At 60.4% G+C, this 52098-nt stretch overlaps 2 protein-coding genes across 2 annotated transcripts; one reads left to right on the forward strand and one right to left on the reverse strand.

The window, feature by feature from the left end:
* Positions 1-1658: 1658 nt before the first annotated feature.
* GLTP (glycolipid transfer protein) lies at positions 1659-19189 on the reverse strand. Its single transcript, XM_056114494.1, has 5 exons — positions 18962-19189; positions 7238-7296; positions 5420-5553; positions 4211-4361; positions 1659-2930 (listed from the first exon to the last, which is right to left on the reverse strand). The coding sequence occupies exons 1-5, from the start codon at positions 19062-19064 to the stop codon at positions 2748-2750; spliced, it is 630 nt and encodes a 209-aa protein (XP_055970469.1). The 5' UTR covers positions 19065-19189; the 3' UTR covers positions 1659-2747.
* Positions 19190-41490: 22301 nt separating this feature from the next.
* Positions 41491-51170, forward strand: TCHP (trichoplein keratin filament binding). Its single transcript, XM_056114500.1, has 12 exons — positions 41491-41678; positions 42769-42979; positions 43422-43478; positions 43989-44057; positions 44895-45068; positions 45608-45720; positions 45806-45872; positions 46440-46612; positions 47611-47692; positions 48868-49053; positions 49374-49517; positions 50830-51170. The coding sequence occupies exons 1-12, from the start codon at positions 41491-41493 to the stop codon at positions 50860-50862; spliced, it is 1497 nt and encodes a 498-aa protein (XP_055970475.1). The 3' UTR covers positions 50863-51170.
* Positions 51171-52098: the final 928 nt, after the last annotated feature.

The following is a 52098-nucleotide window of genomic DNA, read 5'->3' on the forward strand; positions in this document are numbered from 1 at the left end:
GGTGCTCAGGGGACCATATGGGATGCTGGGAATCAAACCCGGGTCGGCCACATGCAAGGCAAACGCCCTCCCCGCTGTACTACCGTTCCAGCACCAATTAAAAATAAACAAAAACTTTATTATTTTTTTTTCCTTTTTGGGTCACACCCGGCGATGCACAGGGGTTACTCCTGGCTCTGTGCTCAGGAACCACCCCTGGCAGTGCTCGGGGGACCATATAGGATGTTGGGAATCGAACCTGGGTCGGCCACGTGCAAGGCAAACGCCCTCCCCGCTGTGCTATTGCTCCAACCCCAAAACTTTATTTTTTTATTTATCTTTTTTGCTTTTTGGTCACACCTGGTGATGCACAGAGGTTATTCCTGATTCTGCACTCAGGAGTTACTCCTGGCGGTGCTCAGGGGACCCTATGGGATGCTGGGACTCGAACCCCGGTCGGCCGTGTGCAAGGCAAACGCCCTCCCCGCTGTGCTATCTCTCCAGCCCCCAATCAATCAAAACTTTAAATGGTGGTGATTTGACCCGGGGCGGGCGGGCACTGGTTGAGCCTCTCCGGGTCAGCATCTGCCGGGCACAAGTTTGTGCCCTTGCCTGGGTCCCGTCTCTCACTTTCCGTCCTGGGAGGGACGGGGGGCAGGGGGAGGCCAGCGGGCAGCCGCGGTAATGAGAGGGCCCCGCTTTGATGGCCAGCAGTGGTTGGCATGAAACCAGATCCCTTGAACAGCAGGCTGCAAGCCGCCCGAGTGCTCCCGCGGGGCTCCTCCCTCAGCCGCTGGAAGCCGCCCCCCTGGCCACGCGGGCAGCGACCCCACGGCGCCGCCTGCTGGGCTCCGCGGAGTACTACGCCCCAGACGCCAGGGCCGGGGCGAACTTGGGGATGCCCCCCAACCCCCCCAACCTACCAACTCCGAGGCAGACAGACAGATGGTCCTTCTCCAGCGATGAGAAGCAGCTCAGCGCTCAGGGTGACCCAGCCGAGGAGTAAGGAGGGAAGGAAGGAAGGAGGAAACCGAGGCTGGGCAAGGAGCAGGGATGGGTCGCTTGGGGCACGGGCCAGCCAGGTCCCCCGCCCACAGCCCCATCATGATTCACAGGACAGATGGACACGGGGAGGCCCTTGCGCTGAGCACACCTGGCACCTCTCTCAAACTCAGGGCCGCTTCGACCCCGCGCGTGACAGAACTCGTCAGCACCCAGGGAGTTCCTGGGCAGAGAGGTGTGCGAGGGATTTGAACCCTTCACCCCTGAAGTTTTCTGTTTGGTTCTGGGGCCACACCCAGCAGTGCTCGGGGCTGACTCCTGGCCTGACGGACCATAGGGGGTGCTGGGGATGGAACCCAGGTTGGCTGCAGACCGACCAGGCAAATGCCCTCCCCGCTGTGCTATTGCTCCTGCCCCAAACAGCTCTATTTTTCTAAGCCACGGAGTTCAGGAAGACGGTTCCCTGGAGGGTCCCATTGTAACCTCTGAGCCAGACAAGAAAAAAAAAAAAATCAAGAACCCAAACCACACAGCGATATGATTCCAAAATAGAGATTTTTATTCAAGATTCTTTCGTGTCTGTGTTAAAAATCACCAATTGCTTCTCATTGGGTTGTGTTTGTTCGTTTCTTTTTTTTCCTTAAAAAAAAAAAAAACACACAACACACAACACACAACACACACATTAACGATTCTTTGGGAGTGACTCTGCCCGCCCAGACAGTTCCGCTTCTCGCTGGCCGGGCAGGATGCTTAAGGCAGTGAGGTGCTTCCCGCGTCCCCCCCCCCTTGAGAGGACCCCCACGGTGGGGGGGGGTGTTTTCCCCGGGGTGCAGGAGAAGGAAACTGCAGAAGAACACAGTGCAGTCGTCGGGGGGTGTGCCGCTGTTCGTCTGAGCGCTCTGAAATTAAAGCCCCCTCCTCAAGGACTCGCTGGTTGGTCTGAGCTATAAAAAGCTGGGCCCAGAGGGCGAGAGCGGGCAGCTCTGTAATCAGGGAGCCGCCCGCGGGGCTGCCCGACCACAGGCGCGCACGGGCCAGGCTGCTTAAAAAAAATAAAATCCCCTCCCGGGTGGGGGGCTCTGTGTGATTTCAGATCCAAGCCCTGGTCCCTGACACGCCCCAGACCGCTTCCGCCTGCGTCTCACGAGGGTGCTTGTCTTGGGGGGGGGGGGTGCCGATGGTGTGGGGGGCGGAGGGGCCGTGCTCGCCTGCGTGATTAAAAAGGAAAAAAAAGGAGCCCCTGGGACTTGGCTCATTGGATCCCCCGCCCACCCCCACACACAGAAACCAAAGCGTCAGGCCCATCGTGCGCCGGCGAGGTCCCAAGGCGACCTGCAAGGAGGACGGCTGTGTCCTGCTCGGTGGGGACAGACCCCAAGGGTGTCTTGCAAATTAAAACAAAAAAAAAAAAAAAGGAAAAAATGGGCGTGTGGGGCGCACGGCGGCGACACAGTGCAGTGGGTGGGCGTCTGCCTGGCCCGCGAGGCCCACCCGGGTGGATCCCCGACATCCCATCAGGTGTCCTGAGCTCTGCCAGGAGTCGTCCCTGAGTGCAGAGCCAGGAGTCAGCCCTGAGCATCGTGGGGTATGGCTCAAAACGAAAACCAAAAACAACAAAAAAAAAAACAAAAAAACTGCCCCCGGTGGGCTTGTGCGTGCAGCCCCAGGCCGGGCTTAGCGGCCTCAGGGAGGCGCTGGTGTCCGAGGGGCCCCCCGGAGTGACCCAGGGCCACCTGGGGACGCTGCCGGCCGGGCGCCAGGGCCTAGACCTTGTAGTTGAGCTCCGCGTTCATCTTGGTGTACATGTCGTAGATGACGTCGATGGTGGCCGTGAAGTTGACCAGGAAGAGGCGGGTCTTCTCCAGGCACTCCTCCTCGGTCACCTTCTGGCCCTTGGACAGCGCCTTCAGGAAGTCCGACTTGTAGGGGGCGGCGTAGAGCGCGGCCTGGGCGGGCGAGAGGGCGGCACCGGTTAGCGTGCAGGGGGCTCCCGGGGTGCGGGGGAAATTGGGGCGATCTGGGAGGGGCTGTCCTGGGGTTTGCGACCGGGTGTGTGTGCCTGTGTGCGTGTGTGTGTGTGTGTGTGTGCTGGGGGCGGGGGGGTGGTGGGGTGTCTGCGCTGCCGGTGTGGCCTTGGGAGGCGTATTTGCCCTCGGACCCCAGCCCGCTTTGGGGTCACAGACCTGGCTTTCAAATTCCAGCTTGTGCTGCCCGCCGACTAGCTGTGAGCCTTGAGCAAGTTACTTAGCCTCTCTGGGCCTCAGTTTCCTCATCTGTAAAATGGGAGTCACGGTGACGCCCAGTGGCTCGGGCTGCCCCAGTCAGGCGCTGAGGACCACGGTGGGGGCCCTTGGTCCCAGGGGAAGGCCCAGGACTCCCTGCAAAAACCTTCCCTCTGAGCGGGGGGACACTGGCTGGGTCTCCTTTGTCCTTAGAGGGTGGGCCGAGGTGCTGGGTCGGGGGAGAAGGGGCACCTGCCTACACTTCTGGACTTCCCCAACACTGGCAGAGTCCAGAGAATCAGAAAGTCACGGAGCTTCAGAGCCAGGAGACTAAAAGGCCTCGCTGGTGATCTTACTGGTAACCAACAATCAAAACGTGGGGCCCAGAGATGGAGCAGGAGGGCACTGGCCTCGCACGCTGCCGGCCGGGGCTCAGTCCCCCATGTGGCCCCCCCATGTGGCCCCTGGAGCACGGCCCGCCAGGAGTGACCCCTGAGTGCAGAGCCCCTGAGCACCGCCGGGTGGGGCCCAGAAGCGGAACAAACCCAAGAAAGAATCAGGATGGACAATGCTGGGCTGAGACGGGGGAGGGCGCCCACACGCGGCCAGGCTGGGTTCGACCCTCGGCACCCCCTATGGCGTCACCCCGCCCGGTGTGGCCCGACTCCGACCCCCCTGGTGGTATGCAGCAGGCGCTGATGCTGGTTCCGTCTCCCCAGGAGCCCTGGGAGCGACCGAGGGGCGTGTGTGAGTCGCAGATGAGCACTCCGGGACGCGGGACCCTCGGTCTGCGTCTGGGAGACCCCCCCGGGCATCGGTGCTGGGCACCTCACTGCCCTCACTGAGGCTGGGGTCCCAGTGCCCACTCCAGAGAGCGGAGCTTCCCCACAGCCCCGCCCCTGGCCGGCCCTCCGCCCGCCCTGCCCGCAGTCCAGGCGGGGACAGCCCGGACCCAGCCCTGCAGGCTCGGCCCTCGGGGGCTGGTGCGGGCGCGGGCTTCTGACCTGGAAGATCTTCTGCACCAGCCAGCCGTGGTACTTCTTCAGGGCCATCTCGTAGGCCTTGGTGGCGTTGACGCGGATGAGGTTGGGGTGGTTCTCGTCCCGCTCCCCGTCACAGATGCTCTGGAGGAAGACCTGGATGAAGCGAAGACCCCTGAGGACAGACAAGAGATGGGCTTTAGGCCAGCAGCCCCGAGACGCTGGGCCTGCACCCCTGAGACCTGAGCCAGCATCTCTGAGACCTGGTCAGCACCCGAGACCTGGGCCAGCACCCCTGAGACCTGGGCCAGCAACCCAACAGGCTGGGCCAGCAGTCCTAAGACCTGGTCAGCACTTCTGAGACCTGGTCAGCACCCCTGAAACCTGGGCCAGCACCCCCTGACAGGCTGGGCCAGACCCTGAGACATGGACCAGCCGGGGCAGGGGCACCCAGGGCAAGGTGGGCTGGTGCAGCCCCCCTGCTTGCAGTGTGTCCCCCCCACCCACCCCTGACCAAACGTGGTTCCTGCCAGGCCTGGGGGTGGGGGGGCACGCAGGCCGGATCTGCCTGATCCACTTCTGTGCCGCTAGCACTGAGGGCAGAAGCCACAGGGCGGGTGCTCAGGGGCTCCCGGCCCACAGAGACTGACACTGAGTGGAACCCTGGGCCAGCACCCAAGACCTGGGCCAGCACCCTTAAGACCTGGGCCAGCACCCCTGAGACTTGGGCCAGCACCCCTGTCTGGACACCCGCTGCCCTGAGCCCTTTGGCGGCCACTCAAGCCCTTCACTGTGGGGCTGGGAAGAGGCTTTTCAGGCCCTTGGGGGTATGAGTGTGTGTGTGCATGTGTGTGCGTGTGTGCATGTGTGTACATGCGTGTGTGTGAGGGTGCATGTGTGAGGTCAAATGCACGCATCAGCCCGTGGCAGGGTGTGACATGACTCCTGTGCAGTGCACAACCCCCACCGCTGTACCTGTCCCTCAGTCCCAGACCTGAGAGCAGATTCCAGAAGCCTCCAGCCAGCCCTGAGAGTTGGGGACAGCCGGGCGTGCTCAGGGCTCAGCCCAGGGCTGGCTCGGAGGCCGGGCAGGGAAGCACAGGTGCCGGCCGGCCTGGGGACCCCGTCCCTTGAGGCACTCTGGCCAACCCCGTGAAGAGCCCAGGGAAGGGGCTGAGACCTTCCTCCCGGTGGAGCTGGGGTCCCTCCTCGGCTGCCCCCCCAGCCCGTCACCTTTTCAGCCACATCAGAGCCAGCGTGGCGCCGACCTTGGGCCACTCAGCCCCGTACATCTCCTTCTCCACCTCCAGGATGTTCTGCAGCGTCCGGAACTTGGTGGGGTCAGTGTCGTACACGGCTTTGATTTTCTGAAACGCAGCACCGGGGGGCGGTCCCTGGGGAAGGCTGGCTGGAGGACCCCACCCCCACACCCGCCCCGGGCCTCCCCCACCCCCACCCCCACCAGCTCAGGGTCACACGCTGGATCAGGTGGGACAGAGATGCTGGGACGCTTCGGACCCCCAGAGCCAAGATGCCCAGGCCTCACTTTGGTGGGCAAGGGGAAGTCAGGCTGGGGTTCAAAAAGTTGGCCCCAGGGCCGGCACGTTTGCCTCGCACGTGGCTCGCCAGGTTCGATCCCCGGCAGCCCGTCCAGTTCCCCTGAGCACCAGCAGGAGTGACTCCTGAGCACAGAACCAGGAGTCAGCCCTGAGCATCGTGGGAGTGGGGCTCCTCCTCCCCCAGCGGGAGCCAGGCGGCTTGGGTTAGTTTCCTGGGGGACCCTCGGGGGCCACACCAGGCCCTGTGCCCAGCGACCATATGCAGTGCCAGGACTCAGATCTGCCACACGGCCAGCGCCTGGCCCGCTGGACTCTGTGTCCAGCCTGGCAGTCTGAGTCTGAACTCCACTCTGGGCACCTCCACGCCAAACCTTAAACTGGGGAGGACAGATGGGCAGGGGGCAGGGCCAGAGGCAGAGCGGGCCTGGGCAGGGGTGCAGGCAACGGGGCAGGGGCAGGGGCAGGGAAAGGGAAGTGACCGCCAGGGGCCTCGGGAGTCAATATATATATACATATATATATCACTATCGCTATCACCCCGTTGTTCTTCAATTTGCTCCAGCGGGCCCAGTAACATTTCCATTCACCCCTGTCTCGTGCAAGTGTAGCCCAATGACATAGGGGCTCCTTCAGGATCAGGGTATTGAGGACCATTCATTGTTACTGTTTTTGACATATCGAGTACGCCACGGGGAGCTTGCCAGGCTCTACCGTGCAGGCGGGATCCTCTCGGTAGCTTGCTGGGCTCTCCCAGAGGGTGGAGGCTTTTGGGGCAGCCTCGAATCACCTTTACAGGTGAGTCTAGTCAGGCATATAGGAGGGTATGATACTCTCAGTAGCCTGCGGGGTTCTCTGAGAGTCAGAACTAGACAATAAGAGGATAAAATATATCTATATTTTTATATGTAAATATATATATATTTTTCCCTTTGTTTTGTTGTTGTTAGAGGTGGCGGGTGTAGGGGTGGGTTCTTTTTTTGTTTTTTCTTTTTGGGTCACACCTGGCGGTGCACAGGGGTTCCTCCTGGCTCTGCACTCAGGAGTTACTCCTGGCGGTGCTCAGGGGGCCATACGGGATGCTGGGAATCGAACTCGGGTCTGCCATGTGCAAGGCAAATGCCTACCCGCTGTGATATCTCTCTAGCCCCCTGGGCTGGGTTTTATACCTAACATGACTCAGAGCTCACTCCCGGCTCTGTGCTCGGGGCTCACTCCTGGTCCTGTGCTCAGGGCTCACTCTGAGCAGTGTTTGGGGGTCTCTCTACAGCAGCAGGGGAACGGTCCTGGGTCGGCTGCCTGGAAGGCAAGTGTCCTGCCAACCCGCTGTCCCGGGTCACCCGGCCCCAGAGCCTGCGTCCTACTGGCTGTGGTGGACAAACCATCCAATGGGCTCCCCTGGGGACAAAGCCTCCAGCTGGGCCTGGCCCCTGACCTAGGGGAGTCTCCCTCGTGTTGGGGGCAGAGGCGGGGGGCCAAGGGGCCCAGCACGTACCGTGATGTTGCCGCTGATGTCCGCCTTGATGGGCGTGAAGACGGCAGAGCCAAGGCAGTCTGGGGGCAAGGAGAGAGGGTGAGTCCCGGCAGCGGGGGCTGAGGGGGTCACACCCTGCATGGACCCGGGGAGAGGCGGAGCCGTGCAGAGGCTGAGGGACTCCTCCCTGCCCTCTCCCCCAGCCCGGGGGATGCACAGCCCAGGGGATGCGGCCACAACGCTCCGGGCTGGCGGGCCAGGTGGGGCTGGGGTGTCTACAGCTGGCCACGCAGAGGCCTGGGGGAGGGCCACCTGCAGGCTGAATTCCACGCAAGGTGACCCTGCTCACCTGGCCGGCCATCTGGAACATGCGAGGGGCAGGGAGAGGAGCCCCGGGGAACGGCACTGAGCGTTCTCAGGGAAACAGCCGGGACCCGAGGGCGAGGGGGTGGGCTGGCACCCAGACTGAGCCCCCCACCCCACCCCCGGGGCTGCCTGTCCCGCCTCTGTGCGCCGACGTTTCTTTTGGGTTCAGGGGTTACCCCAGCAGTGCTCCGGGCTTACACCGGGCTCTGTGCTCGGGGACCGGGTGGGCTCTGGCTCACTGGCCTGTGGGACAGGCCCCTGCCGTGCGGCCTCTGCTGGGTTTCCTCCTGCATTGGGTTCCCCGGGGCTGTCCTGGACCGTGTCCTGCGCCCCACAGGACCGGACCGGGGGCTCGGGTGGCCTCTGCCCGGCTCTGCCTTTGTGGCTCGTCACGACTGGGGCCAAGCCCCGTGACCTGGCCAATGTCCCCCAGGTTCAGCAGCCAGCTGGCCTGTGCGCCCCCCAACCCCCTCTCCTCTGTACCCTCACCTCTGTGGCGGGGGTCCTCCCTCCAGGGCCCAGGAGGGCCAGAGCACGGGGGATCTGGTGACCCCTGGTCCCGGACTCTGGCCGGCTATGACCACTCCCGGGGCCTGCCCTCTGTCCCCCTGCTCGTCTGGCCAAGGCGTCAAGCTCTCCTCCTGCCGAGGCGGGCCTGTGAGGGTGCTGTGACTTGGGACCCCCCAGAACACACTCTCTCCTGGGTCACTTCCCGCAGGCGCCCCCCAAGGCCTCCTGGGCTCAGGTGAGGGAGCCGGAACACAGCCTGCCCATTTCACTGCTACCACAACCATCCCCCCACCCCTGACCGAGCCACCAGGGGCACCAGAGAACTAGAAGGACCCTTCAACCAGGGATGGTCGACCCTCAGTCCCGGAAATCGACACCCCTCCTCTTTCAAACATGAGAGCTCAGGGTCTGGGGGTGGGGGGGGCTTTCCTACCAAATTCAATCCTCGGCACAGCAAGTTCCCACTGACCACCCCCAGGTATAGCACCCCTGGGCCTGAGTGGTGACCAGAGGGAGCCCTGAGGGACCGGAGGGGCGGCACAGTGGGTAGGGAGGGCGCTTGCCCACTCTGGCCGGGCCTGGTACCTCAATGGGGATCTGGGCACTGCATGTGCTCCACCCAGCGCCGCCACCAGGGGTCGCTCCTGAGCACAGAGTCAGGACTAACCCTTGAGCACCGCTGGGTGTGGTGAGAGAGAGAGAGAAAGAGAGAAAGAGGGAGGGAGGGTGGGAGGGAGGGAGAGAACGCATCATCAGGGCGAGAAGACCCAGGTATGCAAGTGCCAAGCTGCCCGCAGCTCCCTGGACCCCAAGCAGAGGCCTCCGAGCAGACAGACGTCTAGGGCCGCTGCCCGCGTGAGGTCATCACCCTTCCCAGCCCCGTGACTCAGGCGGTCCACGGGGCGAGTCCACGAACTGGACAGTGTCCCTCCACCAACCCGGCTCTGCAAAGAGTGTGTGCAGCCTGAGCCCCGCCCTGTGGGAGAAAGGTGGAAAGCGTTTGCCTGGGTGTGGTGGTCACGGCAGCGCCAAGTCCAGAGCCCACTTCCACACCGCGCCCGGGAGAAGAGGCGGCAGGAACGGACCCCAGGCTCACCGTGCGCGTGCATGGTACACTGCGCGTGTGGAATCTTCTGGACCCAGGCCAGCCGTGTCCCGGACAGAGGCACGGTCACTCCCAGCCTGGGGCCTGCGAGTGACTGAGCCCCGCCGGGCCCAGCCCTCCTCTCTCCTTTCCTGGTTCTGGGCCAGCGCCAGCCGTGCTGGAGCTCACTCCTGGCTCTGTGCTCAGGGATCCCTCCTGGTGGTGCTCAGGGGACCACAAGGCGGTGCTGGGGATCACACCGGGGCCACAGATGTGCCAGGAGGGCGCCCACCCCGCTGTCCACTCTCTCCCGGCCTCCCCATTCCCGTTTAACAATGCAGAGGCGCTGGGCAAACAGACGGGGGTGGGGGTCCGGTGCAGGGAGCTGAGACCCCTAGGGTCAGGCTCGCCTTGGCTGAGGGCAAGGTCAGGGGCCCAGAGAGTCCAGGGGGGCTGCCGAGGGCTCAGAGCTCTGGAGCCCACCGCATTGCTGTGTGCCCGTGTGTGCCTGTGCATGCATGTGTGTGTACCCGTGTGGATTGATGCGTGTGTGTGCGTGTGTATGTGCATGAGTGTGTGTGTGTGTGTGTGTGTTTGTGTGTGTGTGCACGTGGGTGTGCGCGTGTGCTGGGCGGTGCAGGCGCAGGCACACTGGGGCATTTGTCGTGGCTCTGGCACGGACGGTGCCACCTGGGCGAGTGCCTGGTCGTGCTTAGCCAGCCTCACCCTTCCTACAGACCTGCCCCTCCCCCCCCATCAACTTTTCTAGTTTGACCAGTTTGGCTGTTTCCTCAAACACTTTGATTTTACTGTTGTTGTCAGCAAATCGGCTCTTCAAAATGCCATTTGTCAGCGGGGGAGGGGCGGCTCAGGGCACTCTCCCGACTCATCATCTCCCCTGAAGCACAAAACAGAGAGTGGCCCAGAGACCTCCAACCTCTGGGTCAGCACGGGGCGGCCCGTGAGCACGGCTGGAAAGGCCCCACTCTAGCCGCCAGAAGGGAAAACCCAGGCGGGCCGGCCTTCCTAGAGACCAGCGCTGAGGGTCACCAGTTCTGCCTGGATCGTGTGCAAACAGTTTCCAAAGCACATGATTCACTCCAGAAGGCATCAGGAAGAGACCAGAAAGTCTGATGACCAAAACCAAAACTCACCTAGATGGGGTAGAGGAAGGTCTCACCGCCCAAGTCCAACAACAAATGATGGGGTGGGCGGAGGAACAGGCTGGCGCGACAGATGACACAGACAAAAGAGAATTATCCGAAGAGAGGAGGGACCCGTATAACAACAATCGGTGGAAATGACCACTCTGGGCAGGAACCGAGTGTTGAAAGTCGGGAAGAGAGGGGCTGGAGCGACAGCACAGCGGGGAGGGTGTTTGCCTTGCACGAAGCAGACCCGGGTTCGATTCTTGGCATCCCATATGGTCCCCTGAGCACCGCCAGGAGTAATTCCTGAGTGCAGGGCCAGGAGTAACCCCTGTGCAACACCTGGGGTGACCCAAAAATAAAAAAGAAACAAAGTAGGTTAAGAGAATATACATGATAACCTTTCCGTATCTGTACTGCAAACCATAATTCCCAAAAGGGGAGGGAAGGAGAGAGAGAGAGAGAGGGAGAGAGAAGTTCCTGCCATAGAGGCGGCGGATGGGCAGGGGAGATCCTTGGACATTGGTTTGGTTATGGGGAATGTACACTGGTGGAGGGACGGGCGTTGGAACATTCTAAGACTGAAACCCAATCACAAACGGCTTTGCCACCGTGACTCTCACTGTAATTCAATTAAAAAAATAATTTTTAAAAGATGATCTATCCTTAATATGTAAAGAGTTCTTACCAACCAATAAGGAGGGCCCCAAGTCTATTGAAAATGGGCAATTCACGGAACCAGAAGGAAGACCCCGAACAACAATCGACCAAAAAAGTCAAGCAGCGACAGACTTGCCCTCCAGTGGGTTACAGGAGGGCACAGGCCATCCCCGGTTCTACCCGGCAAAAAGGGAGGACGAGACTTGCCAACAAGAGCGACCCGTGATTTTCTAACCGAGCCGTCATCACGGCAAGCACTTGGGTTCACGTGCGACCCAGGGATACCAGCGGCCCTGCCCCCTCTTACAAAGTGATGCTCTAAGGCACGGGGGCAGCTGTGGGTGGGGTTTTTTTGTTCTTATTTATTTTTTGGGAGATGGAGAGGGGGTTCCCCTAGCAGTGCTCAGGAGGTCCAGCCAAACAGGCTGTTAATGGGCACTAGGCCTGGGTATCCTCAGGCCTGTGCCCTAACCACTGTGCTACCTTCCTGGCCCCTGGAGTGACCTTCCCTTCATGGCTGCCAATGACCCCCTCCTGCTCTTTGCTGCACTCTGACCTCATCCAGCTCAGTCCAGAAAACAGGAAGCTCGGGGGGCCGGGGTCACAGCAGACTAAGAGGGGGCCCCGGGTGCCACCCCGCACGGCGTCACTATTCTGGCCGGGCTCAGGGAGTGTGGGGCTTCCTGCCGGGGTCCCGCCGGGGCTTGGGAGGGTGGCTTGGGAGCCCCGAGCGCAGACCCCCCGAGAGCCGGCGCACAAGGGCCCCGTGGAACCCCCCACCCCATTCGATTCCTCTCTCTCCCATGGGGCTGGGACTCGGAACCAGCCGGGAAGGTCCCACGGGGCTGCCCCTGGCGCCTTTCCGGAAGCAGAACCAACACCACCTGGTACGGGCTGCCCCTGACTCCCCCCAGCCCGGCCTGGTCTTCCTTCTCCGAGCAGGAAGAACTCCCATTCGGGAACAAAACGCGCTCCTGTCTTCCGTTTTGTTTGTCTGGGGGCCACACCCGGCTGTGCTCGGGGCTGACTCCTGGTTCGGTGCTCGGGAGCCACTCCTGGCAGGGCTTGGGAGACCAGAGGGGGTGCGGAGACCCACCCAGGGGCGGCCGAGTGCAAGGCCTCAGCTCCTTCATTTGTACAACGTCAAGCTCCTGGGTGGCAGAGCTAGTCCAGGCGTCAAGGGGCTTGTCCTGCGGGGGCCTGATGCTGGTTTGATCCCCTGCGCCCTGCGAGGAGTGATCCCCGAGCACCACCAGGAGCGGTCCCGAGACCGCCCCTCCACCCCCCCACGGCTGACGTCTCCCTGCCAATGAAGACAGTGTCACTTCCGGCCTGTGTGGTTCCAGGCAGACGCACCTTAACCCCACCCGGAAATACTCACTCCAAAAAGGAGGGGCAACGGGGCTGGGGAGACCCCTGCTCAACGGCCAGAGTTCCAGCCTGGCACCACGCCGCCCCCCACAACCCCACAGCACTGCCCAAGACGTCAGCACCTCCTCAGCAGGGCGGAGCACTGAACCACCGGGCCCAGCTGGCTGGGCACCGCTGGGCGTGGGCGCGGAGGATGCCGGCCGCGCTGTGATCTCGGGGACCGGGCATGGGGGAGGTGCTCCTGCAGACCCACTTTTCCTTCTTTTCTTTTCGGACAACAAGGTGGTCATTAAGCACCCAGGGCAGATTGACTTCACAAAAGGCCCCGTGTTACGAGGGTCATAAAGGAGGCCCTTCAATTACAGCCGACACGGATGAATCATGTCTTAACTCAGGGGCGCGTGTGCATGTGTGTGCATGCCACGCAGGGCTCCGGGCTCCGTCTGGGAGAGAGGCTGAAGTCGAAGGGTCAGCGCCCCGAGAAAGCCCGCCTCCCCCCAACGAGGACCCAGCCAAGCTTCTCTTGACCCTAGCCAAGGGGGAGCGGTCACCAAGCACTCCCGACTGACTCACCCTGGGGCTCGGTGGCTGGGCCCACAACCACTGTCCTTGGCAGAGAACAAGCCTGGAGCTGCGCACACACTGGGGAAAGTGATTTCTCCTGCAGGCGGGGGAAGGGGGAGTCTGGGTCTGGGGGGGGGGGTGGCGTCAGCTAACCCCTCTGCATCACGGTCTCTGGGGGTTTTTTGTTTTTGGGTCACACCCAGCGATGCACAGGGGTTACCCCTGGCTCATGCACTCAGGAATCACTCCTGGAGGTGCTCGGGGGACCATCTGGGATGATGGGAATCGAACCCGGGTTGGCCCCGTGCAAGGCAAATGCCCTCCCCGCTGTGCTATCGTCCAGCCCCTCTGCATCTGTGAGACCAGGTGAATAAAAGGGTGCTGTGGGGCTTCAGTGAGGCTGCGTCCATGAGGGGGCTGGCACCCGTAACGTGCTAGATCGAACATATAAGGCAGGTCTCTTCCTTCAGGGTGGGTGGAGACAAGACATACCAGTTGGCGCTCCGTTGTTTTTTGGGGGGGTGGTAATTTTGTTAGTTTTGGGGGGGCCATGCCCGACAGTGCCTGGGGTTCTGCACTTGTGGATCACGCCCGGGGGCCCCTGAGGGAGTCCCGGCAGTGCCCTGGACAGCAGGCTCTGGGCCAGAGCAATGGGACCTCGGGTAAGGCGCTTGCCTGTACGCAGCCGAACCGAGTTCGATCCCCGGCAGCCAGGAGTAGCCCCTGAGCATTGCCGGGTGTGCTCCCCCCAAAAACGGGGAAGGGGGACAGAGGGGCCGGATGCACGAGCCAAGGGCAGGGTGGGCGCAGGGGTCTTTCTTGCTCCTGCATCTCTGGGTTCTTCCCCGCACGAGCAGCAGCCAGACCTCAGCCCCTGGCCACCGGCCCTCAGGCTGAGACACTCCCGGGCACGGTCCATAACCTCCTGGTGGGCAGCACTGGCCACACCCTGCAGTGGCGCGGACACTGCCCCGAGACAGGGGTGCTGGGGCGGTTCTCCAGCCGCCAGGCAGCGCCCAACCAAGGGAGGGAAAAACTATTTTCTGCGCACTGGGTTTGGGGGGGGGGGTTGTTTGGGGGCCATAAATCAGCGACGCTCAGGGGCTACTCCTGACTCCGCACACAAGAATCATTCCCGAGAGTGCTCAGAGAGGCTGAAGATCGAACTCGGGCCGAATGCAAGGCCAGCGCCCTCTGCTGCACCATCCGCCCGGCCCTTTCCTTTCTAGGATCTGAGGCTAGGAACACTGAACCTGGGAGGCCCAGTTCTGGCATTTTCCACGGAGGGTCAACTGGCTACTCCTGGCCGGGGGTGACCAGGTGCTGTGGTGTCCGGGCCTCCCACATGCAGAGTCTGCACCCAGCTCTGTACACTCACGGTCCCCTGCCGTGCTGCAAAACCCAAACCAGTCAACGACCAGAACGGAGTGAAGTGAAATGACCCCGGAGTTGGCGGATCAGTGAGGGAGAAGCATCCCTGCAAGCTCCCACATCAGGGTTCTCTGATTCTCTCCATTTCCGGGTCTGCCTGTCTGTCTGTCTGTCTCCCCCGCCCTACAATGCTCAACTGTGCTCAGGGCTTACTCCTGGCTCTGGGCTCGGTGATCGCTCCCGGCAGCCTTGAGGGGACCCAGACCGGTCCACGGTGCCGCGGCTCAGACCTGGCGGAGCGGCGTGCACGGCAAGCGCCCACCCGCTGCACTACCGCTCCGGCCCGTTCTCCCTCAAGGCTGTGAGAGCAAACGGGCGTCATCTCAAGCACCAAGGGGTGGGGCGGAAGAGACGGCGGTTGTGCATGGGCTCAGTGGGAAGAAGGGGTATCAGGGCTGAGGCATCATGTCTGCCCCAGTGCATCGTTTAATTTGGTCATGCGCATTCGTTCGAAAAGAGGGAAAAGCAAAAACCCTTCTGGAAAGAACCGCGAGCAAGGAGAGGGCTTGCTCAGCCGTCACCGCGGGTGCTGGGCCTGGGCTGAGAGTCCTCGGCCTTCATGGGACACAAGCGAGACTCTGCACACAGGTGAGCGCTAAGAGGGTCCGTCAGGACCAGTGGCCAAGGGGCCAGAGAGACAGCGCAGTGGGTAGGGCGCTGGCCTCGCAGGCGACAGATGCAGGTTCGATTCCCGGCATCCCGCAGGGGCCCCCCGAGCCCCGCCAGGAGGGATCCCCGAGAGCAGAGTCAGGAGTGACCCCTGAGCATCGCCGGGCTTGGCCCAGAAAACTAACAAACAAAAAGAGAACCAGAGTAAGAGGCCGGAAAGCAGGAGGAGGGCTTCCAGGGAGACGCGGGCACAACGCCAGCCAGCCCCGGGGAAAGCGCCTCACAGATGCCCAGGCGGGTCCTCGCAGCCACCCAGGCTTCTGGGCAGGGAGTGAGCGGCTGAAGGGCCTCGCCTCTCCCACCCGGGGTCTCCCCTGCTCCCTCTGCCCGCTCTGAGAATCCTCCAGAAGAGCTGCCCAGCTGACCTGCAGGGCACGGCCCGAGGGCTTCGCGGAGGCCAGCTGCAAGCCGATCGGGCCTGGGGGGATCCGATTACTGGGTCAGCGGGAGAGAATGATGGCCTGGGGGTGGACGGGGTCAGGCTCGGGCTGGGGGCTGCTGCCAGGAAGGGTGGGCCCCAGGCAGGCCAAAGAAAGGCCCTCATCACGGGGTGTCACAAACCACACGGCCCCCGGGCTCCGCTGTGTTGGCTCCAAGGTGCAAAATGCCTTCGCTCCCTTTGACGCCCGCCCGTCGTCTAGACTCTGGCGGCTGGAGCCAAGAGATCCGGACGAGGATGCTACAGGGCAGGAGCGAGGCGGGTGTCCAGGCTCAGCGAGCTCCCGGGAGGGACGGACAATAGAATTCCAAGTGGCTAAGTACACGGAGTGCCAAGCTCGCGCCCTGCAGGGGAGGAAGAGCAGCCTCCATCTTCCCTCGAAGAAGGACCCAAGGGCCGAAGAGATAACACAATGGGTAGCGCACTTGCCTTGCACACGCAGACCTGGGTTCGGTCCCCAGCCCCCAGTGGGATCCCCTGAGCCCTCCAGGAGTAATTCCTGAGAGCACAGCTAAAAGCAAGCCCTGAGCACTGCCAGATGTGAACCCCCCCCCCCTCCATTGCACAAAAAGAAGTGGGCATGGCTCCCAAACCAAAGAATTTCAGGGACCAGGGAGACAGGACAGGTAAGGCGCTTACTGACCCAGATTTGGTCCCCAACATCCCACAGGGTCCCCTGGGCACGGCAGGAGTGACTCCTGAGTGCAGAGTCGGGAGTAAGCTCTGAGCACCACCAGGCATGGCTCCAAACCAACCAACCAAAGACCCAACCAACCATCTCAATGGCTGAGAAAGAATCCAGTGATCTTCAACACCTGGCTGGGGACGCACGGCCGAGACCCCCAGAACTCGCTCACAGACACGGAGTTCTGGGCCCTGGCGAAGCCTCAGCTAAGAGGCCGGGAGAGCCTGGCGCCCATCACTTCGTTGCCGGGCTTGATTTTCCTCCAAGAACACAACTAAACACCTCCTACAAGCCCAGCTACCGGGCTGGAGCGATAGCACAGCGGGGAGGGCGTTTGCCTTGCACGCGGCCGACCCGGGGTTCGATTCCCAGCATCCCATCCCTGAGCACCACTGGGAGTAACTCCTGAGTGCAGAGCCCGGAGGAACCCCTGAGCATCGCCAGGTGTGACCCAAAAAGCAAAAAAAAAAAAAAAAAAGGTCCAGTCTGGGCTACAGCGGCGTTTTAAATCCGCCCTGGGAGGCAGCCGTGGACATCCTCCCTGTCTCCAGGGAGCTGCCTGGCCCCCCGGGATGCGGCGCCCAGCACACAATGGTCTTTTGAGCTCAGAAGAGGGAGGAAGTCGCGGCCGGCTCCAGCTGCCACCACCCAGTGTCCCCACAAGCAGCCAGGCCACCGCATCCAATGGCAGCGTCCACAGAGGTGGAGCGATGGAGTGATGGGCCGCCTTGCTGCGAGGGGTGGGGGTGGGGGGGCATGGCTTCTCCACCCCACACCGTGGACACTGGGCCTGAGACCTGCTGGGTGTCTGGAGGGCAGCCTCCACCCCACCAGCCTCGGGGCCACCACACTTAAAAAGGGTGCACAGAACCCAAGACGGGAACTAAAGGATGATGGAGGGACGGGTGGACGAGGGGCAGGGAGGCCTGACAGAAGAACGACATAGTCTTGTTTCTGGGGCCACACTCAGCGGTGCTCACTCCTGACCTGCGTGGCGCTGGGTATCGAACCTGGGCGGGCAGTGGGCAAGGCAAAACGCCCTACCTGCTGGAACACTGACTCTCCATGTGTGTCCCGACCCCGACACTGATGATCCAAACATCCTGTCCACCGGTGTCCATCCACGGGGCCAGGAACCCCTCTGGGCGTACGAAGAAAGCCCCCACCCTACACACGCACGACTTCCGCCGGTCTGAGAATCACAGAGCCCAAGCAAGCGCACTCAGACACTGGTCAGCCATCGGCTGAAGGAGCCAAGACGGGCCCAGGAAGGGGATAATGACGCCCCCCCCCCACAACAACACACCCCAAAACACACATCGCTAAGACGGAGCACCTTGGCGGAGCCAGGGCGTGACACCTGGGGTCTCACAGTCCTGCAGGAAATGCAGCCCACCCACCCCACCCCACCCCCGCCCTGCCACCCCCAGCAGCGGGGTCAACGGGGAACCTGAGCACCCAGCTGGGCGGGGAGGACCTGCTGGTGGGTGTCGGCTGGGCTCTGCCTAGTTGGGGACCAACACGTGCCCGCACTGCCTGCCTGGCTGGATGGACGGGCCAGGGGCAAGGTCACAAGGCAGGGAAGAAGGCCAGGGCTCCGGTTACACCCTTTCCTGGATCCCAAACCCAAGGGCAGGGGCAACCGGTATTGTGTTCAATCTCCCATTTTCCATCCAAGGCCGGGGCTGGGCTGGGGGTGAGGGTTGGGCCCGGCAGAAGCGGAAGGGAGACTGCTCAGGCCGGGGCCCCTGCACCCCTGCACTCCTCAGGCCGCCCTGAGAGGATTCTATGGGGAAGGGGGAGGGGTCTTCCTCTTCCCCTTTTTTTTCTTTTTGGGCAGTGCTCAGGACTAACTCCCGGCTCTCAACTTGGGGACCCTACGGGATGCTGGGGACCGAACCTGGGTAGGCTGCAAGCAAGAAGCGGCCTCCCCACAGTCCCATCGCTCCAGCCCCTGCAGGGGTGGGATGGGGGGGGTGTCTTCCTCTTCTAAAGCCCAAAGGAGGGGTTCCCTGTGTTGGAAATCAACCCCCCGCCCGCTCCCCAGAACTGCTCCCCTGGCCCTGACACCTGTTCCAGGGGGAGGGGGCAAGAGAAGGAAAGGAAAAGGAAAAACCCGCCTCTGGGTGGTTTTCTAGAAGGGGACTTTGGCCTTTTTGCGACCCATCTTCACCCAAAGGCAGGGGCTGGGGGGAGAGGCGGTGGGGCTGTCTCCGGAGGGGGGAGGGATTGTGGGGGTCGCTGCGGGAGGGAGGGAGGGAGGCGGGGAGCACTTGAGGAGAGGGCAAAAGGAGAAGGGGGCTGGGGAAGGGAGTTCAGACCACCCGACCACCCGGGATGGGGAGACGGAGGGAGGGAGGGAGGGAGGGGTGGGATGCTGGGAGGGAACCGGGCTTCGAGGACCAGTACTGGGAGGAGGATGGGGGGGGCTGCCACGGCGGGATGGGAGCGACCCGGGGTGGGAGAATGGGGGCGGGTGGGAGGGTTGTCAGCTGGACACTGGCCCGGAGGAGCAACTGGGCAGCAGAGAGAAGGAGCGAGGGGCCGGGGAGGGAGGGAGGGGTGGGATGCTGGGAGGGAAACGGGCTTCGAGGACCAGTCCTGGGAGGGGGACGGGGCTGCCACGGGGTGTCCAGGGCGGGAGAACGGGGGGGGGGGTGTCCGCTGGACACTGGCCCGGGGGAGGGCGACTGGGCAGCAGCGGGGGGCGGGGGGGCAGGGCGCGGCGCGGGGTCCGGGGCGGCCCGGGAGGAGGCGGGGCACCCCGGGGGTCCCCGGGCGCGCCGCGGGGGGGGGCGGGGACCCCGGCCCGGCTCACCGAAGAAGGGCGGCAGGTGGGACACCGCCTCCAGGAAGGGCCCCGTCTCGATCTGGCGGTCGGCGGGCAGCGGCTTGAGCAGGTGCTCGGCCAGCAGCGCCATCTCGGGGTCGAGGCCGGCGGTGATGCCCCAGCCGGCGCCGCGGGGGTCCGCGCCGCCCCCCCGGCCCGCCGCCGCCGCCGCCGCCGCCGTCCGCAGGCTCCGGGGCCGCCAGCGTCGCCACTTCCGCCCGCGCCGCGCCGCCCCCCCAGCGCCCAGCGCCGCCCGCCGGCCGCGCGCGCCTAAGCCGCCGCCGCGCGCCCCGCCCCGCCCCGCCCCCCGCCGCGCGCCGCCAATCCGAGCCCGCCGCTGCCGCCCCCGCCCCGCCCCCGCCCCGCCCCCGCCGCGCGCCGCCAATCCGCGCCCGCCGCCGCCGCCGCGCGCCCCGCCCCCGCCCCGCCCCCGCCGCGCGCCGCCAATCCGCGCCCGCCGCCGCCGCCGCGCGCCCCGCCCCGCCCCGCCCCCCGCCGCGCGCCGCCAATCCGCGCCCGCCGCCGCCGCCGCGCGCCCCGCCCCGCCCCGCCCCCGCCGCGCGCCGCCAATCCGCGCCCGCCGCCGCCGCCGCGCGCCCCGCCCCGCCCCGCCCCCGCCGCGCGCCGCCAATCCGCGCCCGCCGCCGCCGCCGCCCGCCCCGCCCCCGCCCCGCCCCCGCCGCCGCCGCCCGCCCAATCCGCGCCCCTGCGGCGGGCCCCCGCGCCCCGATTGGCTGCGGGGCGGGGCTTCCCGCCCGTCCCGCCCCCCTCGCGGAAGCGCGCCCGCCCGCGCGCCGCCCGGTCCGCTGCCCGGCTCCGTCCGTCCCGTCCGGCGGGCGTGTGTCCTGCCGCCCCCGGCCGGCCCCGGCGCGGGCGGACCGGCGCGGGGCGCGGCCCTGCCTGATCGGGGGCGTGGGCCGAGCCTGCTCGCATCTCACGCGGGCCCGCAGTGAGCACACCTTGCAGCCCCGCCTTTCCCAAGATCCCCGCTGCCCCCCAGGTCGGTTCTGCCCGAGTCCCCCAGCGACTGGGCCAGGCCCAACCGGGATGCTGGTCACCCCCGGACCTCGGACCGCTCGATTCTCACACGCTGATGGAGCGTGATGGAGCATGTGGCCGGCCTCGAGACCAGCCCCAGCAGGTGGTGCCTCCAAACCTACCCTCATGACCCACAGCCCAGGACACGTGGTTAGCACCCCCTGGACCACTCTTCTTTGGTAGTTCATTTATTTACTGAATCACTGTGAGACAGTTACAAGCTGTCATGTTTGGGTTACAGTCACACGATGCTCAAACACCCACCCCTCCACCAGCGCACATTCCCCACCACCAATATCCCCAGCATACCCCCCCCCCCCACCTTTGTGGCGTATTCAGTATGCCAAAAACCAGTGACAATGATGGGTCTCATTTTCCTGACCCGGAAAGAGCCCCCAATGTGGCACTCTTTAAAATCTCAGGGCTAGGACGAAGGAGACGGTACTGGAGCCTGCTCAAGGCAATCGATGACCAACAGGATGACAGTGATACAGTGATACCCCCCCTTCCCACCCTCCCCCTGCCTCCATGGCAGACAACATTCCCCACACTCTCTCTCTACTTTGGGGCATTATGGTTTGCAATACAGACACTGACAGGCCATCAGGTTTGGTCCTTGATCTACTTTCAGCACACACCTCCCATCCTGACCGGTTCCTCAGGCCATCGTTTACTTAGTGATCCCTTCTCTATGGTGCTTTCTCCCCTTTGCTCATGAGGCAGGCTCCCAGCCATGGAGGAATCTTCCTGTCCCATGTAGCTACTATCCTTAGGTGTCAGTTCTGGACCACTCTTCACCTTAGTCACAACCCACCGTAATGCTGCTACGTTCGAACCTGATGCTCAATTGTTCTGAAAATCAAGCGCCTTTTGTAGAGAGCTTCTCCACGTTCTTTTCCACACACACACACACACACACACACACGCACACACACACACACACACATCACTCTACTCCCACTAAGGGGCAAGTCCGCTGCTTAAGTATCAAGGATGGAAGAATAGGATAGAAAAAAGTCACCACCCCTGCAAGGCGGGTATTGACTGAGAAACACAACACAGTACAATACTGAATATAGAAAGTAGGGGCTGGATCTATGGCACAGCGGGGAGGGCGTTTGCCTTGCACGCGGCCAACCAAGGTTCGAGTCCCAGCATCCCATATGGTCTCCCGAGCACCACCAGGAGTAATTCCCGAGGGCAGAGCCAGGAGTAATCACTGAGCATCGCCAGGTGTGACCCAAAAAGCAAATATATAAATATATATAAGCAAATTCAGATACTAAGTGCAAAAAAGGATTTTATATATATATATATTTTTTTAAAGCAAGCAGTGGGGCCGGAGCGATAGCACAGTGGGTAGGGCATTTGCCTTGCACATGGCCGACCTGGGTTCGATCCCCGGCATCCCATATGGTCCCCCAAGCACCGCCAGGAGTAATTCCTGAGTGCAGAGCCAGGAGTAACCCTTGAGCATCGCTTGGTGTGACCCAAAAAGCAAAAAAAAATAAATAAAGTTTCGGATTTTAAAAAAATAAAAAGTACAGAGGTAGGGCATTCGCCTTACAAGCGGCCAACGTGGCCGACCCAAGTTCGATTCCTCCGCCCCTCTTGGAGAGCCCAGCAAGCTACCGAGAGTATCTCGCCCGCACGGCAGAGCCTGGCAAGCTCCCCGTGACGTATTCCATATGCCAAACACAGTAACAACAAGTCTCATGATGGAGACGTTACTGGGCCCGCTCGAGCAAATCGCTGAAGAACGGGAGGACTGTGACCGTGACTTGCTTCACTGAAAAAATAAATAAATAAATAAAAGCATTGGGGTGTCAGGATAACTGAGGTCGTGATTAAGATAGGATGTGAGGTACTATGTAGCTCTTAGAAAAGATGAAGTCATGAAATTTACATACAAGTGGTACTACATGGAAAGTATCATGCTAAGCGAAATGAGTCAGAAAGAGAGGGATAGACATAGAAAGATTGCATTCATCTGGGGGATATAAAGCAACAAAATATGAGATCAATACCTAAGAATAGCTGAGATCAATACCAGGAGGATTACTCCATAGCTTAGAGGGCAGCCGGGTATTCTAGGGGAAAGGGCCGTTCAGATAGAGAAGGGAGCACCAAATAAAGGGTGTTTGGAGGACCCTCCCAGGAGGGGAAATGCATGTTGAAAGTAGACTATGGACTGAACATGATTGCCACTCAATGCCTCTTTTGCAGACCACAACACCCAAAAGGAGAGAGAGAACAAAGGGGAATGCCCTGCCACAGAGGCAGAGTGGGAGGGGGGGTGGGAGGGATATTATCCATGGTGGTGGGAAATGGGCACGGGTGGAGGGATGGGTATTTGATCATTGTGTGACCGAAACCCAAGCACAAAGATTTTAAATCTACAACTGTACCTCATGGTGCTTCACTAATAAATAAATAAATAAATAAATAAAAATTCATCCAAAATTACAAAAATTAAGATTAAATTATTTCCTGATGACACTAAAAAAAAAAAAAGATAGGATGTGAGGTGTCCAGGAGTTAGTGGCTACAAAAGATGAAGTCTGAGCTGATACTGGAAGGTGAGTAGCTGGAACATCTGCGAGAGCCTGAGGAGGGAGCCTGATCCAGAGGCTTCCTGGTGCCTTATGCCACCTGCCCTATGAGCTTAAGGTCTCAGTTTTGATCCCTGATGCCACTGTTATGTGTCACTGCCTTCACAGCGCTGCCCTTCCAGCCCGGTAGCACTGCTGTCTGTGAGTCCCCAGAGCTGTAAACGATCTCAGGCTGGACCACAGCTACTGTGGATAAGCGTCCCAAGGAAAGGACGCCGCCCCCCAGAGAGCACATCTACAAGACGTGTGAGCAAAGCAGCCGGTGTATGGGCTCCAGTGAGCACCGAAACCTGACATGCAAGCGCTGAGTAGCACAGCTAAACGTGTGAGCACCACAACCAAGCACGGATGCGAGGCTCAGGTCATCACAACCACATCCACCGAGGGAAGGGACGTGGGTGGCACGAAGCTTGTGCGAACCAGCAGGGCAACCCAGGCTTAGGGGCTGGAGCGAAGGGAACATGTTTGGTGATCAGGGGGCATCTTGGGTCGGGGGCGGGTGGTAGGGTTTGAATTTTACGGACAGTGAACAAGCACTGATGCCAGAAATGAAATCACCCAGTACATTAGATGTTTCCCATGGAAGCTTCCAGAGGGGGTTCAGCTGGGGACATTTCCAAACCCAAGTGCATGACCCGGGAAGAGAGAGGAAATGAGAGAGTCTGGGGAAGACAGAGGTGTTATCACTCCTTGCTCATCCCCCAGTGCTGGCGTGCCTCATCAAGTCAGATCTGCCAAGATAGGAGTCTCTGGCATCATTAGGTGTGTTCTCACTCCACCCAAGCTCAGCACCGCAGGCAGCCTGAGATAGCATCTCCTGGAAGCCTCACCAGCCCGCCCAGCACCCTGATCCGGTGCCCAAACCCCACCCACCTTTCAAACACCTCCATCTGAGAGAACGCAGCCCACGGGAGACTTCCAGAACGCAGTGACACTTTGATTTCTCAACTTGCTCCAGCCCAGTCCAACCACTCGGACTACGGCTACTACAAGAAATTCAAGTCTGCAAGAACTGTCTTGCCACAGAAAATAGGTTGCATGTGTTAAGAGAGGTCATTGTGCTGGGCTAATGGAGTCTTGAAAGTTTATTAATCCATCCATTTATCAATCTACCGACGTATCCACCTATCCATCTAATCCATCCAACTATCTACCACTCACCTATCTATCTATCCTTTCATCCGTCCACCCACCACCCATTCATCTATCCATCCACCCACCCACCCACCCACTCATCCATCCACCCACCCACTCATCCATCCATTCGTCCATCCGTCCATCCATCCATCCATCCATCCATCCATCCATCCATCCATCCAAGAATGTTTCTTTTGTTTTTGTGTCAAACCAGGCACTGCTTAGGAGTTGTTCCTGGATCTTCACTCAGGAATCATTCCTGTCAGTGTTTGGGGGACAATATAGGATGCTGGGGATCAAAACTGGGTCGGCTGCATGCAAGGAAAACGCCCTACTTGCTGTACTCTGGCTTCTGTGTTTCCATTCAAGAAATGTGCTAAGTGACCTCTCCGGGGTGGATTCCCCTAACTTATGAGAGGGACTGGTTTGTTTCAAGGGCTAAGACGGTAGCAAAAATGGATATTGTGAGCTGAGTGTAACGCTACAAGTGGTGGGAGTTGGGGGAAAGGGATCACCCAGCGCAGCTGAAGGATTCAAGGTTGTTGATTTTTCGAGAGTCAGAAACCTAGACTTGAGGGCGAAATTGCTTGGGCAAGCCATTCAAACAAACAAGAATATTGACTGCATAAACCACACAAGTCATTTTTTTCCCTCTTTTTGACATAATCTCAAATTACAGTCAAACTAGTGAAGTCCAGGTAATTTTTTTTTTTTTTTGCTTTTTGGGTCACACCGGCGATGCACAGGAGTTACTCCTGGCTCATGCACTCAGGAATTACTCCTGGCGGTGCTCGGGGGACCATATGGGATGCTGGGAATCGAACCCGAGTCGACCGCGTGCAAGGCAAACACCCTACCCGCTGTACTATCGCTCCAGCCCCAAGGTAATTCTTTTTTTAATTCTTCTTCTTTTTAAAAAAATTTTTTTAGCATTTTGGGTCGCCCCCTGGCAATGCTCAGGGATTATTCCTGGCTCTGCACTCAGGAATAACCCCTGGCGGTGCTTGTGGGACCATATGGGATGCTGGAAATCGAACCAGGGTTGGCTGAGTGCAAGGCAAACGCCCTCCCCACTGTGCTATCGCTCTAGCCTCCCCCCCTTTTTTTTAAAATTCTTGAAGTTGCAGACACCTTGCCCCAGCAGCCTGAATACTTTCATGTACATTTTACCCAAACGAGGATGTCCTACAGAATCCAAAGGCCCACAACCCTGTAGGAGATCAACCCTGCCAGCATCATAACCATCGGATCCTCAAATCCCATTCAAGGTCCCGCATTGGTCTAAGTAATGACAGTTTGACTTTGGAGCAAAGGAGTGGGATTCTCAGGTTGCCTATTGTGGTCCTGTTTCCTGTGTCTGTGTCTGGTCCCTTCTGGAGTGTTTCTTGGATGTTCATGTCCTCGACACTGAAGAGGAAGGATGGGCACCTGGAGAATGTCCCATTGTTCAGGTCGTGTGTGATGAGATGAGATACACGTTGTGGTTTCTATGAGTCATAAAAGAACACAGAAGCGATGCTGTGTGCTTGGATTCTGGAAGAAGGGGAGGGACTGTTGCTGATGTTCATTTGGGCTCCTTGGTGCTGATCTCCTAGATTTTCTACTGTTGCACCTTTGCTTTCGGAAATAAGTCACTGTTTTGCACAGAGGCGCTCTGAGACGTGATAAATCATCAGACTTCCCATTTATATATTTACATATGTCCAGACTTGAGTCTGTGGATTATAGTGCATTACTGGGTTTGCTTTGCTTTCCTTTGTCTTATTTTTTTTCTGCTTTTTGGATCACACCCAGCGATGCTTAGAAGTCACTCCTCTGGGGGCTGGGGCGATAGCACAGCGGGTAGGGCGTTTGCCTTGCACGCGGCCGACCCGGGTTCGATTCCCAGCATCCCATATGGTCCCCCGAGCACCGCCAGGAGTAATTCCTGAGTGCATGAGCCAGGAATAACCCATGTGCATCGCCAGGTGTGACCCAAAAAGAAAAAAAAAAAGAAGTTACTCCTCTGCACTCAGAAATCACTAGTGGTAGTGCCCAGGGCACCATATGGGATGCCAAGGATTAAACCTGGGTTGGCCGTGCGCAAGGTGAACACCTACCTGCTGCACTATCACTCTGGCCCCTAATTCATTACGTTCTTACTTACTTGGGTGTCCAAATTGCCCTGGGTCTAGCCTGTGAGAGCTCTTCATTAAGTTCCCTCCAGCCCCTGTGAAATGTTGTCAGGGCCAGAGCTGGTAAGGTGCTTGTCTTGCACGCAGCTGACCCAGGTGGATGATACTAGTAGGATACCCTGAGCCCAACCAGGAGTTCTTATTCTGAATACAGAGCTAGGAGTAAGCCCTGAGCACAGCCGGGTGTGGTCCAAACCAACAGCCCCCTCCCACACACACCAAAACGTTTTCATTGTTCTTCAGATACTTGTTTGCTCTACAGCACAAGACATTCCTGGCTCATCCCGAATGCTCCCTGTCGTTTCTCCAAAGAACCCTGATCAGTGGAGAATGGGCTTTAGCAATCCAGAACAGGGGCTGGAGCGATAGCCCAGCGGGGAGGGCGTTTGCCTTGCATGCGGCCGACCCAGGTTCGATCCCCAGCATCCCATATGGTCCCCTGAGTGCCGCCAGGAGTGACTCCTGAGTGCAGAGCCAGGAGTGACCCCTGTGCAACGCCAGGTGTGACCCAAAAAGAAAAAGAAATCCAGACCAAAGGGCCAGAGCGATGGTACAGTGGGGAGGGCTTTTGCCTTGCATTCGACCAACCCGGGTTTGATCCCCATTGTCCCGTATGGTCCCCCAGGCTTGCCAGGAGTGATTCCTGAATGCAGAGCCAGGGGTTACTCCTGTAACCCCTGAACATCACTAGGTGTCACCCAAAAACCTGAAGAAAAAGAAAGAAGGAAGGAAGGGAGGAAGGAAGGAAGGAAAGAAAGAAAGAAAGAAAGAAAGAAAGAAAGAAAGAAAGAAAGAAAGAAGAGAAAACAAAAAGACATTCAGATGAAGAAATACTTAGTGTTTGGGGTCGGCAGACGGTGCTAGGAGGGTGTTGCTGCTTCCAGACCCTCGATGGGCAGAGTCACACACTCGTTTGCTGTATTAGTGGGTTTTCGGGGCCACACCCAGAGATGCTCAGGACTGCGTCGGGCTCGTTGCTCATAGGTCGCTTCCGTGGTGCTCAGGGAGGATCAAACTGTGCCAGGGAAGGGGCTGGCTGTCCCCTCAGCAGACACGCACTTATCCCACTGAGCTCGCTCCCCTGCTTTGCCGCGTTACTTTCCCTAGCGTCAGTCTGTCCCAATAACCATGACTTTCCTCCAGCAGTGCTGAAGCCGATCCTTGCCAATAAGTGAATTCTAGTGTTTTCCATTTTTCATATTGGTAACTCCCCTTTCCAACAGTGAGAAAACTGGGCTGGAGCGATAGCACAGCGGGGAGGGTGCTTGCCTCACATGCAGCCGACCCAGGTTCAATTCCCAGCATCCCTTATGGTCCCCTGAGCACTGCCAGGAGTAATTCCTGAGTGCATGAGCCAGGAGTCAGCCCTGTGCATCGCTGGGTATGACCCAAAAAGCAAAATAAATTAATTTAATTTAATTAAAATTAAAAAAATCTCTCTCTTATGGCCCTTTCCCAACCTGAACACCTTTTATCCCCGACCCGAGCTCTGACACCCGACTCCAGACCACCTTCCTGTGAGACTAATCTCCTCACTCCATCCTCAAGGCCAGAACACCCCCACTCCATTGTTGGTTTCAGGACACTCTCATCACCTATACCAGAACACCCTCCATCCATTACTGGTGCCAAGATGGCCCCAACACGGGTACCAGGGCACCCCCATTCCATCAGTGATGCCAGAACCCCCTCACTCCAGCACTGGCTCCAGAATAATCCCATCATCAATGCCCGGACACCCTCGCTTCATGGCTGGTGCTGGGTCACCCTCACTCCATCCCTTGGTGCCAGGTTACCCCCATCATCATCTCATTCCATCACTAGCGCCAGGACCCCCTCACTCCAGCACTGGCTCCAGAATAATCCCATCATCAATGCCCGGACACCCTCGCTTCATGGCTGGTGCTGGGTCACCCTCACTCCATCCCTTGGTGCCAGGATACCCCCATCATCATCTCATTCCATCACTAGCGCCAGGACCCCCTCACTCCAGCACTGGCTCCAGAATAATCCCATCATCAATGCCCGGACACCCTCGCTTCATGGCTGGTGCTGGGTCACCCTCACTCCATCCCTTGGTGCCAGGTTACCCCCATCATCATCTCATTCCATCACTAGCGCCAGGACCCCCTCACTCCAGCACTGGCTCCAGAATAATCCCATCATCAATGCCCGGACACCCTCGCTTCATGGCTGGTGCTGGGTCACCCTCACTCCATCCCTTGGTGCCAGGTTACCCCCATCATCATCTCATTCCATCACTAGCGCCAGGACCCCCTCACTCCAGCACTGGCTCCAGAATAATCCCATCATCAATGCCCGGACACCCTCGCTTCATGGCTGGTGCTGGGTCACCCTCACTCCATCCCTTGGTGCCAGGTTACCCCCATCATCATCTCATTCCATCACTAGCGCCAGGACCCCCTCACTCCATGCACACACTCTTCTTCTTCTCCCTAGGACTGTGACCCTCTCCTCTCCCCACATTGTTGATGCTAACCCAGTTGGGACTCTGCTAAAAAGCTTTGGGCTTGAGCTTTCCGGGAAGAGAAGGGGAGGAGAGAGACTAGGAATAGAGTTGGGACCCTCTGATTTAATCAGCAGCTCTCAGGTTTAGCAGTGATTCCTAAATTTATTTGATTTATCACTCCCCGTCAGAAAAAAAAATCAGTACCCCAGGAAATCTATTTTTTTTTCTTTCCCATACTTTGGGGAGGGCTGGAGCGATAGCACAGCGGGTAGGGCGTTCGCCTTACACGCGGCCAACATGGCCGACCCGAGTTCGATTCCTCCGCCCCTCTCGGAGAGCCCGGCAAGCTACCGAGAGTATTCGATATGCCAGACACAGTAACAACAAAGTCTCCAATGGAGACGTTACTGGGCCTGCTCGAGCAAATCGACGATCAACGGGAGGGCCTTTACCTTTACCTTTACTTTGGGGAAGGGCTGGACTGGTATTGGGAAGTTACTCCAGACTCATTCTTGGAGGAGGGGGGGTCTCAATCCTAGCAGTGCTCAGGGGTTCGTGATGCCAAGGATCAAACCTCAACTCCTATATGTTAAGTTGCATCTCCGGTCCGATGGGAATCGACCTTCTTTAAGTGGACAAAGTGGCCCCCCGCCCCAGTTTCACTGGAAGCTACCACGATCTCTGCCCGGAATCCCTCAGTGCCCCCACCTTGCAGAACCTGCAATACGGAAGGGACTCTGGGATGGGCACGGAGGAGCCTGGGCATCTTTTTGCCTTGTGAGGCCATCAGACTTGCTCCGTCATTGGCGAGACCCTGTCAGCCCCATCGGCAGGACCAGCTTGGCCAGTAGAGTTAATTCTAGTGGTTGAAGTTGACTCACAGGGAGTGAGGTGCTCTGCCTGTGAAGTGTCATCACTTTCCTGACCCAGCTCCACCCAGTCCTTCTAGCTTCTTCCCAAACTGACTCATCAAATCCTGGTCGTTACTCACACAGCCTCTCTCTCAGCCAGGTCTGTGGAAGACAGGTTAGGTCAGGCCGAGCTCACGGTTCTCCCATGGCCCAGCCGGTAACTCAGAATCTTCACATGCAACTTCGTCACGACAGGCCGTCATGTTCATTGTGTGCCTTCAGCTCAAAGCCCCAAATCACTGTTTTTGTTTTTGTTTCTGTTTTTGTTTTAGGGGCTACACCAGCAGTGCTCAGGGCTCATTTCTGTTTCTGCATTCAGGGGCTACTCCAGGCAATGCCTAGGGCGTATAGGGGGTCCCAGAGATCAAACCTGGGTTGGCCACATGCAAGACAAGTGCCTTGCCCTCTGAACTAACTCTCAGCACCCCCCAACCACCACCAGCCCCAACACACACTTTCGAAAGCAAACCCCTTCCTGCAGGTACTCTGCTGATTTCATCTGCAGTAACTACAGTTAGTTGCTGTAGCACTGTCCTCCCGTTGTTCATCGACTTGCTCAAGTGAGTGGGCCCAGTACCCTCTCTATCATGAGACTTGTTGTTATTGTGTTTGGCATATCGAATACGTCACGGGGAGCTTGCCAGGCTCTGCCGTGCACACGAGATCCTCTCGGTAGCTTGCCGGGCTCTCTGAGAGGGGCAGAGGAATCGAACTCGGGTCGGCCAGGTTGGCCATGTGCAAGGCAGACGCCCTACCGCTGTGCTATCGCTCCAGCCCAGTAACAAATAACTACAAACGTGGTGTCTGAAAGCAACGGGAACCTACGTTCTCTGAGTCCTGGAGGCCAGAAGTCCAAAACCTGCATCACAAGGTCACAATGTGAGACGCAACATCTGGGCAGTGTTGACCTCACCCAAGGCTCAGCGGACCCTGGATTCTGCCTCTTCCAGCTTCCAGAAGTGCCTCTCAATGTCCTTCAACTAGGGGCCACGTCCCTCCAGCCTTTGCCCATCTGCCCATGGCCCTGTCCCCCGTTTCTCCCTCTTCCTTTTATTGGAGGGCAGCACATAGGGCTTCCCAAGAGGTACTCAGGAGGCCTGGGGGCCTCTCCTGAGCCTTGGCCAACTGAGAGTATCTTGCCCGCATGGCAAAGCCTGACAAGCTACCCATGATGTTCCTTGAATGAAAGGAACTGAAGGTGCAGACCACCAGGCCCTTCCGAGCTGGGGTTACCTGGGTCACCCCCAGTGTGTTGGGGGCCTCGAGAGTCACAGCCTCTAGAGCTTAGAAGCCTCCAGGGCTGTGCCCAGGGACCCTCAAGGGATTGAAGCAGAGTCTGCAGCGGGCAAGACACGTGCCCAGCCCCGTACCACCTCCGTGTCCTCGCCCTGTGTCTCTCTTTCTGGGGTAGCATTTAGGGGGTCCCGGGACCACTGAGAATGAGCTCTCAAATTCCCTAACTTATTTGCGTCGGCAAAGATCCCTTTTTCCAATAAGATGATCCGGACCTGATCTTTTTCTGGGGGTGGGACGGGGTGGGGGGGCATGGCTGTCACTGAGTGACACGGACCCCTTCTCAGGGCTGATGTGAAGTTTTGGAGGGTGAGGGTGAAGTCGGCAGCCCCCAGTGACGGGAGCGAAAGGTCGCAAGAACTAACGCGGGGGACTCCGTATCAGCCACGGTCCCATACTGTAAGGATTCAGCGCGAAGCAGCCCTATGGGACAGGATGTCGGGTTAATCTTTAACCCAGATAACACAATCACTGGCACAAGTTCTGGGAAAGGGGAAGGACGAGTAAAGGGGCAGAACTATAAAGGGAAAGCGGCAGGTTATAGCCTCAACCGGGGAAAGGAAGTCGATCCGGGCAATCCGAGTTAGCAGGTGAGGGCAGCAAGAAAGGGATAAGCCAATTAAGAAAAAAATATATATATGACCCTAGGGTCCTGGGAGGGAGCCAATCCAAGGCAGGAAGTCCGAACCCAAGCAAAGGGATCAAAGGGGACACGAGCAGGGAGACAGGGCTGCCCTCTGTGCAGGACCCTGGCCGACCAGTATGTGTGTTGGGCACGAATAAAGAACTTTCTTGCAAAGAGAGAGCAAAAGGGTGGTGGGGTGGGGTGGGAGGGGGTTGGGGGCCTGGGATGGCTGCTGGGTTCATTGGTGGTGGAGAACGGGCACTGGTGGAGGGATGGGCACTCGAGTATTGCATAACTAAAACCCGAGCACGGAAGTTTGTAAGTCTACAACGGTACCTCATGGTGTTTCACTAATAAAAAGAACTTCCTTGCTCGGGGCTGGAGTGATAGCCCAGCGGGGAGGGCGTTTGCCTGGCACGCAGCCGACCCGGGTTCGATTCCCAGCATCCCATAGGGTCCCCCGAGCACCACCAGGAGTCATTCCTGAGTGCAGAGCCAGGAGGAACCCCCGTGCATCGCCAGGTATAACCCCCCACCCCAACCCCCGCCCTAAGGAAAAAAAAAAAAGAACGTCCTTTCTTGCATTCCTTGGATCACGGACCCTAACGGCACAGAGATTATGAATCCATTCCTTGCGTCCGTTTCTAGCCAGTTCTGGCAATTGCGGGGAGTGGCCAAACTCTAGCAAGTGACAACTGACTGATGTCACTTCTCCAACTGCCAGGTTGTGGCGGGGGGAGGGGGGGAATGAAACACACGCGTGTGGCTGAGCCAATTTCTCGGGGTGTGAAAGCAGGTTCCAGGGCTGCTGCCGCCGCGTCTCCCTAATTACCGCAAAGGTGACACCCAGGACCAGGTCCATCCTTGGCAGGACGTGGTTCCCCCCACCCCAGCAAGTGTCATGGGGCACAGCCCTGGAAGCTGGGACTGCCATTCCCTGGGGGAAGCACGCCCCCATCCCGCGTGACCTCCCAACAGTCCCCACTCATATAGGGGGAAGCCAGAGAGCTCTACACCTCATCCTGGCACCCCCCGGGGGGCGCGGCTGGGGGGCTGGGTGAGCCCTAACATCATCGATGTCTTCTTCTTTTTTTTGCTTTTTGGGTCACACCCGGCAATGCTCAGGGGTTACTCCTGGAGGTGCTCGGGGGAACATATGGGATGCCGGGGATCGAACCCGGGTCGGCTGCCTGCAAGGCAAACGCCCTCCCCGCTGTGTCCCCTACTCCAGCCCACGTCATCGATGTCTTACACAGAAACACGTGCTAAGAAAACCCAAGTCCTGTGGCCGCGTGAACCCCCACTGCCAACGGGTGGAGGAAACTCACCATGGCCGGCCGGCCTCACCCCTGCCCCTGCCCCTCGCCCAGCCCCTCTGCAGCCACTCCCTCATACCGGGCTCTGCTAACTAAGCATCGCAGGTCAGACCGACAACGTGGGGAGCTCACACCCCTGCATTTTGTGCACCCCAACACCGCCCCCCAACCCCATGCCTTCCCTCCACTGTTGCTCTGATTTCAACGACTTTGGACCCACACTGGCTGGGTCTCCGGGCTTCACCTCCTCGGGTGTGGTGTCCACAGGAGTCTCACTCCTCCCCCGGCGATGCTGTCACAGTGCTCACCCACTCTCGAGTAGTGGTGCTCCCACTCACTCTGGTGCTGGTGCTCTCCGGGAGTTGTGACTTTTCATTGCAGAGCACACCCTCCCCCTGACGGCAGGCAGTGTGGCAGGGACGTGCCGCTGGCCGGGCAGGGGAGAAGGCAGCAGAGCCGGCAGGACGGCGTCCAGCAGATGTGGGAGGCACTGGGGGTCGGATTCATGGCCTTGATACAGGCACTGAGACCACTGAATTCTCTCCTGCCCTCCCACCAGGAGCGACTCAGATACTGAGTCTGAAAAAAGCCAGAAGGGGAGCAGAGGAGACAGACAGACGACAGACAGACAGACAGTCACTCCCCGACTCCTTCCGAGACAGTGTGGCTCTGGGATGCCATAGGTCAGAGCCTCAGTTTCCTCCTCTGCAAAATGGGCCTCCTACTAGCCCATCCTTCAAAGTGGTGGCCCCAGGACAACAGTACAGCAGGGAGGGTATTTGCCTTGTATGCAGATACCCAGGTTCAATCCCCGGCATCCCATAGGGTCCCCCCAACTTGTTAGGAGTAATTCCTGAGTGCAGAGCCAGGAGCAGCCTCCGAGCAGCACTGCACTGGGTATGACGCCAAAGCAAAAACCAAAACAAGAAAACCAAAACCAAAGTGTTGGTCCTGCTCCTGGGACTCGGGCTGGCCTGAGACACAGCTGAGATGGGGGAGCTGAGGCTGAGGATGCTGAGGCTGACGTGTCCACAGCAGCTCGCCGGGGCTTAGCACCCAGCAGAGCTGAGATAGAGGAAAGCGTGGTCCAGCCCGGCGGGGGCCCTCGGAGCCTCGCGTGACTCAGTGGACAATTGCCCTGGGCCTCCATTTCCCTTTGGAGAAACAGCGTGTCTGGCAGAGGAGTGAGGGGGCCTTCCCTTCTACCTCCTTCTTTTTGGGGTGGGGCAGGCCACACCCAGCAGTGCTCCAGGCTGACTCCAGGCTCTGAGTTCAGGGATCACTTCTGGCAGGGACCATATGAGTGCCAAGGATTGAACCCAACAGGCCATACGCAAGGCAAGCGCCCCACCCACTGTACTATTGCTCCGGCTCCCTTGTACTTGTTTTTTTGTTTTTTTTTGCTACACCCTGCAGTGCTCAGGTGTTATTCCTGGCTCTGCACTCAGGGAGCACTCCTGACCGTGCTCTGGGGTCATATGTCGCTCCAGGAACTGACTCTGGGTTGGCTGTCTTCAAGGCATGCACCCCACCGCCTACCCACTGTACTATCTCTCTGGCCCCCTTTTATCTACATATCCCAGCTCTGACTTTGGGCCGTGCCCCCCTGTGGCTACCTGGGCTCCAGGACCCCCTTCAGGACCCCCTCCAGGAGCCCTCGAAGTCCTGAGAAGGGGGAACAGGTGCCCGAGGACACAGGCCTGAAAGAGGAAGCCTTTTGCTTTTTGGGGAAGGAGGTTCCCCAGAGGTAGGTGTGTGTGTGTGTGTGTGTGTGTGTGTGTGTGTGTGTGTGTGTGGCCCGGAGGTGCTGGGAGGTTGTGTGGTGCTGGGCACTCAGGGCCACTGATGTCAGGTGTGTCGGCCAGCCCTCGGGGCCATCTCCCAGCCCTGTGCTTCTGGACGCTGTTCCCAGGGACAAAGGAGCTTGAGAACCGACCTGGGAATCTGGGAAAACCCGGCTGCTTGGGCAACAGCAATTTCAGTAAGGCCCAGGAGCCAGCCCCAACACGACAACCAAGCTGGGTGACAGAGCTGTCTCACAGAGGCGAGGCCACCAGCACGTTTAGAGCCCAGGCCCAGGGCCAGTTCCATTCCCCCCCTTCGCTTGTTTACAAAGCACCTACTGTGTGCGAGGGTTAGACCACCCCAGCCTGTCAGATACCGCATTGATAATTGACTTGGGTAAGAAAACTTCAGCCAGCTTGGAGCTGGAGAGATAGCACAGCGGGTAGGGCGTTTGCCTTGCACGGAGCCGACCCAGGTTCGATTCCCAGCATCCCATATGGTCCCTTGAGCACCGCCAGGAGTAAATCTGAGTGCAGAGCCAGGAGTAACCCAAAAAGAAAAAAAAAAAGAAAACTTCACACATCCTAGCTGGGCTTGGAGATGAAATGCAATGCCGGGGATCGAACCCCAGGCTGTCTGCATGCAAGGCAAAAGGCAAACACCCTTTCCCCTGTGCTATCGCTCAAACCCAGTGCTAACTCTTACCTCCCTGATAACCCCTGGACTCTGTTAGCAAACCCCTAGACCAGCTCCTTGACGAGCCGTGGGAACGGGAGCTCTGATCCTGAAAGGTGTAACCGTGTCTTTTTGCTGTTGTTGTTGTTATTAATGGGCCACACCCAGTCATGCTCAGGGGTTCCTCCTGGCTCTGCATTCAGGAACCTCTCCCGGCAGTTCTCGGGGGCCCTACGGCATGCCTGGGGATTGACCGTGCCAGGGCTCCGACCCACAACCGTGTCTTGCTCCCTTTGCATCTCGTCGGGCGTGGGGCAATGCCTTGTGTTACTACAGATGGGAGTGACCTTGGAGGCTCTTAAAGGACACATTGGAATGTAGTTTAGTTGCAGGGTATAAATGTGATCATCATTTTGAGTTCCAGGTTCAGGGCCAGGGAGGGGGGGTGGGGTGATGAGTGAAGCTTCCTGTCCCTCCTCCTCCTCGTTGGCCTCGAGGCTCTCGCTGAGTTTGGGAGAACTCAGGGTGCGACAAGGCTCAGCACAGGGAAGGCTGGGACAGCCAGCAGGAATGAGGTCACAGACCCTTTTTTTAAAAAAATTTTTATTAGTGAAACACCATGAGGCACAGTTGTAGACTTAGAAATTTTTGTGCTTGGCTTTCGATTATACAATGATCAAACACCCATCCCTCCACCAGTGCCCATTTCCCACCACCATGGATCCCAGTATCCCGCCCACCCCCATCCCCCCATCCCCCCCTGCCTCTGTGGCAGGGCATTCCCTTTTGTTTTCTCTCTCCTTTTGGGTGCTGTGGTCTGCAAAAGAGGCAATGGGTGGCAATCATGTTCTGTCCATATTCTATTTTCAACATGCATCTCCTCTCCTGGGAGGATCCTCCCAACACCCTTTATTTGGTGCTTCTTTCTCTAACAGACCCATGTTTTTAGGAAGGTCTTGGCCGAGTGTGGAAGGCAGGGGTTAGTGTGAGAAGGTTCTTCATTGGACGGTGTTGTGAAGGCCACAGAGACTAATTTGGGCTGCCCTCCCCTTCCTCAAACCAAACCAAAGAGTGTTGGGGGCGGGGGGCGGGAAAGGGATGCCATAGGGCTCCGCTGGCAACCTGGGTTGAACCCTGGAACTGCAAGTTCTCCTGAGTACTGCCAGGAGCGATCCTGCGAGCACCAAGCCAAGGAGCCTCCAAGTGGCCACGCACTAACAAAAAGCCCAGACAGGGGCCCAGAGCAATAGCAAAACAGGCAGGGTGTTTGCCTTGCACTGGGCGTCCCGGGTTCAATCCCACAGGGTCCCCCGAGCACTGCCGGGAATAATTCCTGAGTGCAGAGCCAGGAGGTTTTAACCCCTGAGCATCACTAGGTGTGACCCAAAGGAAAGAAAAAAAAACATAAAAAACAGACGAGAGGGGCTGGAGCAATAGCAGAGCGGGCAGGGCGTTTGCCTTGCACGCAGCCAACATGGCCAACAGAGGTTCGATTCCCAGCACCCCATGTGGTCCCCCGAGCACCGCCAGGAGTGATACCTGAGTGCATGAGCCAGGAGTAACCCCTGAGCATTGCCGGGTGTGACCCAAAAAGCGAAAAAAAAAAAAACAACCAAAAAATAAAACCAGACGAGAGTGAACTGGGAAAGCCCCCTAAGCCCCCTAGTGGCAACCACGGTTTCCCGCCCGTTTTCCTTTGGGGATATTCATTGCGTGGTTAAAACTTAGAGCTGAATCAACACCCACCGGCGGCATCACCCTAGGGTCTGGGCGCTCCGCTGCCTGCCGACATCCTCATCTCGGGGTGGGTGGGGAGCCCAGCCCAGGTGTGAGGAGAGAAACCTGAGTGGTTGGTGAGGAAACACCCTGAAAATCCGGGCTAGATAAAGGGACCGTGGCCATGCCACCTGCTAATTACGCGTGGGCATTCTCCAGCACGGTCACGTTCCAGCGCCCACCCGCAAGGTCCCCTCCCTTCCCATTCCTGTTTGGTCCTCCCCTGCATTTGGCCTCACACCCAGAGATCCCCCCCCCGCGCCCCGTCCCCTCATCTCACTGTGGGTCACGGGCCATCTGCTGATGCTCAAAGACCTCAGGCATGGGACTGGAGCAATAGCACGGCGGGTAGGGCGTTTGCCTTGCACGCAGCTGACCCTGGTCCGATTCCCAGCATCCCATTGGGTCCCCTGAGCACTGCCAGGGGTAATTGCTGAGCGCAGAGCCAGGAGGAACCCCTGTGCATTGCCGGGTGTGACCCAAAAAGCAAAAAACAAAACAAAACAAAACAAAAAAACAAAGACCTCAGTCTGTGGCAAAACCCCAGCAGCAGTTAGACAGCCTGCAGGGGCATGGACAGCGGGCTGTGCCCTCCCTCCTGGGGGGCGTGCAACTCTGCTCCCCCTCCGAGGCTGCTAGGAGCCGCCCCACTTCTCAGAGGCGTGGTCGCCCCTCACCTGCTGGAGGGAAGTTTCAACCTAAGAAACTAAAAATGCGTCTAGTACCTGGTGGGGAGTTAAGAAGAAAAAAGAGGGCCGGGGTGATAGGACAGCAGGAAGGGCGTTTGCCTTACACGCGACCTACCCGGGTTCCATCCCCGGCATCCCATTTGGTCCCCCAAGCACCGCCAGGAGTCATTCCTGAGTGCGGAGCCAGGAGGAACCCCTCAGCATTGCCCGATATGCAAGATTAAAAATAAAAAAAGGTCAGGGGTCTGGGGCTGGAGCAATAGCACAGCGGGTAGGGCATTTGCCTTGCACGCGACTGACCTGGGTTCGATTCCCGACATCCCATAGGGTCCCCTGAGCACCACCAGGAGTAATTCCTGAGCGCAGAGCCAGGAATAACCCCTTAGTATCGCCAGGTGTGACCCAAAAAGCAAAAAAAAAAAAAAAGTCAGGTATCTGGAGAGAGAGCAGAGGTGCAGACTCGTGTTCAATCTCTGCTACCACACAGTTCCCCAAGTGTCATAGGGAGTGACCCATGAGTTGTCACATACCCCGATGTCCCTGCCACACTTAGGGAGTCCCCCCAACGAGCCTTCATGGCTTTGGTCCTTTGCTGGTGGGTGGCTGATCACAGCGGGGCTGTGAGTTTATCCAGAGAGATCTCCGTGCCCGGGAAGACTCACACAGAAAGCAGCAGGGCTGAGCCCAAGGGAAAACACCAGGAGATGCAAGACCCCATTTCTGGGGCCCCTCTGAGCTACGCCAGTGCCCAGGTCCTGGGTGCCTCCACTTCTGTCTTCATTGCTTCTCGCTGAGCACCCCTAGAGAGCAGCAGGGGTGGCAGACTGAGGCACATGCACCCGAGTTTATTTGAGCAAGTACGCATTGATGCCAGGCAGCACTGCTGCGTGGACAGGAGCCAGGGTGCGGGTTTCCATGAGAGGTGCAGCTGTTGCACTGACCGTTGCTCCGTCAGTGGCCTTCCTGGGAAAGCCTCGGGTACTGTGATTTTTCTGTGTTTTTTTTTTAATTTCTTTTTGGGTCACACCCGGCGATGCACAGGGGTTACCCCTGGCTCATGCACTCAGGAATCACTCCTGGCGGTGCTGGGGGACCCTGTGGGATGCTGGGACTCGAACCCGGGTCGGCCGCGAGCGAGGCAAACGCCCCCCCGCCCCCCCCCCCCGCTTCTTAGACGCAACCGGCGCTGCGGACTCCTCCTCCCCGGCGATCTGCGCCCCCGGCTCCCGCCCCTCACACCCCCAGCCCCAGAGTTGGGGGGAGCCCGGGCTGGCCCCGTCCCCGGACCTCGTGCCGGCGGCGCCTGCTCTCCCGCCCGACCACGAGGGGGCGCGCGCACCCGCGCCGCCGCCCGCGCTGCGAGGATTGGCCCTTGCCGCGCCCCGTCCCCGGCCGTTGCCCGGGCGACCAACGGACCCGGCCGTCTGCGCGCGGGCCGGGCGCGGCCGTGGGTCCGAGCGGCCGGGGCGTGCGGGGCTCGGGCCGGACCCCGGGGGCGCCAGCGCGCACGCAGCGTGAGTCGGGGCGGGGCCCGCGGAGCCGCCCGGGGTCGGGGGTCGGGGGTCGCGGGGGGCGGGGGGCGCCGCTGGGTCCCACGCGCGGACACGCACGCGGACACACACAGGTGGACACGCGCACGGACACGCACACAGGTAGACACACAGGCACAAAGACACACAGGTAGACAGACACACACTGACACACAAGCACACATAGACACACACAGTTGCACACACACAGACACTCAGACAGATAAACATGCACAGACACACTGAGATAGACAAACCGACACACACACAGACACAGAGACATACATAGAGACACATGCACACACAGACACACACAGTTGCACACACACACACAGACACTCAGACACACGCACACACACAGACAGACACAAAGACACACACAGATAAACAGACACATGTACACACACAGACACACAGATAAACATACACAGACACACTGAGATAGACAAACTGACACACACACAGACACAGAGACATACATAGAGACACATGCACACACAGACACACACAGTTGCACACACACACAGACACTCAGACACACGCACACACACAGACAGACACAAAGACACACACAGATAAACAGACACATGTACACACACAGACACACAGACAGATAAACATACACAGACACACTGAGATAGACAAACTGACACACACAGAGACATACAGACACATGCACACACAGATAGACACACACACAGACATACACAGAGACACATGCACACACACAGACAGACTCACAGACACACGCACACATAGACACTCAGACACATGCACACACAGAGACAGACACACAGGTGCACACACACAGATAAACAAATACACAGATACAGATAAACAGACACATGCACACACACAGACACACACAGATAAACAGATACAGACACACACAACAGACACCGGCACACATACAGATAGACACACAGACACAGAGACACACACAGATAGACACACGCTCAGACACACAAAGGCACACTCGTATAGACAGACACACACACTCCTACGTTGCGAAGATTTATCCGTGGCCCCTTTGCCACCCGGTAGTAGGGCGGCAACTCTGCCCCCTTTCAGTGTGAAGCCAGATCCCCCTTGCTTCTTCGTCTTGTTTGTGGCCACACCGCTGGTCCTCGGAGGAGGCTCCGCCTGGGGGTCCTCCCAGAGGTGCTCGGGGAAGCCTGCAGGATTGGGGATCGCACCCGGGGCCCCAGCGTGCAAAACCCGCGTCCCAGCCCTGTGCGCGCGGCCCCAAGACAGCTCCTGCGGGTCTGAGCGAGCGAGTGCTTGGGCTGTTTCGTGCGCGTCTTTGCCAGGCGCCGCATAGACCCGGCAGCCTTGGGGCCAGGGGCAGGCGCGGGGGTGAGCCAGCCTCCCGCGCGCCACCTCGGGGGTGTCCAGACCTCCCACAAGGAGCCTGAGGGACTCCGCCAGGCGGGCCCTGGGTCTGAGCGCCTTCCCCGGACACTTAACCCCTTGCAGACCTTGCAGCCCTCAGGAGATCCTAGGCGGCTCAGCGGCTCAGCTCCTTTCCGGCCTCCCTTCTTGGGTAGGCACCTCTCTGAACCCGTTTCCTGAGCACAGAGCCCGGAGTAACCCCTGAGCATTGCCGGTGTGACCCCAAAAATGCAAAATAATTAATCATTTTTTTGGAAGCAGACAGATCCCCAGCATGGGGCTGGCGAGATGACTCTGAGGGCTGAGTGTGTGTGTCCCTCGTAAGCACGAGGCCCCAGGCTTGATCCCCAGCCCAGCCCCAAGAGTCTCCAAGAGTCCCAGCAACAGGCTGTAGCGTTGAGCCAGAGGCTGAGGCCCCCGGGAGTGGCCGCTCAGCCAGGGTTAGGGGGAGGCTGGAGCACCACTGGGACGGCCCGTCCCTCATACTCCCCGTGCTGCCGGGCGCCCTGACCCAGGCAGCGATGTCTTTGCTGCTGACCGACACCGAGCCGGATGCAGTCCCAGAGAATTTGAAACTCCTACTGTATAGCCCTGATGGGGTTTTTGTAGTTGTTGTTGTCCTTTTTGTCTGGCCATGCTCGGGGGTTACGCCTTGGCTCTAAACTCAGGAATCACTCCTGAGTGCTGGGGGGATCGAACCTGGGTCAGCCGCATGCAAGGCAGACACCCTCCTGCCGTCCTGTCACTGAGGCCCCCCGTGAAATTGTTTTTCAAACGCTGGTGTCTGGGGCTGGAGAGATAGCTCAGCAGGTAAGGCATTTGCCTTGCACGCGGCCGACCCGGGTTCGATTCCCAGCATCCCATAGGGTCCCCTGAGCGCCGCCAGGAGTAACTCCTGAGTGCATGAGCCAGGAGTAACCTCTGTGCATTGCCAGGAGTGACCCAGAAAGCCAAAAGCAAAAAAAAAGAAAAGCTGGTGCCCGGAGACCCGACACTTTGATGTAGTTTGGGGCGAGGCCCGTGCTCCACCTTGAAGGAGGGAGGCCGGGTGGGCGGGGGCTGCCGGCTCGGCGACTCTGTGCCCCTGTCCTCCAGATGGCCCTCCCCACGCTGCCCTCCTACTGGGGCAGCCGGCAGCTGGTGCAGCAGCAGCTGGCCCGGCAGCGCGAGCAGGCAGCCCAGCTGCAGCAGCAGTGGGACCGCAACCACCGCTACTTCCGGCTGTCCGACATCCGCAGCTCCAAGCAGGCCGAGTGGAGCTCCCAGACGTCCTACCAGCGCAGGTACCGCGCCGGGGCCGGGGACCAGGATCGGGACTGGGCGCTGGGCCCGCTTTCCAGTCCACGGGCTTGCTGGGCGGCAGGCGCCACCTGCGGCGTGGTTGCTTTCCCCGAGAGTCAAGGGTGAGAGCGGATGAGTGAAGTCGCCCGTCTGCGCTCCGAGAGACGGGGGCGGGCCGGAGAGAGGGAGCTGTGCCGAGGGCACTTGCCTGGCACGTGGCTGACCCGGCTTCGATCCCCAGCACCCCATGTGACCCCCTGAGCCCACCAGGAGTGAGTCCCTGAGCTCAGGGCCAGGAATAAGCCCTGAGCACTGCTCATGTAGCCCCCGAACGAAAGCAAACATAAGGGAGGAAACGCTCAGCCGTGTCTGTGGGAGCCCTCTTGTGACCCCACGCCCGGAGGCCCACGGTTAGGGTTCCGATCTCAGCTGTGAATACGCACGCGCGTAAAAGCATTTCTAGGGAAAAGGTAGAAACGCAGAGGAGAAAGCAGAGGCGGGGATCAGGTGGGAATCCCCCGTCACGCGCCGCAGCAGTGAGCCCGGGTTCCTCGCCAGGGGAGCCAGCCGAAGCGGAACCTGCTGGCGCGATAGCACAGCGGTAGGGCGTTTGCCTTGCACGCGGCCAACAAGGCCGACCCGAGTTCGATTCCTCCGCCCCTCTCGGAGAGCCCGGCAAGCTACCGAGAGTATTCGATATGCCAGACACAGTAACAACAAAGTCTCCAGTGGAGACGTTACTGGGCCCGCTCGAGCAAATCGATGATCAACGGGAGGACCGTGACCGTTACCATGTATATGTTTAAATATTTTTGACTTTTGGGCCAGACCTGCTGGTGCTTGGGGGACCTTGCGGTGTGAGGGATCCCACGTGCCATGCCCGTGCTCCGGCCCTTGGCGCTGTGCCCTGCTCCCCGCCCACCCCCCGCCCCCCATACTGCATCTTCTTCCGTGACCTGCTGTCTTCAGCTTGGCTGGAGGGCGCGTGCCCGGGTCTCAGGCTAGCCCTCAGCCCCCCGCCCCCCCGTCCCCCCCAGGGTGGCCAGAGCCTCGCTCTGACCTCTGATGTGCGGACGGGGCCCTTCTCTTCAGCATGCACGCCTATCAGCGCGAGAAGCTGAGGGAGGAGAAGAGGAAGTGCCTGGAGGCCCGGCGGGCGCGGCTGGGGCAGCTTCTGCTGGAGGAGCAGGGCCTGCTGGCCCAGGAGCTGCAGGAGCTGCGGCTGAGCCCCAGCCTGCAGGAGCAGAGTCTCAGGGAGCGACACGCACGCCTGAAATCCACCCGAGAGGAGCAGCGGAAACTGGTATCTCGCCCTCTCCCGCGGGGCGTCACCCCGGGCGGGACCCTGGTCTGGTGCGGGCCGGTCGCCGCGGAGCCAGCTGGGAAGTGTCTGCCCTGGCTCGAGTCGCCGCTCTTTGGCCCCTTAAGTCATGATCTCCAGGTCAGGTCCTTTTCCTTGGTTCCAGTGCTGGGGTCCCACAAGGGTCTGGGACTGGCCTCCCCGAGTAGTTGTGGGGCACCGTGACCCCCCAGTGGGTGTTTCTGGACCTTTAGAAACGGAACCACGGCCTCTCGCACCGAAAGTAGCTGCAGAATTGGTGCCAGCGCCGCCTCAGGCCTCCAGGTCCCAGGGGCCGCCTGGCCACAGGCCCTGGGGGTCCCAGTCACTGCAGCCTTCATCCCGGGGTTCTCTGCAGGAGATGCAGCTTTGAAGAGCCGCATCCCCGCCCTGTTTATGTTGGCAGGTTGCAGAACAGCTCCTGTATGAGCACTGGAGAAAGAACCACCCGGAACTCCGCGAGGTGACTGTGGAGGGGGCTGCCGTCCGCTGCTGAGCCTGAGTAGCTGGGCTCGTTTGTGGCCTGGCTTTCCAGCTTGCCTCTGTGGTGGGCTAACACAGGGGGGACCTCCAGCCCCGCCTCCGATGCTGCTGTTCCTTTAAGGGCCCTGGAGCCCAGGAGCACCCCCGAGATGAGGCCAGGTCCTCACTGGAGAAAGGTCTCTTTTAATTTTTTGGGGGGGTCACACCTGGCGTTGCACAGGGGTCACTCCTGGCTCTGCACTCAGGAATTACTCCTGGTGGTGCTTGGGGGACCCTATGGGATGCTGGGGATCGAACCTGGGTCGGCCGCATGCAAGGCAAACGCCCTCCCCGCCGTGCTGTCGCTCCAGCCCCGAGAAAGGTCTCTTAACGGTGCCGTGGCTTCTGTGTTCCGGGTTCTGTGGGCCTGGGGTTGCTCTGTGTGCGTGACGGCGGGCCCTCCATAAGGCGGACCCCTGGAGCGCCATGGTCTCCCTCTTCCCATCCACAGGTCGAGCTGGACCTGCACAGGAAGCATGTGATAGACTCCTGGGAAACCCAGAAAGAAGAGAAAAGACAGGTGTGGTCGGGACCCCGGGAACGGCTGGCAGGTGCTGCCTGCCCGCGCCGGGAGCGTGTTAGCGGGGTTCAGACCTCACGCTTGATGTGCCTGCTCTCACCAGGACTCCTGCCACTTCTAGGGGCAGAACCACGCGGGGTGACCAGGCTGGTGATGGGAGGGGGAATATATCAGTGGGCATGGCCACATCCAGCTCGGGCACTCAGGGCTCACGCCTGGTTCTGCTCAGCCATCGCTCCTAGTGGGCTTAGGGATGCCTGTGTGGTGCCGGGGATCAAACCTGGTTGGCCGTGTGTGTGTGTGTGTGTGTGTGTGTGTGTATGTATGTGTGTGTGTGTGTGTGTGTTGCCAGGGACGGCAGGCAGGGCCCCCAGCGCCCTCCCCCTGGGTCTCAGCCTCTTGGCAGTATATTTGGACGGAGTTTTTTCATCATAAACTCACAGCCTTGGTTTATAGCGGCGCCTCTGGGGGGGAAGCCTAGATCTGCAAAAACTCACTGTTTCGCCTCTGGGCTCGTTTTGGAGAGACGGGTGGGAGGGGATCGCCTCCCCCCCCACACACAGCACACACACACACACACACACACACACACACACGCACCCTCTCTTCCTTGTGCTCCTCCTTCACGACACACCCTTTGCCGGGTAGGCGTCCAGCTTGGCCTGAGAAGCGCCTCGGCCCTGGTTCCTAACGGACATGGGTCCTGACCCACTCTGGCCGAGACCCGCTGGAGCGGGAGGTGGGCTCTGTGGCCGCGGGGAGCCGGGTGGCGGCCGTGTGCCCGAGTCACGCGCTCGTTCCTGACCTGGTTTCATGCGACGCCCCCCCACCCCCCAGCAAGAGGCCGAGGAAGAGAAAGAGAAACAGCGGCACGAGAATGCCTACGAAGTGGCCCGCCGGGAGGCGCTGGAGCGGCTGGGAGCGGAGGAGGAGAGGCGGCAGCAGGAGGAGAAGCTCCAGGCCGAGGCGCTGCGCCGGCAGATGGAGGAGCTGGAGCTCAGGGAGCGGGAGGTGAGCGGGGCCTGTGGCCGCCCGGGCCCCCCACCCCGGGTCTGCAGGGGCGCCGAGGCTCGGGGTTTGCCTGGCCCGAGGCTGACCTGCTTCGACCCCGGCACCCCGTAGGGTCTCCCAAGCCCGCCAGGAGTGACCCCTGCCTGCAGAGCCAGGGCTAAGCCCCTGAGCACTGTCAGGGCGGGGCAAAAGAGGTGCTGGGGGCGGAGGGGCTCTCGTTCTGAGAGAGGCAGCCCGGTGTGGTCAGGGTCAGGGTCCCCGTCCTCTCAGACATGTCGCCAGGCCTGCTGGGACCCCCCAGGGTGCCCCCCGGTCTGACCTACAGCCCCAGCGCTCAGCTCGGCCTGGCTGCAGGCCGTGCAGTCTCGGGGGTTCGACCCCCGGAAGCGGCCTGGAGAACCCGCGCAGCTTCTCGCGGGTGCCCGGCTGCTCCGTCAAGTGGGTGGGAGGGGGTCTGCCCCGAGTGTCTGCCGAGAGCCGGAGCACGAATGGCGGGCCCTGGGTCTCACTCACGGTGCCCGCGCCACTGCCCTGACCAGGCCACCCAGCTGAAGAAGGAGCAGGAGAACCTGCTGGCGCAGCGCTGGGAGCTGGAGCGGCTGGAGGAGGAGCGGGAGCGGATGGCGGCCTCGCGGCAGAAGGCGGAGCTGGGGTGGGTGAGGGGCCCGCGGCTGGGGCAGGCGGGAGCCGGGGCCTGCCGGCTGCCTGACCCCGGGCGCCCGCCCCTGTGTGTGCAGGCGCTTCTTGCGACAGCAGTACAGCGCGCAGCTGAACCGGCGGGCCCAGCAGATCCAGGAGGAGCTGGTGGGTGTGAGCCCCCCCACCCGAGACCCCGCAGCCCCGTCCCCACACCACGGAGGGTCCCTCAGGTGTGCCCAGGGGGGTCGCCGCTCGGCCTTGGGAGCCTGCCGGGCCCTGGGCCTGCGCTGCCTCAGGACTTGCTGCTCCGTGCTCCCAGGGGAGGGCCCTGGCCAGCCCCTTCTCGCCCGCCCTGCCCGCTGGGCGTCAGGCCTTGCTGGTCTGCCCTGGAGTACGACACGGCAGCGTTCGCGTGCGAGTCTGTGTCCTTAGAAGCGGAATTGCTCCAGGCACGCGACCGACCGGGGTTCCATCCCCGACACCCCGTAGGGCCCCCCGAGCCCCGACAGGAGTGACCCCTGAGTGCAGAGCCAGAGGTCAGCCCTGAGCACTGCCCGGCATGGGCCAAAAGCCACGACCGAAAGAGGAGGTGGCATTGATCGCCCTGGTGTGTTCCCCGGGCAGTGCCAGCGGAGTGGCGTGTGCGAGGCGGGCGTGTGCCCGGGACAGGGAAGCCCGGGGCCTCCGCGCGGGGGTGGTGGCTGCAGGAAGGCCCTCGGCCTCTGCCCCCAGGAGGCGGACGGGCGCATCCTGCAGGCGCTGCTGGAGAAGGAGGAGCAGCAGCAGCGGGCGAGCGCGGCCCGGCGCGAGCGGGCCGTGGCCGACGCGGCCTGGATGAAGCGGGTGATCGAGGAGCAGCTGCGGCTGGAGCGGGAGCGGGAGGCGGAGCTGCAGGTGCTGCTGCGGTGAGCGGGGCCCGCGGGCGGGCGGCGGGGCGAGGGCGACCCTCTCGGCTCCTGCACCCGGTGGGGGACGGCCCGTCTGGGTCCAGCATCGTCGAGCCGTGCGGGGGCAGGCGGGGAGAAGCCAGGCAGTGCTCAGTGCTTCTCAGGCATTTGTTTATTTATTTTTCCTTTTTGGGTCACACCCGGCGATGCTCAGGGCTGACTCCTGGCTCATGCACTCAGGAATCACTCCTGGTGGTGCTCGGGGGACCCTATGGCATGCTGGGGATCGAACCCGGGTTGGCCTTATGCAAGGCAAACGCCCTCCCCGCTGGGCTATCGCTCCAGCCCCTCCTCGGGCCCTTTTAAGCGGGTCGTGACCCTCAAAATCTATCCCATAAGCTGAATTCAGGGCGTATCGCTGTTTATCGAGCACTGGCAGTGCGTGCGAGGCTCCCTGCTCAGTGCTCAGCTGCCCCTGCGTGCTCCCCTCCAGCCAAGTGGTAGGCACTTGGGACGCTAACATGACACCGGAAGTGCGGTGACAGGATTCAGGCTCCTGCCCACCCCCCCCCAGGTCCTGATGTCACCCCTCACGGCAGTGGTCTGCGGGCGAGTCTCTGCCAGTGCCTTGTTCAAGGGGAGGGAGGACCAGCACGGAGACTTGGCCTCTCTCCTCGCGGGGCTTCCTGTACTTTCGCTTCCGTTGCCTTAGGGCGCGGGGCTCCATCCCACGGTGCTGGGGCTGCTCTGAGCTCAGTGCTTGGGCTCACTGCTGGCAGTGCGGGGGACACCGTGCAGTGCTGGAGATGGAGCCCAGGGCTCCTGCACGCAGAACCTGTCCTCTGGCCCATGAGCCACCTCCCGGCCTCTTTACGAAGGCTGCCCCCAGCTGCCACCTCTGAAGGGTCCGGGCAGCCAAGCGGAAGCGCAGGAGACCCCACAGAAAGGGGGGGGTGCTTGTGTGGGTTTCTGGGGAGTGGCCCCGCGCCTGCTCTCACCGGTGTGTGTTTCCCTAGGGAGGAGGCCAAGGAAATGTGGGAGAAGAGAGAGGCCCAGTGGGCCCGCGAGCAGAGCGCCCGGGACCGCCTGATGAGCGAGGTGAGGCTGGGGTGAGCGGCAGGGCTGCCCCGTGCCCGGATTCTCGGAGACGGGCCCAGTCAGGCCTCGCGAGAGCCCGCAGCCCCCCGTGAGCACAGCCGGTGCTCTCCCCCCTCCCCCCTCCATCCCAGCCCTGCTGCTGCGTCTTGGGGGCGGAGACGGACAGTTCTGTCAGTGTTGAGCCACCGTTAGGAGACACAGCCTGATCCACAGGAAGTTTTTGTGCGGGAAAGGCCGTTTCCGTGTGTTGGAGGTTATTCCTGGGAGCCGGAGCGTGCAAAGGGCTGACTGTCCTCTGGCCTGCAGGGCCTGGTTCCCTCCCTGACCCACAGCTGGTGGCCCCACGAGCGCTGGGCAGCGCCGAGAACTGCCAGCTGCGACCTCAGAGCAGACTCGAGTCGTTTCTGTGTGCTCAAGTGGGAGTCACTTTTTTAATGGCTTTTGCGCCCCACTTGACAGTGCTCGGGGATCTCTCCTGGCTCTGTGCTTGCGGATTGCTCCCGGCGGTGCTGGAGGGAGCCCGTGCCGTGCCGGGGCTGGCCACACGAAGCGGGGACCTTCCCCCGGGCTCTCTCTCGCAGGCCTCCCCGCCTCTTTTTTTAAGTTGCAGTTTGTACACGCCAGTTAGCTGCACTTTAGGGAGGCGCCTCGGCAGTGTCAGGGTCCCCTGGAGTCCGGGCGCCCCCGGGCACAGCCACGCTACCCCTGCATGCCTCCCCACCCTGCCCACTCATCAGTGTCCAGGAGGAACGGGATCGCAGCGGTGCTGTCGCAGTCTGGGTGTCCCTGCTGTTCTCCAGCCCGATGAGATTTGCCCCTTTCGAAAGTCCCTCCTGGCGGTGGCCGGGCCATGCCCCCTCCAGAGAGCCTGACCCTGGGCTGCGTCTGGCCACGGGTCTGGCGGGTGGAGGCCGGCACCGCTTCCCCTCCCCGGCGTGGCCTGTGCTTTTCTCTCTGCCGGCCTCGCTCCAGGGGCTGCAGACACCCCTGGCTCTCTTTCCCCTGTGCCCGCGGCCCTCGCTGGGTGTGCTGGTGTGTGTGGGGCACGCGTGGACCCGCCGGGCTGGACCCCGCGCTTTTCCCCGGTGCCCTCGGGACCGCGGCCGTGTCTCGGCAGCTGCGGCTCCTGCCCTGGCTCCCCCTGAGCCTTCCCGCCTCTTCTCTGCCAAGGGTAGGTTCTAGCAGGCAGGCAACAGCAGATCCAGGAGAAGATTGAGCAGAACCGGCAGGCCCAGGAGGAGTCCCTGAGGCTCCGGGAGCAGCTCATCGGGCACCTGGAGGAGGCGCGGGAGGCAGCCCGCCAGGAGAGGCAGCGGAGCGAGGAGCTGAAGTCGGCCAGGAAGCAGGAGCTGGAGGCGCAGGTGCGCGGCGGCCCTTGGGGGCCTGGTTTGGGGCCCTCCTCCTGCCCAGGGCTACTCTGTGCCTCAGCTCCCTCCAGCTGCGGCCGTGGCACTGTGGCACGCAGGCTGTCCCTGTGCACACCTGTCCGTACGGGGCACCGGGCCTCGGTCCCAGGTCACCCTGGGAGCTTTCCCAGGGTGCAGAGACCTCTCACAGAGCCGGTTCTGGCACTGCGGGTGTGGGGTGCTGGGGGGGGAGTCCTCGTGCCGAGGTCCCGCTGGGACACGTGCGCGCCCACCCCCCCGCCCCCCAGCTCAGCCACCGTGCTCTGCCCCTGCAGGTCGCCGAGCGCCAGCTGCAAGCCCTGCAGGCAGACCAGCAGGAGGAGGAGGAAGAGGCCGAGGCCAGGCAGGCCGAGCAGCTAACCGACGCCCTGCTGCGGCGGGAGGCCCGGAGCATGGCCACGCAGGGCTACCGGCCCAAGGTAGGGCCGCCCTGCACTCCCCGCAGGCTGAGTCTTCCTCGCACCCTTGGTCTCCCTGGAACCCCAGGGGTCTCTGCCTGCTCGAGCCCCGGAGTGCCCCTGGCTCTGGTTGGCTCTGGCTCCTGACAGGTGGGGACAGACGTGGGTGACTGGCGGGCTCCCTCCTTGCTGTGCTCCACGGCCCCTCCCTCCCTGGCCTGGACAGGCCCTCCTGGGCGCATGGCCCCCCTCCTGGCCCAGGGTCACTGCAGGAGATCAGGTCCCGGTGCTCAGATCACTTGGCCCTCAGGCCAGCAGGCCCCCGAGGCTCAGACCACCGGGCCCTCGGTCCAGCAGCTCCTTTTCTTATGGGCATCTGGGACAGCTCGCTTGGGACTGGTGCTTTAGCTCTCCATGTGGGGTGCACACCTGGCAGGGGTCAGGGGAATCGTGCGGGGGCGGCATGGAGTCCCAAGCGAGTGACTCGCCCCGTGAGCCGTCTTTCCGTTCCCCAGGACTGCTCCTTTGAATTCTTTTTATTTTATGTATTTCGGGGGGATGTAAGGCCATGCCCAGTGGTGCTCGGGGTGGGCGGGTCACTCCAGGTAGACCATGAGGTGCCCGGGTTGGACGAGGCTAAGCTGTCACTCCAGCCCCAGGACTGGAGAGAGAATACAGTGGGCAGCGCACCTGCCTCACAAGCAGCCACTCTGGGTTTCATCCCTGGCGCCTCTGGTCCCCCGAGCTCCACCAGGAGTGATCGCTGAGCCAGGAGTAGCACTGAGCACTGCCGGGTGTGGTCCTAAAACAAAGAAAAGAAAAGCAGTTATGGTGGTGGAGTGGTAGCTCGGGGGGGAGGTGGCTTGTCTTGTATGTGGCCAACCCACACTCAGTCCCCAGCACCCCAGATGGTCCCCCAAGCCCAGCAGGAGTGACCCCTGACACCACCAGCTGTGCTCCAAAAGCCCCATTCAAAAAAACAGCAGCTGACAGTGCTTGTTTATAGCTTCGGGTTAGAACTTTTTTCTTTTCTTTTTTTTTTTTTTTTTTGCTTTTTTGGGTCACACCCGGTGATGCCCAGGGGTTATTCCTGGCTCATGCACTCAGGATTCACTCCTGGCGGTGCTTGGGGGACCATATGGGATGCCGGGGATTGAACCCGGTCCAGTCGGCCACATGCAATGCAAACGCCCTACCCGCTGTGCTATCGCTCCAGCCCCCGGGTTAGAACTTTTTCAACCATAAATGAAACCTGCCGCTTACATTCTGAACTTAGTTGTTAAATCAGAGCCTGCAGATCTGAGCAATTTATGGTTTCTTCCTTTTCTCTCAGTCTCATGGACATCCCAGAATCGCCTGGAACTGACTTGGTTGGTGGGAACCACAGCGAGCAAGGACATGGAGCCTCGGGCCGGCCGGCTGCAGTCGGCTTCACCTCACGGTGGCCATCCTGGGTGCAGGCTCCTGGGAGCTCCCCGCAGTGCAGCAGCTCTGGGGCTGGGCACTGCAAGATGGGCTGGACGCAGCCCCCAGCCGCAGGAGGCCCCGGCCCGTCCATCCCCGTCTGCCAGGCGGGCTTGTCAGGCTCTGCGGTGTGGCGAGGAGGTGCCGAGTTCCCTGACGGGCGCTCGTGTCCCTGTCTTCCTCCAGCTAGGGGGACGAGCCTGGCATCAGGCTGAACAGAGGGAGCGCGCCAGGCGCCACCTTGCCGGGTGCCGCTGCCGAATGCGCGTGGCTCCTGAGTACGTCGCCTGCATCACCCCTGTCGAGACGAGGCCTCTCGCGCCTCCAGACTCACGCGGGGTGTGGGCTGAGGGGCTCACGCTGCTCTGGGGAAGCTCACATTCTCTGAGCGTGTTCTCGCAGCCTCTCTCTCTCTCTCCCTCCCTCTTTTCCTCTTTCTCCTCCTCTTTCTCAGAACTACCAAATAAAATCTGTTTTATTTCAAAAGAGGAAAAAAATGAGCGAAGGAGGGGAGTTGAACATTTTTAAATCACCATTTAAATCACTGTTGAAAAGAAACTCCAAAGTTATGGTGCCGTTTCCTCCAGGAGTGACTCGTGGCATGCCTCCCGAAGAATCACGTTTTGTTTTCCGGAAGAAAACTCCGAAGCGTGGCCTGTGGCTGCTCTCCGGGGAGGTGGAGAGAACGGACTCTCCATTCAAAAGCATTTCCTCTGAGCACTGGGGGCGGGAGTGAGCCTTCGTCTGACGTTACTGGACCCTCAAAGGGAACCTCCCGGCGTCCCGGGGTGGCTGACCTGTGGGCAGGCCCTGGGCACACGGAGCTGGGAGGTGGCAGCCTCCCGCAGCCTGCTGGGCCCATGCTCGGGGCGGGCTGGCACTTCTCTGCGTGCGGGGACATCAGAGTGACTCAGCCCCAGGCCCGTTTCTCCAAGCCACTCCAGGGCGGCATCTTACTGTTGACCAACTTCCCGTCCTTTCCCTCCAAGGTTTCCATTTCCATCCCGTATGGTGTTCAAGATTCCCCACTGTAGGTTTCATTTCACTGCAGGACTGTGTTCTGTGGTTACTAATATCCACAGTTGGGGGCCGGAGTAAGAAAGCAGCAGGTAGGGTGTTGGCCTTGCACACAGCCAAT

Source organism: Sorex fumeus, unplaced genomic scaffold (assembly GCF_029834395.1).
Source record: "Sorex fumeus unplaced genomic scaffold, SorFum_2.1 ptg000025l, whole genome shotgun sequence".
Classification (NCBI taxonomy): domain Eukaryota; kingdom Metazoa; phylum Chordata; class Mammalia; order Eulipotyphla; family Soricidae; genus Sorex; species Sorex fumeus.

Excerpts from the sequence above, each read along its gene's own strand:
- GLTP (XM_056114494.1), bottom strand. The coding sequence starts at position 19,064 with ATGGCGCTGCTGGCCGAGCACCTGCTCAAGCCGCTGCCCGCCGACCGC. Across the intron at positions 5,554-7,237 it reads ACATCAGCGGCAACATCACG|AAAATCAAAGCCGTGTACGA; the intron begins GTACGTGCTGGG and ends GCTGCGTTTCAG. Across the intron at positions 2,931-4,210 it reads TGGTGCAGAAGATCTTCCAG|GCCGCGCTCTACGCCGCCCC; the intron begins GTCAGAAGCCCG and ends TCGCCCGCCCAG.
- TCHP (XM_056114500.1), top strand. The coding sequence starts at position 41,491 with ATGGCCCTCCCCACGCTGCCCTCCTACTGGGGCAGCCGGCAGCTGGTG. Across the intron at positions 42,980-43,421 it reads GAGAGGAGCAGCGGAAACTG|GTTGCAGAACAGCTCCTGTA; the intron begins GTATCTCGCCCT and ends TTATGTTGGCAG. Across the intron at positions 45,873-46,439 it reads AGCAGATCCAGGAGGAGCTG|GAGGCGGACGGGCGCATCCT; the intron begins GTGGGTGTGAGC and ends CTCTGCCCCCAG.